The 72,089-nt window shown below is 34.9% G+C and overlaps 2 protein-coding genes across 2 annotated transcripts; one reads left to right on the top strand and one right to left on the bottom strand.

Annotated features, from left to right (window-relative positions):
- Positions 1-24,820: 24,820 nt before the first annotated feature.
- On the top strand, positions 24,821-32,037 carry LOC131629968 (organic cation/carnitine transporter 3-like). Its single transcript, XM_058900769.1, has 3 exons — positions 24,821-24,942; positions 25,195-26,421; positions 31,334-32,037. Exons 1-3 carry the CDS (start codon positions 24,892-24,894, stop codon positions 31,580-31,582), a joined length of 1,527 nt encoding a protein of 508 aa, XP_058756752.1. The 5' UTR covers positions 24,821-24,891; the 3' UTR covers positions 31,583-32,037.
- Positions 32,038-36,150: 4,113 nt separating this feature from the next.
- Positions 36,151-37,754, bottom strand: LOC131629974 (organic cation/carnitine transporter 3-like). Its single transcript, XM_058900774.1, has 2 exons — positions 37,683-37,754; positions 36,151-37,629 (listed from the first exon to the last, which is right to left on the bottom strand). The coding sequence occupies exons 1-2, from the start codon at positions 37,752-37,754 to the stop codon at positions 36,151-36,153; spliced, it is 1,551 nt and encodes a 516-aa protein (XP_058756757.1).
- Between the last annotated feature and the right edge of the window lie 34,335 nt (positions 37,755-72,089).

Below are 72,089 nucleotides of genomic sequence, written 5' to 3'. Positions count from 1 at the left end.
TTCATGCATTTTCCTAAAATATAGCTAACTTCAACAAGGCATAAATCCCTCAATTTTTATCATATGAAAGAGTTCTTGTACTTTTTAGAAACCTCAAGATGTCCTCTACAAGCTACTTTGGAAACTTGTTTTCATTTGGAGAATTTATCTTGATGTTATGGCCTTTGACAAAAAACCACTTTTTGTTGACTTTGAAAATGACCTGTAATGTTTGAGCTCATATTTTTCAAATGGTGAATCCAATGACCATGGGATCAATTTCATTTGAAAGATAATTGAATTTCCTTCAAAACAAGCTTTGGTTGGAATTTTTTGAATGAACGAGGAGAGAGTTATGGTCAGTCAAAGTTCAGTTGACTTTTTAGGAGAAAACCCTAATTTTTGAAACTTAGGGTTTTGTTGATTTTTGATCCTTCCTTGATGAATTATGATCAACCAATGATCAAATTATGAATCTTTTGACAAAATATGGATGTTGACAAAAAATTTCATTTTTGACTGTGTTGACTTTTCGGTCAAACTGGTCGTCTGTTGACTGTTTGAGCTGCTGACTGTGCGTCTGAGCGAATTGAAGTTTGAAAATTTGTATGGGGGTACTTTGAGATATATGGAGGTCCATGAAATCCATTTGAGGTCTCAAAAAACTTGTTCTCCTGAAAAAAACAAAAACCCTAGTTAGGGACTGTTCGTGTAGGAGACAGTTAAGCGTACCTGATTTTTGTGCAGTGCCGAGTCTCTGCTGATCATGTGATTATCAGAAGACTTCTAGAACAAAAATCTTGGAATTTTGAAACGCAAAAGATTGATTTGATTGATGGTACAAAACACGGAGAATCGTGATGTCAGCGGGTTTGACTGTCAACTGGCCGTTCAGGCATTAACGTAACAATTAAAGTGAAAATTCAACAGTTAAAGTTAATTTTTCTTTTTTGTTTTTTGTTGTGTTAATGGTGAAAATTTATTTACATGAGTTGTTAGAAAAACACAGACATAATAAATAAATAAAATATACTGTACGCGAACGAAATTACCGATAATAACCTTGAAAAATATTTAAGGCACAGAAAAATAAATATTTAACTGGCAGAAAACACACAAAATATTATCTGGATAATTAAACTGCAGTACGACAGATAGTACGACATTTAATACTGACAGTACAAATATTACATAATACAATGAACAGTACGACAAATAAACGGTACATTATTTGAAAGCAAAATATACGAGAAACTATAAAAATGACGATTAAAAACCCATGCTATAAATAACAACATATAGATGATCGGGAGTGTAAACAACCCAGGTCCGCATTTTTCAGGACTATGCAGACAGAAAAAGGACATGATCACCACCAAGACGGTGATGACCATAAGAAAACACGTATCTATCCACTTCGCCATTTTTGCCGGGGAAGAAGAGAAAAATAAATATGAGGTAGAAATTTGAGAGATGAGTTGAAATTTGATGTGATAATTTATGAAAAAAATGAGAGGTATTTATATAGTGAAAAGAGGGATAGAGACGTTGGGGAATGAAGTGATTCCGTACAAAAAAGGAAATTTGAGTGGTAGTAGGATTTGAAAGAAAGTGTATGGTAGGGTTTGAAAAGAGAGATGTATAGAATAAAGTTAGGATTTGATTTTGAAAGAAAGAGATTTGAAAAGAAAGGAAAAGATTTTGAAAATAATAGAATATAGTACAAAAATTAGTGGGAAACAAAAACTAATAATAATTTACTCGTTACCAGTACCGTCTGAATCCCCGGACTCTGTGCCTGCAAAAAATTTAATTATGTACCAATTGCGTCAGTACTATTTATCTGCAAATAAATCTCAAATAAACAGTGTGTATGAAGTGATAAACAGTAATTGGCGTTTGTGTAAGAATAAATTCAACAGCAAACCAAAATACCGTATAAGAAAAATTCTAAAACCGAGTATTCATAAAATCAGGATATTTATGGAATAAAATCCAAGATTATATGAAACTCCCAATTTTTAGACAGAAGTCTGTTGCCTTCTTTCTGAAAAAGATGCGGACAAATTTTGGGGTATAACAATATCGAACAACGAATCTGACATACCGTTAAGAATATGGCCCATGCAAATGTAATCATCATTTTCCCATTTTTGCCTCTCTCTTGTTTCAGCGACTGATTCTTCTTCCCTTTCTACCAGTCTTGTTGTATTCAGAATATATACCACTTTTAAAGTTGTAAGCAAAAATTTCATCTTTTTCTGCCAACGGATAAAGTTTCCTCCATCAAACTTATCTAATTTCACAAAATTAGATGTCATTTCTTTGAGTGATGCCGCCATTGATTAAGTAATAATAATTGTTCCTAAAGGCTGTTGGATATTTGTGGTTGTTGGTGGATACGAGGCAGCCCTTGAACAAAGAAAGTGTTGATGAAGATCGAACTTGAAAACTCAAAGCGTGTGAATTTCATACTAACCTTTAGGAACAATTCGCCCCCACCAATTATTGTATATTGGATGCAATTGAGATTAACGGCGAATTCCCTTTGAATTCCTTAATGTGAATTGCACAAACACACTAAGCGTATCGTTTGATAATAGTTTACGGAAAAATATTTTCTACACTTTACTCATGCATTAATAAAGTGAAAGAATGATTTTATTATAATTGAAATGGTGAAAATTAGAGGTGAATATTTCTATTTTAATAACAGCATTCAAAATTGGTCCACCATTATAATATACTAATTCATTAAAAAATGGTCCAACTAAGGTTTGAACACAACACTTAGGTGATAAAGTCATAACACCTTACCATCAAGACATGCAATCATTACTTGCTATTATTGCTTCCAGTCAATAGATATTTAAAGTTCCAAATAATATTTTGGAAATATATAACAATATTCACGCTAAAGTAATTAAATAACTAATTATATAATTAATCTAGATCTTCAGGGTGTTACACTTGTCTCCATACATGTGTTTTGAAAAAATATCCATAACCGAGCTTATACTCATATGGATACCAATTAATGTTTGTATTCGTATTTGTAACCTATGGATACATAATTACCCACACCTATAACCGTTACGCGTATTTCTAATAAAAATAAACAGATCAATTATAAAATATTATATTATTTTAAGTTCTTAACAACATTAAAAAAATTAAAGATTTTATGGTTAAAGTATAAAATAAATAAATACATAAATTAAAATGTGTAACAGTTTAATAGCGATATTTTAAATAAAAAAAATAGATAGACCTACAATTTTATACAATAATACAAATGATAATAAATAAATATGCATCGTGCAGGTAGGGGTGGCAAAACGAGCCGCCTGCCCGGCCCCGTCTTAAGCCTGCCAAAAAATAAGCGAGGCAGACAAGTCCGTCAAGTGAAATGGGCATAAAAATCATGCACTCCCCGCCAAGATAGCAGGTTGGCGGACGGCGGACTTGCCCGCCTATTTTTTATTTAAATTTTTTTCATTTTTTAATAGATTAATAGACTTTTTTTTTTTACCTTTTAATTAAATTTTTTCACTTATTTTTTAAAACAATTTTTTATAAAAGCATATTTTTAACAAATTTTACTTAAAAGAATATTACATATATTTACAAATAAATGTATAAAATAAACCATTAAGAATTGAAATGACTAGAATTAACTAAAAAAGGGTGGACTTATGAGGGTTTTGATAGGCAACAGGCTTTGGCGGGGCGAGTTTTGGCAGATGGCGGATTTTAACGGGGTGGACTTTAAAAAAAAGAAATATGATGATGGTGCTTGAAGGAGAGAGATGGAAATAAGTAAGAATGAGAGTGAATGCAGTTATTAAAAAGTTAGTAAGAAGTAACGGTGAAAATAAGTTGCTACACTGTAAATGTTTCAAAACCATTCCCCTAAGCTTTTGAACAAACATAAAAGCTACAAAAGCAACTTAAAATTTTTTTAAGAAACATAAAAGCCATAACTAAAATGTGAACGTTCAAAAGCTAAAAAATATTTTGAAGATACACAAAAGCTACAGAAGCAAATTCCTCAGCTTATACAAAAGCTTATTCAGAACCTTATACAAAAGAAGATTCATAAGCTGCAAATTGAAGAAACAAGAATGTGATTGTAGGGCGGAAATATTGAAAAAGGACACTGATTCAAAATGGTAGATAGCTGTTGAAGCTTGAAGAAGCCGGGAGAGAGAGATAGAGAGAGAGAGAGAGGGGGAAGGAGGGAGGGGGAGGGAGAGAGATAGAGAGAGAGAGGGAGGGAGGGAGGGATAGTGACGTGATCTATGCCACTGACTTTGTACATCCTTCCTTTAGCTTGAGGTTTCTCCACAGAAGCTCGTTCTCCTCCCCATTGATAATGGTTTTGCGCCATGTTTTCAATGAGTTGATAAGCTTCATTATAGGGTTTATCTACCCTCTGCTTGAGAAATGATCCCACTAACGAGCCGCTAATGCTTGAAATAATCTCTGTTTTCAATGCAATGGTGCCAAAAACTTGATCGCGACTTAGTCTGTCTATAGATTCGTGACTGCAAGTGCACAGTCGTATCGCATAGCTTTAAAGATTATCGAACCCAAAGGACTAAAAATCAACCTACTGTTATCTAATGTTGCGGTGTAAATCTAAGGTTAATGATGTTCGGTTAACAGAATACGGGGAGCGAAGTAATTTAAAAGAGTCTAAAATTAATTATGGGGAAACACCGGTACGTAATTATCTAACTTCAGGTATTCAGTAACGAATTGGCATAAATATATTTTTACAATCAAATCTGTTTTCTGGTTCGATTCTTAATTTAAATATTATAACTGTATATAACAAGAGTAAAAACAATATAGAGGTTAGAGAGAGAGAGAGAGAGAGAGAGGGGGGGGGGAGGTGAAAGTTGTTGTAGGGCGTTAAAGATGAGAGAGACGATGACCTTATTTTTTATGGAGAATTGAGTGTGTGTTTACCCCGGTAATTGGAGGATCCATTAGATATTAGATATTAGTGTATTTTGAATTTGAGAAGAGAAAATAGTTGTCACTTGTCTAAAAGGAGAAATTTGATTGGTCTGGTATAATTGAATTAGTCAATTACAATAAAGGGCATAATATAGTGTAATTAATTTTTGTTAAGAAGGGTATATTAGGTAGGTCAGTAGCATCCTCTATGCTTAGATAGATAGTTGATTCAAATGTTAATTTTATAGGATTTAGTTTGATTGCTTTTAGTTTCTTAGGGCATAATTAGCAGGTTTTAGTTTTGTTACACTTGATTGTTTAACTATAGCTTATTGTCAGCCGTGGTGCTTTATCCAATAATAGAAACTCATATTTGCATAGGTCGACCGATTCTTGTTATATATATATATATATATATATATATATATATTAATAGAATTAAAATTAGAAATTGAACCATAAAATCAACATGTCATATTTGTTGATTTAGCGGGTCAATTGATTTTTTTTAGAGAAAAAGAAATTCTTAGATTAAAGCAGGAGCCAAAATAGAATTACACAAACGAGTATCCTCGAAGGGATGGATAACTCCAGACCATGTTTTGGTACCAAGTATTTTCCCTACTTGCACCATGTGATGTGTATCAGTATTACAGTTCCTACTCAAGAAAGATACAACAACATTGTTAAAACTACGTAACAATTTTCTACAGTCGTCCATAATCAATTCAAGGCCAGCAGAATAGGAGATTCCATTGATACAGTCCACGACAACTAAGGCATTTGATTGAAAGACTATATTATCAAGCTTATGATCCAATGCCAGTTGCACAACCCATAACATCCCCATCAATTCAGCCGTAGTTACATCCATAAAGCTGGAGATTCGTTGACAAGACGCTGGGATGATTTCCCCAGTGGTAGACTTAATCACGCAGCCAAGCAAGACGACTCCACCTTCAAAGCACCCTGCATCAGACTGAACAATCCAAGAGGAATTTGTAAAGGTTTCGTTAAACAGCTCTGGATGTCTGCTTTGTCTTGTTTTCCAGATAGCATTCCATTCCACCACCGAGTCCATAACACTGTGGGCAACAAATTGTGGGTTTGGTTCAGCATTCTTGGAAACGAGATTGTTTCTAGCTTGCCAAATTCGCCATAAACCAGTGCACACCACCTGTGCTAGGGCTGGACCAAACCGGCCCAATAGAAAACCGCAAAACTGAACCAAACCAAACCGAAACCGCCAAAAATCGCATTTAGTTCGGGTGTGTTTGGGCCATTTTTTAACAAACCGCGTGGTTCGGTTCGGTTTGCAGTTTGTATTTCACAAACCAAACCAAACCAAACCGCATTATGTTACAACCCCCAAACTTCACTTAACCTATATCCAACAAAAACTCAAACCTATTATACATTAACCTTATGATTACGAATGATTTTCTCTTCCTCAAACTTAAGGTTTTAGTTCAAGAGTCTTCTCAAATCTCTCCGAGCGGTATTGCACCTTCTTCTCATCTTCTTTTTCAAGTACATATCACATCTTCTTTTCTAATTTTTCATCTCTTAAGTTCTTTCCTTTTCATCTTATTATTTTTATTCTACTGTTGTCTCTTCCAATTACGTTTTTAATGTTCCTCTTCTTATGTAATCTTTCATCTCGTCTGCTCTTTCTTTTTTATCCTCTCTAATCTTTCATCTCTTCTTTTTTTCTATTTCATTATAATGTTTTTTATTTTGTTTTATGCTACTATTTTATGTTTTTTATTCCACTTTTATCTAATCTTATTTTTGTATATTAAATGGAAAGTTGTTATCCGAATATGATGAATTTTGTTGTTATTTGATAACGCATAAATGACCAAATACAAAGTTATGTTGTCATCTATATGTGTATGTATGGCACAATAAATTTTTGTGAAAAAACCGAACCAACCGAACCAATCCAAACCGCATTGCCTTAGTTTGGTTTGGTTCGGTTTTATTTTTAAAAGCCAACCGAACCAAATCGAACCGCACACTTTTTTCTCTTACGGTTCGGATGATTTTTTACGTAAAAACCGCCGAAACCGCACCGCGAACACCCCTAACCTGGGCCATCCACGGATCAATTGATTTTTACTTATGCACATTTGTATAAAAATTCTCTAAAACTCAAAAAAAATTCTCTTTATAAATTTATTGACTCTAAAGTTAGGTAAATGAAATAGGAGTCTTTGAGATACGATTCGAGTGTCGCTTCCCTAAATTACATTTTTATTAAGTTGTTTTTAACTCATGTACAATAAATAATCAAATTGACGTCGTTTCTAAGGACTTTATAACAATATTAGCCAATTTTAAAATCCTATTTTCAGAATTCTACTAGCAATTCTATTTTAGTTTGTTTTGTATTTTTTATTTTTATTTTCAAGCTTGTAGTAAGTATTTCAGCCTCTCACGTAGGTGATCTACTGAACTACTGTTTCAGATTCCTGCAATTTTTTCTCTCCATAAAATCATAAATAAATCAAGGAACATGTTTATAGGAGAGTTGGCAATATCTCTCATATTTCAGAATACACACTTCATGAGGAACAGTTGCGTCCAATTCTATTACACAATTTTTCCTATCTCCTTGCTCCATTGGTTGCATGACTTCCATTTTCCTTCTCTTTGAATTGTCCAAATTACGTCCAATTCTATTACACAATGAGCAAAACTTGGATAAATTCTCATATTCAAATTCTACAAAAAAAATGCATATCCTTGTCTTTCAGTGTAGTGAAACTTTGTGGTTAAATCTAAAGTGACCAAAGGGGCTATCAAAGCATGCCTTGCCCATTGCAGAGTCTGTGCGAAGTGGTGTTCCAATATTGCTAGCCAAATATATTCTTTAGCCTCATGTATTCATGAGACAATTATTTTTTCCTACAAGAATAATTTTTTAGTTTTAGAAAAAAATATGTTGTTTCCAAAAACAAAATATTTTTTCCATAAATTATATTTTTTTTATTTTGGAAAGTATAGTTTTAAATTTTCAAAAAAAATGTTTTCAATTTCTTTTTTCATTTTCCAAAAAATTTATCTTTTTTATTTTCTTAATAAATCTTTTTTTAATTATTAATAATCTTTTTCAAAATAATTATTTAACCATTTAATTTTAATTTTTAATTTTATTTCAGTTAATTAAATTATTTATAATATATGATTCAATTTATTAATCATTTAAATGGTTCATTTAAGTAGATCGTTCGGTACAATTCAATTCGATAATGATTCAACTAATCATATTTTTTAACATCCCTAGGAAAAAAAGTTTTTAAAAATTAGGATTAATATCACTACAAAAAAGATGCTCTGCAGCGACGTGGATAGCACGTCGCAACAGACAACATCACGTGGCAACAAAAAAGTAGCGACGTGGGCCAATACGTCGCAGGAGCACGAGTGGCAACAATGTAGCGACGTGGAGACCACGTCAGAAAGTAGCGACGTGACTCCAACGTCGCAACAGGCTTACATTGGAAACAGCTGCCTGCACACACAGCAGGTGTGGCAGGTGTGGAAAAGTGTGAAGTTGACCAATGTAGCGACGTGGTTTGCACTTCGCTACATTAAATGTTTATTTTTTTTAAATTTAATCACGCCTGATGTGATTGGTTTTATTAGTTTTATATAATTAATTAATATATAATAAAATATATATATATAATAAAATTTATATATAATAAAATTTATATAATAAAATCAATAAAATAAAATTTATATAATAAAATCTATAAAATATAATTTATATAATAAAATTTTATAAAATAAATTCATATAATACACTTTATATAATAAATTCAATTAAATAAAACTAAAAATTTAAAACTAATATTTTAATGAATTAAAATGTAGAATAATTTACATAAAAATAAATTAAAAACGAATAAAATACAAAATGTTTTTAAGAGGCATCATCCGGAAAATAATTATCCGGATTAAAATCATCAGCCACTCCGTCATCCTCCAGCTCTTGAGGAGGAGCATTACTGTAATTTCCACCTCCTTGCATAAACCGTCTCATCTGCTCCTCCATCTCAGCTTGCTTCTTCATAATGCCCTCTATCTGCCACGCATGCTACTCCTCCATATCAGACTGCTTCTTCCGCATCATCTCCATCTGGGCCTCATTTTCGCGTCTCGCCAATTGCCTTATTAATTCAGTTTGTTCATGTGTCAGATTTGGTTGACGCAATCCACCCTCTCCATCCTGAACTCTTTGAAACAGATTGCGGTCACCACGTCTATAGCTGGCCGCCAAATTTCCAGCACCAAAAAAGCAACCATTAGGTCCTTTTTCTTTAATAACCTCACACCAAATATAGTGATCAACATCCGCGTTAAGCGGCTCCCCCTCTACTGGCATGAATTGAGGATTATTTTCCAGAAAAATAGCAAGTCGTCTATCATATTCTTCCTGCACACATATTCAATAAAAAAATTTAAGTTAAATATTTAAATGCATATTTAATTATACTAAATAAATATGTACATACTATAAATTAAAATTATTAAAAAGTTGCCACGTGATTTTCACGCCACAACTTATGATTTGCCACATGATTTTCACGTGGCAATTTATCAATTGCCACATGAAATTCACGTCACAAATTTTGTATTAATTTAAAAAAAAATAAACAACGTAAATTTCACTTACAAGATACATATTCGTGCACTCGTCGACAAAACCTCCCGATCTCCTTGTCCGGGTCCTCGAAATCAACTCAGGCATCAATGGTCTTCTCCCCAACTCCTTAGCCTAAATAATATAATTAAAAATAATTAGTAAAATATATTATGAGTAAAGATGTAACTTAATAATTTTAAAATTTTTACCAATCATCGGGCATGCTCGGCGGTGCTAATACTTCCAACTGTGTTGACACAACCGCCCTTTTCAGATGCCCTCATCTTCTTAAAAGTTTCTGATTTAGCCCGGAATTCTGGAGTCCTCCAATATGTAACAACCTCCTGAAAAACCTCATTGCCTATCCAGTTAGGACGGATGCCATGAAACTCATAATTCTCCCTTACTCGCCGCAGCATATCAAACATTCTTTTGGAGCATCTGGTATTGAAAACTTTCTGAACACTTTTTTCACTCAAAGGATCCCACACACATTTCTCTTGCAATAATGTTGTATGACATTAAAATAAAATGTTAAGTAATTATAATGAGAATTTTATTTAAATAACCATAACTAAAAAAAAATTAAATGCACAACCTATATAAATAACAATACCTTAAACATTCTAAACCATTCATCTTTATTTTTGACGTCCCCATAGCTCTTAAAAGTTGATTTATACATCTGCTGAATTATATAGTTAACATTTTAGTTGAAATTTCTATCACAAATTAAGGAATATATTCCTTAATTTGTGATAGAAATTTCAACTAAAATGCATGATAGATAATTCATAGAATTAACTTATTGATTGCAAAAAGATAGAGAGTATGTATAACAGTTTAATTGTCTTATATATATATATATATATATATATATATATATATATATATATATATATATATATATATATATATATATATATATATATATATATATATATATATATATATATATATATATATATATATATATATATATATGAGTTAAAAGGTAGTGTACTGACAGTGTAAAATACTTTTATACTGTCATTCAATAAAAAGTCATCAAATTACCTTGTCATTAAACTTTTTAAAAAATAAAAAAATAATTTAATTGGATACATGACGGTAATTAGTTGACAGTGTAAAAATATTTTACACCAATGTGTCATACCCCAAAATTTACCGTCTTATTTCATATTCAAGGGTTCAAGGCTCAATGGTTAAACTCAAGTCGCTCTCTCCTATTCAAGGGTTCAGATCAGGGTGTTCTAACTAAAAAGTCAACTCAACTTTGACTGGTCATAACTCTCACATGGTTTGTCAGAAATTGCCCAACCAAAGCCTATTCTCAAGGAAATTTCATTCCCTACAACTTTGATGTTGGGCCCGAAATCAAGAAATGAACCATTTGGGAGATATGGACAAAAATATTACAGGTCCTCCGAAAAGTCAACGTAAAACACCTTTTAGGTCAAAGCTCATAACTTGAGCATGGAAGCTTCAATGAAGATGAAACCAAAAAAGCCATTTAGAGGACTCTTTGGGCTTTCCAAAAAAGTCCTAGAATATGGATATATGGCAAATATTGAGGGAGATACGAGACGTACAAGTTGGCTAAATTTCAAAGAAGATATAAAACCCTAAGTGAAGAATTTTGAATTTCTTGATTAGTGGGCCTAAGATTTCCACTTCAAACATGGTCATGACTTTGTAGGGGACCTCTAAATCCATATCCACCCTTTTATAATTTTATTTACTATTTATTTGAATTTTGTTCATTTAAATATCAAATGAACTTATAAAAAAATATCAAAATGAATGGATTAATTTATGTGGATCTTGTTTTAATCACCTAAGGACCCAAACAATACCTTAAGAAAAACCAAATTTCGTTCATGCATGGGGGAGGTGTTTTAGCCAAAATTAGAAGAAAAATCCCATGAATACTTATGCAAAATTCCAAGGGATTTGAAAGAAGAGGACCAAGCCCATATCAAACCCTAAAGACACTCATATATATTCTAAGATAATAGGGGAAGCAGGAGGACGAAATTTGGGGGGGGGGGGGAAGCAGCCAAAGAACTTAGGGTTTACACTTCAAAATTGCAAAACAAAGTTACACCAATGAACTCTTGCTTGCAGCCACTCTCATGCGGTTTTAAGGATTAAGTCTTGTTCCTGAGGTCTCCAGTGTTCAATCCATGCCATCCCATGCATTCGAGCACCCCCAGAACACTCTCTCTCGTCTCCACCGGAGGTAAGACAATCAAAATTCGAAATCACAGTTTTACGCCTTTCCAATCAATTTGATGTGCATAAATGTGTTCAGGGGCTTAATTAGAGTGAGTCTAACGTATCATATGTGAAGGTTAGGCCCTGGGTGGAAGAACGCCATTGTTAGGGCGTTGAGTTTCTTCACCATCGTTCTCATGGTTGCAGGGCTCCTTAATCCAAACTAATTATTTCATTGAACTCGTAGCAGTGCGTTTGGTGGATCTGGGCGTTTCGTTTTGCGTTTTTGTTGCTGTTTTGCAGGTTGAGGAAAGTGTATGGCCGGAGAAGGTAACCGGATTTACTGTTCCGGCGGCGTTTCTCCCTCTGGTTTGTCAACGAGGCACGCGTGGCAGAGAATCGTTGGTCCATTCAAGATGCTTGGGTTGTGGCTTGCGCGCGCTGGACCACAATTGGTCAGTCAACTGCCACTGATCCTCTCTCCTCCTGATTCGTTGATCGCATGCTACTGGGACCCACGTCTGGATTTGTGTTTGACTTAACCATTCAGAACATGTTTTGATATTTATTTAATGTTGTGTATTATTTGTATGACTGATGAAGCGCGTCATGATTGGCAAAGGGGAGATTTATGTTAATATAATGACCGGGGTTCGATCCCTGGTCTGTATTATATGTTTTGCTACTTTTTCCCTTCATCTTCCAGCGTGCACAGTCAAGGGATGCCCACAGTGGGACCTCAGCGTGTAGCCATCGGATCTGTTTCTATGTAGATCCAACGTTCTCAAGAATGCAAGCGTACTATGGACTATCAAGGGAGCACCGCATAGGATTATTTCCAGGTTCCTATTGCATTTTTTTATTTATTTATTGTTTATTTAGATTAATGATAATTATACATTGTTTAATTTAATTAATTCATTTAAATTAAAATTAGATAATAGGATTAGGATTAGGATTAGGGTTAGGATTGTGGTGCGTCCCGATTATTCAATTATTTCGATTATTTGACTTAATTGATTAATTAATTTTAATGGTTAAAATTACAATAAAAAAACCTAGGAAGGTTTACGACGCATTAGGATTTGCCTGATCCCATTGCCTATTTGGCAAACATTAACCTTCGATAAATTCTCTCCTCGACCCGACTAAATCTATTAGTCGCATTAGACGAGGGATAAAATAATAATTAATTAATCCTTTATTTAATTTTCTCCTCGAACCGACTATACCTATTAGTCGCAAGTAGACGAGAAATAATTTTTATCACTCTCAAGTAATTCTCTCCTCGACCCGACTAAATCTATTAGTCGCATTAGACGAGAGATAAAAAATACACAAATTAAAACACATTTAATTTGCTGCCCGCGACGATCAATCTATCGATCCGAGTAACCAGCAATGCCCATTAATCCGTTAACTATAATGATCAAACCTATTGATCACTGCAACTAACGGTGACATATTACATCAGGGTTGTACGCCCAAACACTTAAAACACATCAAACCACAAACTACGGATTTCCATCCTTTCCAATCAGGTAATTCAAAATACCTTTTCAAAACTGCGAAACGGTAATTCAAAATACCGTCAACACATTCAAACTCTAATTCTAAGGCGTACAATCCTGTGCCCGAACTACGTTGACTCTGATTCTCCCTAAGGAGATACGTAGGCACTTGGATAACCAAGGCGAGTCCCCTTCCCTAAAATCTCAATTTTTCCCCTATTCACTTCCTTAGCTATAAACCTCAATTTTAGCCATAAACCTTTATCCTTAGATTCAAAGCCAATAGGAAAGGGTTGAGGGTGCCTAACACCTTCTCTCAACCTGAATATAGTAACTTACCCCGAATCTCTTAACTGCGTAGGGTTTCCTATTCGCCCTTCAGAATAGGTGGCGACTCTAAACCTTCAAATTTAGGGCAGGTTGCTACAGTTGGCGACTCTGTTGGGGATCAGTGATAACAAAACTGTAAATTATTATGCTCCTTTAGGTTTTGGCACGGTTTAGATTTTGGCGAATCATTTAGGGTTTTGGCAAATTTTTTTAGGGTTTGGCTTATTCGCCATTTTAGGGTTTGTGGTTTTTTTATAAATATCTAAATTTTTATTTATTTATTTATTCGCAATTTCATTTATCTACAGTGATTTAATTAAATATTTGTGTACTTGAATATTTGTTATTTTACTGCATATTTTGGGTTGTATATAAATTGTTGTTAAACCTAAGCGTGGGAATTATGATAATGACCAGAGGGGAATTACATCGCCTACGAGTCTTATTATAATTCCACTCAGAGTGGGTTGAATATCCGGAAAGGTTTGATACGAGGCTCGACCTTGTTGAGGGCTGGACTTGGTATTTGGCTGATCTCTCTGGGAACCTACCCCTAAAACTCGAACCTCATGGATAAAATGAGTTGTTCCAAAATCCAAAGAGACAAAAAGTCTCGGCGGCTACGAACGACCCCATGAGACCTTCTAGAACATACCAATGGGAAGGGTAGGCACCCTAAGCCGTTACGTCGAACCTATGAACCTAGGGCTTATGTGCTTACGTGCTTATTATATATGTGCAATTTATATACTGCGAATGCCTTGCATTTTTATTTTTGCAGGTATTCCTACGCGTCCCCTGGCCTGCAGGGACCCCATTTCTAAGACCATATCCTTCCAACGAAGGACACTTCCACTTATGCACGTTGATTGGCCTCTCGATGGCCATGAGACTTAGTGACTGTCATGAACAGTCACCCCGTGCTTGCGTCTATGCAGTCCCTAGCCTGTAGGGACTCTATTTCTAAAATCGCATCCTTCGTACGAAGGACATCTTTGTTAGCATACGTCGATTGGCCTCTCGATGGTCATGAGATCCAGTGACTGTCTTGAACGGTCACCCCATGCTTACTCCTACGTACTCCCTAGCCTATAGGGATTTTCTTTTGCATCCATGTGTTTTCACAACGATGCGTCCTTCCCCGAAGGACAACTTCATTAGCATGCGTTCGATTGGCCTCTCGATGGCTATGAGATCTAGTGACTGTCCTGAACGGTCACTCCATACTTGTTTCCGCGTACCCTCTAACTTATAAGGTTTGGGGTTTCCATCTGTACATCTTTTATCCCTAGCCCGTAGGGATTTCACTTCATCCGATATCGTCCTTAGATAAGTTGTGTTCCACACAGAGAACCTTCCCACCAAGGACAACTTCGTTGGTACACGTTGATTGGCCTCTCGATGGCCATGAGACTTGGTGACTATCTTGAACGGTCACTAGCCGCTACCTTCTACATACTCCCGAATCTAAGGGATTTCCATTGGCATGTCATAACGTTTATCTTGCAAGGATTTCACTAGGGTCAAATGTCATCCCTAAATCCACATAGGCTATCCTTAAGGATTGTCTGTCACGCGTCTGCATTGCATACACAGAGTTATAATACAAATAGTCTCTCGCGTACCCATGCATTTGCATTTTCATGCATTCATACACTTACATTTGCATTTCTATCCTCGCCCGCGTTCACGCTTTCCGTGCTAGCCGATTTCCCGAGATTCATGGAGAAAAATCAAAGGGTCATAGACTATGGAGAAAGGAGTATAAATCAATGAGAATGATCTTGGCCTCACTAAAAAAAGGGGGATGTCTTTCACCACGCCAGCCGCATGTCCATGCCTTTCTGTAACGGGTTTGTAAATACAATAAAGGTTGTCATCGAGCAAGGATTAGTTCAACAAAGAAGTTCCCTCATAGATACACTCAAGATGTATCTAGTCATAAAGGGGTTCATCTTAGAACATATCAAACTTACAAGGACGCTCTACGATAACCTAGGGGCAAGGATTAGTCCAACTGAGGGCAATATTCTGAACAAAGATGCATAACTACGATGGAGAAAGGCGACGTGTGTTAACTCCACGCCAAGGGGCAAAAGGGTCATAGGCTATCTTTATCAATCTACGAACTCCGAAGATTGCGAATGGTGTGACACTATCCTTAGAAAAAGCAAAAGAGGTTCAGTCAAAGGAAACTCATGAAGTTCCGATACGACGAAAACCCACCGCTAACGATTTATTCCCAACAGGTTTGACATGTCCAAGGAGAATTCGATATTACCTTCACTTCTACAAGTTCATTAACTAAGGAGTAAAACAAGGTCGATGGATCTACAAAGGAGATTGTCCCTAGGATCAGTAGGTGTTTACCATGCTCAGAATTTCAACCCTTACGATCGCTAAGTGTTTCTTAGGATAAAAGTTGTACCTTCGGATTAGCAATTCTAATGGGATGACCATGCAGGTTTTGGAATCAATTCATTCACTTCATTCACTCACTACTATGACTTTTCACACGCACACTTCTATTTTCAATTTCAATCCTCAATTACTAACAAACTTAAGGGAGAATGACGAATACAAATAACTAAGTCCAGCTAAACATATGCTTTCAAGGTAAGACCGAGCCGAGGATGTACAGGCATTGTTTCAATTCCCAAACAGTGGAGATATAAGGATGTTAATCCCTCGTTACCCCCCTCGAGCCAGGAGTTGGAGTTTGTTTCTACTTTTCGAAAAAACCTTAATTCTAACCAGGGGCAGGGTAGATTTCAATTAATCCAATGGTGTATTTTGGTTGTCAAGAGAATCAGTCAATTTAAGCAAAGGTTCAAGCATATCTTATTCCTCGCGTTCATCCAAGATTAAGGAAGAAATGGAGATAACATTCACAACGTCTTCTTCCTCATTACATCTTTCAAGATCGAGGACGTATCAAAGACAAAGCTCGCAAATCAAAGTCGACATGGCAGTCACAATATTCAAAATCCAAGGATTAAAAGGAGCATTCAAAAGAAAAAAGAAAAACGCCCGCTAAGTCAAAATGGAAAATTCCATAAAGAGAAAACAAAAATGACTTAGGCAAAATTTAGGGCATCCCGATGGATCAAACTCAAAGGAATTGGTTCATGCAAAAATAAGGGATAAAGAAACAAAACAAAGGCAAAATGCAAAGGACAATCGTGTGACTGCTAAATCATCAAAGCTTCTCATCAATGCTTGGATCTTTACAACATTTCTCATCAAAGCTTGGATCTCTACTAAGGCTTCTGCTCAACATCAGGACTGAAACTGATTTTCTTGTAAACAAAGCGCATTCATTGGATTAGGCGAATTCTTAGGATTTGGAGAATGTCAAGGAGAAAGGGGTGGGAAATAAAATTTTGAGCCTTATATCCATTGTTTCTTAAAACATGAACCAGGCCAAGTTACAACATTTAAAAGTCCTAATTGAGGCAAGGTTAACCATGAAAGCATATTAAGCAGGATTTTGCTATACTGACTCCTAGGTTTGTTAAAACTATTTCTAACCAATGTGCTTCTTCAAGCATTCATTTCTAAATCATCCAGTCTTAATTTATAACGGACTTCGATTTCAAAACTTGCATACACATTGCATTGGAGTTACTTCTCAAATGGTACAACGTCATCTGCAAGTATACACTTAGCATCGGGGAGATCTCGAAATGGGTTAATCAAAGGTGATCCTTTCAAATAAAGACTCTGGAATGGGGGGAACCACATCTAGGGGGTTCTCCTAAACAGGGGCAAATATTTCAAGGATCACAGGGGCATGCAACCGAACATCCTATTGACTAGGGGCATTCATCCTAAGGATCAATCGACCTGGGGTCACATCTCGAAGCCATAACAAACAGGGGCATGTCAAACATGGGAAGAATTCAAATACAAAGGATAGAACACTATGGATAGTCCTCCATATCCTGGAGATCAAGGGCACACCCTCCGATCTAAATGGCGAAGCATATGACCAGGTTATTTCTCGGGGCACTTCCTTCATGGCTTGGAGATCATAGGCATCTTTTCCCGCTAAACATTGGGGCCTTGGATATCAAACCCATAAAGTAAACAATTCAAAAGGTTAAAGGTGTGGAGAACCTCGAAAGGTTAAAAGGCGTGGAGAACCTCAAAATTTCGAAGGCGCTGAGTAATTCAAAGGGTCAAATCACAGCAAGGCGCACAACATAAGGAAAAGGCGTTCTCACACTTTACAACACCCGACAAATCTTTCTCCTAACTATGATCTTCAAAGTTCAAAAGCAGGGATTAGGAAATCGCGCTAGCATCCAACAACCTTACAACTCCAGCAAACTATATAAGCTTTGGTTATTAATAACCTATCATTGGAGCATCATACAAATACATACAAATCATGCATCACATACATTGGTTGATGCATTACACCATACCTTTTTAGGTAGTCTTCTTTAAGACAAATGTTCGTATCCATTCCGGAAACCTTTTTAGGTAGTCTTATAGAAGACATTACTTCGTTCCACTCATTATATCAATCAACATATGCATGAGCATAAGCATTATCCCATACATCAAAAACTCTGGTGCTAAGCTATACTATCCACCTGCTTCCGGTAACCTTACCGATGCCAGTAACCTTACTGAGATATTCCCAATCTCCTGATTGATGCTTCCGATAACCTTACCGATGCCAATAACCTTATTGAGATATTTCCAATCACCTGATTGATGCTCCCGGTAACCTTACCGATGCCAGTAACCCTACTGTGGGTGTATTTCCAATCACCTGATTGATGCTTCCGGTAACCTTACCAATGCCAGTAACCTTACTGAGATATTATTTCCAATCACCTAATTGATGTTTCCGGTAACCTTACCGATGCCAGTAACCTTACTGATGATAGAAACCTCACGGAGATATTCACCCGATCACCTGATTGATGTATCCCGGTAACCTTACCGATGATAGCAACCTTGTTGTTCATTCACCCATAAACAATCTACGCATACGCATGTGCATAATCATTATCCACATTACCAAGCCGACATAAGCATAGTCATGGTGTAGGTGCAAACATGGATTAAACAAGTTCAATGGGTTTTAGGAGATAAAATCTCGGGAATTGCATCAGTATACATACATACGCATCAGCATATGCATATCGTCTATTACATTTATATACTATAAAAGCCCAATTTTCATTTGCAAATCCAAATCCTTACAAAGTCCAGTTCTCGTTCTGGAAAATCATTACAAAGTCCAGTTCTCATCCTGGCAAATCATTACAAAGTCCAGTTCTCGTTCTGGAAAATCATTACAAAGTCCAGTTCTCATCCTGGCAAATCATTACAAAGTTCAGTTCTCGTCCTGGCAAATCCTTACAAAGTCCAGTTCTCGTCCTGGCAAATCCTTACAAAGTCCAGTTCTCTTCCTAGCAAATCATTACAAAGTCCAGTTCTCGTCCTGGCAAATCCTTGCAAAGTCCAGTTCTCGTCTTGGAAAACCATCAAATCCAATTCTCGTTTGGTAGTCAGTTCCCGTCTGACTGTTACATTAAATCCAATTCTCGTTTGGTAGTCGGTTCCCGTCTGACTGTTACATTAAATCTAGTTCCCGTCTGGTAGTCAGCTCCCGGCTGCCTGTTACATCCTATCTCAATCCTATTTCAAATCCTATTCCAATTTCAATTTTCAATTTCAATCCCAACCATGACTTATTGCGTTAGTCCCTGAGCAGCAATAAGTTATGTCATATCACGTTAGTCCCTTGGCAGTGATCTCCTTTCAAATCTTCTCGACGATTCGTATCACATTAGTCCCTTGGCAGTGATATAGAGTTACGTCTCTTTGCAAAAATAGGGATTTATTTTCCCTGTCTCTCAAACAGTTCTCCAAACAGGTGAATCTTTTTCATGCAGACAAAGTTTGCTAGAACTATAGCAAATGATTCCTCTTATGCAGGTAAACTTGTTCGAACCAGGGCAAATGATCCAAATGGTGCAGGTGAAATTGGTCCGAACAAGGGCAAATGATCCAAATGGTGCAGGTGAAACTTGTCCGAACCAGGGCAAGTGATCCTAATGGTGTAGGTGAAATTTGTCCGGACCAGGGCAAATGATCCAAATGGTGTAGGTGAAATTTGTCCGAACCAGGGCAGATGATCCAAATGGTGCAGGTGAGCTTGTCAGAGCTTTGACAAGTAATCCTATTGGTGCAGGTGAGCTTGCTAGAGCTATAGCAAGTGATCCTTTTGGGGTTCACAAACTACATAAACTTATTAGAACTATAGTAAGTGGGGTTCACAAACTACAGAAACTTACTAGAATTATAGTAAGTGGGGTTTCACAAATTACAAAGGGTTCTTCGATCGGGTTTATCACGTTAGTCCCTCGGCAGTGATTTTCTTCGAAAGTACAAAGGGTTTTACAAAGGGTTTCTCAATTGGGTTTATCACGTTAGTCCCTCGGCAGTGATATCTTTCAAAACATCATCAATAACAATCAAAGGTGCTATCTTTCTTTTCAGAGTTACTAACGTACTTTAATTAATAATCATGCATCATTCAACTAAAACACCTCATTCATACATATTGCATATACATACACCGCTCTCATTTATTTTGAGAAGCTCACTGCATCATGCATCGCATGCATCATAAACATTGCATAAAGTCAAAGTTGCCTTTTTAGGCCACGCTACGATCTAAATGCGTAGCTCCTTCAAAAAAAGAGCGTTTGCTTCACAGTAAAAAAAGAGAGAAGAGAGAGAAAGAATGGAATTTATCTTGGATGGCATCTGTAAGCCCATCTCCTACGGAATTTCTTCCCATGCAAATTTCAGGGCATTTCAGTGTCCAATCATCTTCTACCTTTAGATCACGATAGGCAGACGTGCCTATCTAACTCTTCAGGTTTAAGAAGATTGAACAGGGGCAGCTGTCATACCCCAAAATTTGCCGTCTTATTTCATATTCAAGGGTTCAAGGCTCAATGGTTAAACTCAAGTCGCTCTCTCCTATTCAAGGGTTCAGATCAGGGTGTTCTAACTAAAAAGTCAACTCAACTTTGACTGGTCATAACTCTCACATGGTTTGTCAGAAATTGCCCAACCAAAGTCTATTCTCAAGGAAATTTCATTCCCTACAACTTTGATGTTTGGCCCGAAATCAAGAAATGAACCATTTGGGAGATATGGATAAAAATATTACAGGTCCTCCGAAAAGTCAACGTAAAACACCTTTTAGGTCAAAGCTCATAACTTGAGCATGGAAGCTTCAATGAAGATGAAACCAAAAAAGCCATTTAGAGGACTCTTTGGGCTTTCCAAAAAAGTCCTAGAATATGGATATATGGCAAATATTGAGGGAGATACGAGACGTACAAGTTGGCTAAATTTCAAAGAAGATATAAAACCCTAAGTGAAGAATTTTGAATTTCTTGATTAGTGGGCCTAAGATTTCCACTTCAAACATGGTCATGACTTTGTAGGGGACCTCTAAATCCATATCCACCCTTTTATAATTTTATTTACTATTTATTTGAATTTTGTTCATTTAAATATCAAATGAACTTATAAAAAAATATCAAAATGAATGGATTAATTTATGTGGATCTTGTTTTAATCACCTAAGGACCCAAACAATACCTTAAGAAAAACCAAATTTCGTTCATGCATGGGGGAGGTGTTTTAGCCAAAATTAGAAGAAAAATCCCATGAATACTTATGCAAAATTCCAAGGGATTTGAAAGAAGAGGACCAAGCCCATATCAAACCCTAAAGACACTCATATATATTCTAAGATAATAGGGGAAGCAGGAGGACGAAATTTGGGGGGGGGGGGAAGCAGCCAAAGAACTTAGGGTTTACACTTCAAAATTGCAAAACAAAGTTACACCAATGAACTCTTGCTTGCAGCCACTCTCATGCGGTTTTAAGGATTAAGTCTTGTTCCTGAGGTCTCCAGTGTTCAATCCATGCCATCCCATGCATTCGAGCACCCCCAGAACACTCTCTCTCGTCTCCACCGGAGGTAAGACAATCAAAATTCGAAATCACAGTTTTACGCCTTTCCAATCAATTTGATGTGCATAAATGTGTTCAGGGGCTTAATTAGAGTGAGTCTAACGTATCATATGTGAAGGTTAGGCCCTGGGTGGAAGAACGCCATTGTTAGGGCGTTGAGTTTCTTCACCATCGTTCTCATGGTTGCAGGGCTCCTTAATCCAAACTAATTATTTCATTGAACTCGTAGCAGTGCGTTTGGTGGATCTGGGCGTTTCGTTTTGCGTTTTTGTTGCTGTTTTGCAGGTTGAGGAAAGTGTATGGCCGGAGAAGGTAACCGAATTTACTGTTCCGGCGGCGTTTCTCCCTCTGGTTTGTCAACGAGGCACGCGTGGCAGAGAATCGTTGGTCCATTCAAGATGCTTGGGTTGTGGCTTGCGCGCGCTGGACCACAATTGGTCAGTCAACTGCCACTGATTCTCTCTCTCCTCCTGATTCGTTGATCGCATGCTACTGGGACCCACGTCTGGATTTGTGTTTGACTTAACCATTCAGAACATGTTTTGATATTTATTTAATGTTGTGTATTATTTGTATGACTGATGAAGCGCGTCATGATTGGCAAAGGGGAGATTTATGTTAATATAATGACCGGGGTTCGATCCCTGGTCTGTATTATATGTTTTGCTACTTTTTCCCTTCATCTTCCAGCGTGCACAGTCAAGGGATGCCCACAGTGGGACCTCAGCGTGTAGCCATCGGATCTGTTTCTATGTAGATCCAACGTTCTCAAGAATGCAAGCGTACTATGGACTATCAAGGGAGCACCGCATAGGATTATTTCCAGGTTCCTATTGCATTTTTTTTATTTATTTATTGTTTATTTAGATTAATGATAATTATACATTGTCTAATTTAATTAATTCATTTAAATTAAAATTAGATAATAGGATTAGGATTAGGATTAGGGTTAGGATTGTGGTGCGTCCCGATTATTCAATTATTTCGATTATTTGACTTAATTGATTAATTAATTTTAATGGTTAAAATTACAATAAAAAAACCTAGGAAGGTTTACGACGCATTAGGATTTGCCTGATCCCATTGCCTATTTGGCAAACATTAACCTTCGATAAATTCTCTCCTCGACCCGACTAAATCTATTAGTCGCATTAGACGAGGGATAAAATAATAATTAATTAATCCTTTATTTAATTTTCTCCTCGAACCGACTATACCTATTAGTCGCAAGTAGACGAGAAATAATTTCTATCACTCTCAAGTAATTCTCTCCTCGACCCGACTAAATCTATTAGTCGCATTAGACGAGAGATAAAAAATACACAAATTAAAACACATTTAATTTGCTGCCCGCGACGATCAATCTATCGATCCGAGTAACCAGCAATGCCCATTAATCCGTTAACTATAATGATCAAACCTATTGATCACTGCAACTAACGGTGACATATTACATCAGGGTTGTACGCCCAAACACTTAAAACACATCAAACCACAAACTACGGATTTCCATCCTTTCCAATCAGGTAATTCAAAATACCTTTTCAAAACTGCGAAACGGTAATTCAAAATACCGTCAACACATTCAAACTCTAATTCTAAGGCGTACAATCCTGTGCCCGAACTACGTTGACTCTGATTCTCCCTAAGGAGATACATAGGCACTTGGATAACCAAGGCGAGTCCCCTTCCCTAAAATCTCAATTTTTCCCCTATTCACTTCCTTAGCTATAAACCTCAATTTTAGCCATAAACCTTTATCCTTAGATTCAAAGCCAATAGGAAAGGGTTGAGGGTGCCTAACACCTTCCCTCAACCTGAATATAGTAACTTACCCCGAATCTCTTAACTGCGTAGGGTTTCCTATTCGCCCTTCAGAATAGGTGGCGATTCTAAACCTTCAAATTTAGGGCAGGTTGCTACACAATGCATCACCCCTTTTTTAAAAATAATTTATTATTAAATTAAATACATTAATTTTTGAATGAATTAAAAAAAAACAAAGATAATGCTAACTTGTGTCTTAGAAGTATAAGTTAAAAAACTTATTTATAAAAATATTATATTGAAATAAACAATAAAAAGTTAATTATATATTTTTTTATTAAAATCAATGCATAATTTTTAAAATATAATTTTTTTCATTTAATTATTAATTTGTGTCTGTAAGGTATAAATTAGCATTATCCAAAAACAATTTGCCTTTGCTAAATAAAATTGGAAGGGAAAATATTTAATATCTAATAGTAGGTGTATAAAGGAATCTTCGTTCAACTTATATATTAAATGAATTTTTCTTTACCCACCTCCCTATGGGGGTCACCCCCAGCGAAAAGTCAAAATTGCCCCTGCTTCGGAGATGCATCTCCGAAGTTTTTTTTTTTTTGAATTCGGAAGGTGTTTTCGGAGATACATTTCCGAAGTCAAAAAAATTCAAAAACCGTGAATATTTTCGGAAGTTCATTTCCGAAAATATTGCTGCATATACAAATTTCCCTCCTTCACTATTTCATCATTTTTCTCCAAAACTTCCCCAAACCCTCTCCAAAACCCAATCAATCTCCATCCATTTTTCGTCCTAAAATCAAGTTTCAAACCGTTGATCACGTTAAAGGGAGCATAGAAAGGTACAATTTCAGGTAAACATCACTCATTTATTCCCCTATTTCACTACATTGATTGATGAATTTTATGCTGAAACTGATATGGTTCGGAAGTTCATTTCCGAAATATATTACCTAACAAATTTCGGAAATGAACTTCCGAAATCAATATTTTATATTAAAAAAAACACTTTTTCGGAGATACATTTCCGAAAACACTTTTTTTTCAAAAAAAGTACGTTTTCAAAAATGAACTTCCGAAAATAGGGGTATTGTGGTAAAATCGCCGGAAGTGACCAAGAAGGTTAGGAGGTGGGCGAAGAAATTTTCATATTAAATTATGTATTTTTATTGGACGACATATTTTATCATGTAAATTGCATAATCATTTCACTCTGAATAGATATAGTAATCAATATACTATAACAATAATACACTAATGAAACGTTCATACCCGTCCATAAAAGACGTCATCTGAATAAATATTTTATTCATATTCATTCATTTCTTACACTAATGAAAACCTGTGCATAAACCACCAAATTCACTTTTCATAACACATAAACTTCTTTCATTCTTTATTTCTCATTCTCATTTTTTTCATCATCCACACATGGCAGCTATAGAAGAGTTACCTTCTTGCATTCCTCAACCTTCTTCCAAGGTATATATTTTATTTTTCATTTTTTATATTTATTAATCAGTTACTTACAACTTTTGATTAACCCTAGTTAGTTGCATTTTTTATTACCTTTTGTTTTTCTTTGCTAGTTTTTGTTTGACTATAATTAATATAGATGAACTAGTATTCAATTGAAACTACTGGATTAGGATTTTGATTTCAGTTTTAATTTTAATAGCTATGACAGTGGAAGATTTAGTTACAGTTTTAACAAACTATGATCCTGCTGTGCAGGAAAAACTGTTTCCATCAATAGATGATATGATGGAAAAGGGTTTAGGAAGATTTGGTTGGTTAGAAGTTATGCAGTGCATTCTTGTTTCATTTGCATCATTCTTTGATGCACAACAATCATTCATAACGATTTACACCGAAGAATACCCGACATGGCATTGCACGAATTCGACATTATGTAACTCAGATTCGAATATCTGCAATATCCCTAAATCTTCATGGTCATGGGATGGACCTTCACACAAAACAGTGATATCACAATGGAGTCTTGAATGTGCTAGTAGCTTCGTTACTGGTTTACCGCAGTCTTCGTTCTTCATTGGTTGCCTTTTCGGCTCGATTCTTCTTGCAACTTTAGCGGATACGTCACTTGGAAGAAAGAACACGCTTGTTATGTCTTGTTTATCAATGTCTATATTTTCAATTCTCATAGTTTTCTCTACCAATATTTGGATTTACTCTGCTTTTAAATTCGTGATTGGCTTTCTGCGTTCCTCAATTGGAACTTGTGTTTTAGTTTTGCTCACTGAGAAAGTAAGTACTGAATGGAGGTTCACCGTTGGTATTTTCGAATTCGTCTGCTTTTTATTAGGGTATATGTCTCTGCCTGGCGTAGCTTATGTCAATAGATTTAATTCGTGGAGATTGGTTTACGTCTGGACGTCGGTTCCTGCTATTTGTTACTCGGTTCTCGCTTATATCTTTGTTACTGAGTCTCCAAGGTGGCTTCTAATGCAAGGAAGACATCAAGAAGCTATGGCATTGCTTACAGGAGTTTCTTCATTAGAGAATGGGAATGATTTGACAGTAGCTTTAATAGACGCTCCGGTGAATAAACAAAAGGCTTCAATTTTCCAACTCTACTCATCGATAGCCGAGTTGTTTGGGATAGGTTGGGCTTTAAAGAGAGTTGTGGCGGTAATGGTGCTTGGTATTGGAATTGGAATGGTGTATTTTGGTATGCCGTTAGCAGTTGGGAACTTAGGATTCAATATTTACTTGGCCGCTGTGATCAATGCCTTGATGGAAATACCAGCTTGTGTGGCTACCTATTTCTTGGAGAACTGCAAAAGAAAACCATCAATTCTTGTATTTTCCGTAGCGAGTGGCGTATGCTGTATAATGTGTGTTGTTGTTGGATCGGGAATACAAGAAATTAGAGTCGGATTAGCAATGACATCGTTTTTCTGTGCTTGCACAGCTTTTAATGTGTTTCTCATTTACATTCTTGAGCTGTGAGATTTTGGATCGAACTCTAATATGGCCGAAGGGTAGCTTCTTGGTTCGACAGGGTTAAGCATGAAGTCGAAGGTTGTTCACATGCTTGTGTCGAAGATGCTAGGGTTGTTAGCATGTTAAATTAGGTTTTAGTGTTTAAACCCTAATTTGTTAAGTTAGCTTGTTTATTAAGTTGACTTGTGTAATGGGCCTTGTGGAAAAAGCCCATTAGTTAGTATGTTAGGTTTTATTATAAATAGCATACTAGTCTCTCATCATTGCTAAGCTGCAAATCCTAATTTAGGGTGAGAGAGGTTATTTGTTATTCTTGTAAACTTGTAATCTTGTTTTAAGAGAAAGTAAAAGAATAACGGTTATAACCAATTATTGTGTTCTTCTTCTCCCCTATAATTCCCTATTATACTTTGTTATTGGTATCGTTTTTCACAACAAATTGGTGCGGTGAGCGTGGAGAAGATGCCTTCAACAAAGTATGAGATTGAAAAGTTCACCGGAGTGAATGATTTCGGTCTGTGGCGCTTGAAGATGAAAGCCCTACTGGTTCAGCAGGGTTGTTTGGAAGCGTTGAAGGGAGAGGCAGCCATGAATGCTGCATTAACGGCAGCGGAGAAGACAACTATGATCGAGAAAGCACACAGCGCAATTCTGTTGAGCCTTGGTGATAAGGTTCTCCGGCAGGTATCAAAGGAGACGACGGCATCAGGGTTATGGGTGAAACTTGAAAGTTTGTATATGACCAAATCGCTGGTAAATCGACTCTACCTGAAGCAAGCTTTGTATTCATTCAAGATGATTGAAGACAAAGTATTGGCTGAGCAGTTGGATATGTTCAACAAGCTGATTCTTGATCTTGAAAATATTGATGTGAAGATCGATGATGAAGATCAAGCGCTGTTACTATTGTGTTCTTTGCCTCGATCACATGCTCACTTCAAAGAAACTCTCTTGTATGGAAGGGAGTCCCTGACGTTTGAAGAAGTTCAATCAGCCTTGTACTCTAAGGACTTGAATGAACGAAAGGAGCATAAACCTTCGACTGTTGGCGAAGGTTTGGCCGTTAAAGGAAAACTCTTACGAAAGGATGGTAAGTTCGACAAGAAGAAAGGCAAAAGCCAGTCGAAGACTTACAGTGGCGAAGCATCTGGCATTCGATGCTACCATTGTAAGAAGGAGGGTCACACAAGAAAGGTGTGCCCTGAACGCTTGAAATATCATGGAGGTAAGGATAATGGCAACGCTGCCATTGTTCAAGATGATTTCGAATCATCTGATGTTCTTGTGGTTTCAAGCAGTGACTCTAAGAAGGAGTGGATTATGGATTCAGGTTGCACTTGGCACATGACTCCAAACAAAGACTTGTTCGAGGAATTATGTGATCAAGATGGTGGATCAGTATTACTGGGAAACAACAAGGCTTGCAAGATTGCAGGTGTTGGATCTGTGAGATTCAAGCTCCATGATGAGTCAATAAAGTTGTTGACTGAAGTCAGGTATGTTCCTGATTTGAAGAGAAATTTGCTTTCTCTTGGTGAATTCGACAAGAAAGGATATGTTTTCCAAGGAGAGAAAAGTATCCTAAGAGTCATGAAGGGTTCGAAGGAAGTCTTGAGAGGCGTGAAGAAACAAGGCTTGTATACCCTTGAGGCTGAAGTTGTAAGTGGTTCGACAAATGTTGCATCCACGAAACCTTTGTCGAAAACAGAAATCTGGCACATGAGATTGGGCCATGTCAGTGAAAGGGGTCTGGTCGAATTAGGGAAACAAAATCTGCTTGGTGGAGACAAAATCGAAAAGCTGAAGTTTTGTGAACCCTGTGTACTTGGAAAATCTTGCAGAGTGAAGTTCAACAAAGGCAAACAAAGAACACATGGATCCCTTGATTACATCCATGCTGATCTTTGGGGGCCTGCAAGGTGTGCATCACATTCAGGAGCAAGGTATTTTCTATCCATAGTAGATGATTATTCCAGAAAATTATGGGTATTCATCCAGAAGACTAAGGATGAAACTTTTGAGAATTTCAAAAGTTGGAAGACTCTGGTTGAAAATCAGACTGGCAGGAAGGTCAAGAGGTTGAGAACCGACAATGGCCTTGAATTTTGCAATGAGGCATTCGACAGTTTTTGTGCTGCCTTTGGTATTGCAAGGCACAGAACTACTGCAGGTACTCCACAGCAAAATGGTTTGGCTGAAAGATTTAATCGAACTATTTTGGAGAGAGTCAGATGCATGTTGACTAGTGCGGGGTTAAAGAAGGTGTTCTGGGCTGAGGCTGTTTCGACAGCAACATATCTGATAAATAGATGTCCTTCGACAGCGTTAGATATGAAGACACCTGAAGAAGTTTGGTCGGGACATCCACCAGATCTCGACAAACTGAGAGTATTTGGCTGCGTAGCCTATGCTCACATTAGGCAAGACAAGGTCGAACCTAGAGCTCTGAAATGCATGTTCATGGGATACCCAGAAGGAGTCAAAGCTTATAGGCTATGGTGCCTAGAGCCAGGTCACAGGAGGTGTATCACCAGTCGAGATGTTGTTTTCAATGAAGCTGAAATGGCTTTTAAGAAAACTGATGATGTTGGTCAAAGTACAGAAACATCTGACGAAGAGCTGGAACAGGTAGAGATTCCTGTTGAGGTGGAGCATGTTGATGCTGAATTGCATGTCCCTGATGAAGTCGAAGAAGAAGCAGAAGATGCTGAGGAAGTTGAGGAAACTGACGATGACTACCTATTGTCGAGAGATAGGTCGAGAAGAGTCATCAAACCACCTCAGAGACTTGGGCATGCAGATCTTATAGCTTATGCATTAATCTCTGCCAGTGAGGTTCTTGATGATGAACCTAGAGATTATAAGGAAGTTATGAGGAGTCAAAATAAGACTGAATGGCTGAAGGCCATGGATGATGAGATGAAATCTCTTCATGATAATCACACTTGGGAACTGATCAAGAAACCTGCTGGGGCAAGGTTTGTCAGCTGTAAATGGATTTTCAAAGTTAAGGAAGGAATTGAAGGAGTGACGTCGAAAAGATACAAGGCAAGGTTAGTTGCAAGGGGTTTCACTCAGAAAGAAGGTGTCGACTTCAATGATGTGTTTTCTCCTGTTGTGAAGCATAGGTCCATTCGAATGTTGCTTGCCATGGTGGCACGGTTCAATCTTGAACTGGAACAGATGGATGTGAAGACTGCGTTCTTGTATGGTGATCTAGATGAAACGATCCTGATGAGGCAACCTGAAGGGTATGTCGAAAAGGGGAAGGAAGATTATGTGTGCAAGTTAAAGAGATCTTTGTATGGGCTGAAACAATCTCCTCGACAGTGGAATAGGAGATTCGACAAGTTCATGGCACGCATAAGTTTCATTAGAAGTCAGTTCGACCACTGCGTTTACTTCAGATTTCGACCTGGTAATTCATTTGTTATTTTGTTGCTTTATGTGGATGATATTCTCATAGCAAGCAACAGTGTCGAAGATGTGATGAGGGTGAAGGCTGAACTCAATAAGGAGTTCGATATGAAGGATCTGGGAGCTGCTTCCAGGATTCTTGGAATTGACATTCGAAGAGATAGAAAGAAGTCGAAGTTATGCCTATCTCAAGAGGCATATCTACGGAAGATTCTTGAAAAGTTTGGTATGTCGAATTCGAAGCCAGTTGTGACTCCAACAAACCCTCAATTCAAGCTGAGTATTGATCAGTGTCCCAGTACTGATGTCGAAAGAGCCTATATGAATAGCATCCCATATGCTAATATAGTTGGTTCTTTGATGTATGCTATGGTCTGTACTAGACCCGACATAGCTTACGCAGTCAGTCTTGTAAGCAGGTACATGGCGAATCCTGGAAAGGCTCACTGGCAAGCATTGAAGTGGATTTTAAGGTACATAAATGGGTCTCTGAATAGAGTCCTAATTTATGGTGGAGCCTTGGGTGAAGATAGTAAAGCAGTAATAGAAGGATATGTCGACTCTGATTATGCAGGTTGTATGGATTCTAGAAAATCTATTTCTGGATATATTTTCACTATGTTTGGCACTGCAATTAGTTGGAAAGCAACACTTCAGAAGGTTGTTGCTCTATCAACCACTGAAGCGGAGTACATTGCATTAACTGAAGCTGTGAAAGAAGCATTGTGGCTTGAAGGTTTTGCGAAGGAGCTGAAACTTCAAGGTCGAGGTATCACTGTTAAATGTGATAGTCAAAGTGCAATACACCTGTCGAAGAATTCAGCCTATCATGAGCGAACTAAGCACATTGATGTGAGGTTGCATTTCATCAGAGGAGTAATCGAGCGTGGAGAAGTCCAAGTGCTGAAGGTTTCGACTGAAGACAATGCTGCTGATATGATCACCAAGACATTGTCGAGTTGCAAGTTTTTCCACTGTATGCAGTTGATAAAGCTGCATGAAGAAAGCTAGTTTGTTCCCTTGATGTTGTAGAGTTAGATCCAAGGTGGAGATTTGTGAGATTTTGGATCGAACTCTAGTATGGCCGAAGGGTAGCTTCTTGGTTCGACAGGGTTAAGCATGAAGTCGAAGGTTGTTCACATGCTTGTGTCGAAGATGCTAGGGTTGTTAGCATGTTAAATTAGGTTTTAGTGTTTAAACCCTAATTTGTTAAGTTAGCTTGTTTATTAAGTTGACTTGTGTAATGGGCCTTGTGGAAAAAGCCCATTAGTTAGTATGTTAGGTTTTATTATAAATAGCATACTAGTCTCTCATCATTGCTAAGCTGCAAATCCTAATTTAGGGTGAGAGAGGTTATTTGTTATTCTTGTAAACTTGTAATCTTGTTTTAAGAGAAAGTAAAAGAATAACGGTTATAACCAATTATTGTGTTCTTCTTCTCCCCTATAATTCCCTATTATACTTTGTTATTGGTATCGTTTTTCACAACATTGAGCTATTTCCAACAAGTGTGAGGAACACTACAACATCATTGGTGAGACAAGCTGTTGTTTTTGGTAATATTTTCACCCCCTTTTTGATATCTGTTGGGAGGAAAAATGACATTTACTCTTACGGCGTGTTTGGAGTAGTTATCATGTTGTCGTGTTTTACGTTGCTTGGTTTGCCGGAGACAAGAGGATTAGCTTTTAGTGATACCATGGATCAACAAGAGAAGAAAGACGGTATGTCGGGATAAACTGTCTGTCTACTTTGTTTTTAGTTTTTGAAGGGAATACTTCCATAATGGTGATCTAATCTAATGCATAAAATTGATGAAAGCTGTTTGTAGTAGCGTTTAGTGTGTATGCTATGTTTCTGTTTTAGTTCCTTAAGGTCTCTCTATGATGATGAGTTTGACTGTTACACTTTGAGAGCTTCAACAATCTCACACAGTAAATGCACCAAACAAACACACATAAAAAACATGACAGTACATGTTGCAAGTTGTTGTCATGACTCAGCACATGTTACAAATTGTAGAATAATTCATTTGACTAACATAATAATAGACCAAGGTATCACTATCTATCTATAATAATGAGTCATCCCAAATTGACACTATTCTCATTAACGGGGAAGCCTACCAAAATTTATTGAATAAAAACAGAAATGAAATGTCATATTCAGTAATAATTTGGTCTTTGTGTACAAGTTGTTTGTCTTTTTCTTGTTTTCCTACCACTTCTCTGCATAAATAATTTAGGCGTGGGATCCATCATTTTTTATTTGGGCTAGGATCTTTATAAAATGGATGAAATCCTACGTAAATTACAATTCATATCAATTAGTCATAATATCGATCATAAAGATATCAATTATTATAAATATTTTATTTGAATTTTGATATCATAATTTTCATAATAAATTTCTAATAAACGCAATAATTTATATCCAGATCCATCAAATGACGATTTTGGTTCCATTCTTGATTTTTTTAATAGGAATTCTTCTCTCTTCTCTTCTCTTCCTTCTTCCTTGTGTGTAGAGTTGGCAATTCGGACTATCCGGCCCGCTTTGGGTCGGCCCGTGAGACTCAGGCCTTTGGTGGGCCATGCTTAAAAGCCCCGAATTTAAATGGGATACATTAAATTGTCCAAGTCTGACCCTTCACGGGTTTCGATTAATCGGGCCGGTTCAGATTATATTTAATATTTAATTTTAAAATTAAAAAATTGATATACCATATAATAAAAACTAAAATATATATGAATATTGAGTATTAAAAATAATATTTTTTTTAACTACATACATAATATCTAAAATAAACGATCACATAAATATATCATTTCAATCAAATAATTAAAATTCAAGTGTAAAGAATTATTCACCCTATTTCATTTAAGAATTAAACTTTAACAAAATTAATTTGTACATAATAATTTATTAATTATAAAATGTAGAAAAGAATTAATATTATATGTTAGGCTAAATTACCTCTAGGGTTCTTTAAATGATTTAATTATAACAAGTTAGTCCTTTATTTTTTTTCACTACATGTTGGTCTTTTATGTTAACTAACGTTTGCAACGTTAACCCTATTTTCACAAAATTCATTTAAAAAAAGTTGGCACAAACAGCATTGACGTGTCACTTAACCTTGCTGACATGAAATTTGTTACATTAACTTATTTAGTTAGAAATTAATTAATACATTTTTTTTTTTTAAAAAATTGGATGGACCTTGGGCCCCATAGTCTTGCACTATCTCCCCAACTCACAATTAGATACCAATGTTTGTTTGTGTCAATATATAAACACTAAAATCAAGTGTAAAAAAACGATGTGAGACATCAACAAGAAGGAAACAACACAACACAACAACAAACAACAGCAACAAGAAGGCATAACTAGATTGGTGTTAATATTTAAACGTTATACATGTTAATATTTAAAATTAATCAAATGGATATTGTATCTTTATAAACTAATTCTTTAACTTAGATTAGTGTGAGTGTATTTAAAAAAAACGACATTAAGTATGTTTAAAAAAATTAAATTAAATAAGCGGGTTACCCGCAACACGGTCGGGCTAGCCCATGACATGCTCAGGCTTTTTACAGGCCGGGCTTAAAAGCCCGGATAATAAACAGACTCAAATATTTGTGTTCAAGTCCAAAAAATTTTACGGGCTTTCGTGTCGACCTAGATGGTACGGCCTGTTTTGCTGGCTATACTTGTGTGTATATTCAATGATGAAGATACTATTTTATTTGGTTTCTTATGAAATAGAAAGAATGAGAAAAAATTGTTTTTCCAAAGTGCCTATTCTATAAGTATTTTATCACAACTCATTTTTAAGAGTCATGTCTCAATAGTTGTAAAGAGAGAGAAGATGAATTTAAATTTTATTTTCAATTTCAAAATAAAAATTCCACTAGCTTAATTATTCATCAACCCAAATAATCATCACATTAAGTTTTTTTTTTTAAAGTCAAACTTTTAATTACATGTGTCATATTTAATGAATTAATAAATTAATCAACATAATATCTTGTTTTTTAATAGGGTTAAAGTATGTTTTTGGTCCCTATAAAATTATAAAATTTTGTTTCTGGTCCCTATTAAAAAAATTACATGTTTTGGTCCCCACAAAATTATTATGCACATAGTTTTAGTCCCTATTTTACCGACATATTTAGAATGTTATTAAAAGTTCCTCGAAAAAAAAAAAAAGGAACTTAAAATTTCCTTGAAGTTTACTCAGATAGGAACCACCCTTGCGTCTCGCATGAGGGTTACGACCAAATTATGGCTCAAGAGATTTAACTTAAAAGTCTTGCCAAAGGGTCTCGACCAAAGTCTTGTATATTAGTTGTTATTATGGGTGTTTGCGGTGCGGTTTGAGTCGTTTGGACGCTAAAAGTTATCCAAATCGCATGAGAAAAAATATGTTAATCGGTTCGATTCGGTTGACTTTTAGAAAATAAACCAAACCAATCTAATGTGTTGATTCGATTTTTTATAAGATTTTTATTGAGCCATACATACATATATAGAGAACAACATAACTTTTTGTTTAGTCATTTATACATTATCAAATAACAAATTACAATGTCAATGAGTACAAATTTCAACACCATTTCAATATCGAATAACAAAAGAACTCAAATAATAATATAACAATGTGTATTATAATGTACACATCATTTAGATCAAAAATTCGGCTACCCGTCACACGAGACAACCGAGAAACACTTTAATCCTAAACTAGACCTTAAAAATATATCACTTTCTCCCAAAACAGCAAGAAAACACCTCCTATACTAGAAAACTCAGTCACAACAATGCCAAACTCTTACATTAAAATCATGATATTCAAGTATCCTCTATTAGAGATTCTTACAAATCATAAATCATAATTGAAGAGGTTAAGGGCCAGTTTGTTTCAGCTTTAAAAAAATGGATTTTTTCTTTGTATTTTTGAAAATACATTTTCTAAAACCGTTTTTCAAAATATTACAAGTTTTTTTATATTCGTTTTTTCTAAAATGAAACGCTTAATTTGACATCCTATAACATAAACATACATAATTGAAGACCAAAACTTAGTCAAAATCATAATTTTTTCAAAAAGTTGTATTTCAAAAATGATTTTTATGAAAATCTATTTGAAATAGCTTCAAAATTAAGTGATTTTTTAAAATTTTGATATCCAAATTTTTTTGTCATAAATAGATGAAATACCTAAAATCACATTTTAAGAATAACTATTCAAACAAAATTTTCATTTGAAGCTTTTATAAAAAATTCTTTGTAAAGAATTTTTTCACAAAATTTAGTAACACTATAAAAATCATTTTTAAAAATAGCCTAAACAAACGGGCCCTAATACTTAAAAACAAATGAAAAGATTTAAAAGAAAAAAACAAAATTTAAAATACTTACCATTTCCTTTTTCAAGCACATATACTAATTATTAGATTCAATATAAAAAAGTTCATTTATTTATGAGATTGAAGTCATTTCTAAAAATGTATCAAATATATTAAAATAATACAATTTAGTTCGGTTTACAAAACACAAACCGCAAATCGAACTAAACTGAAACTGAACCGTGCAACTTGATTAAAATATGACTCAAGCACATCCAAAACTAATGTGTTTTTTTTCGGTTTTCGATTCGATTCAATTTGGTTAGCTGTTTTTATTAAACCAAATCGATTTTGGATTCCCCTACTTGTTACTGTTAAGTTTTACCAAAATTCATGGTGGTCCATTGTAATTCTGACAAACTCATCATCATATACAGACCTTGAGGGACTAAAACAGAAACATAACATACACACTAAACTCTACCAGAAACAGCTTTTATCAAATTTATGCATTCTTCATTCGACCAAACTTTGATCGATTTTATGCATTCTTCACCCCTAACAGTTAAAACAGTGATAAGAATCAATATTGAAGCATTGAAAATTCATCAAGTTGCAACATGTGCTGGCAAGTTTTTTGTATGCTTGTGCAATTACTTTGTGAGACTGTTATATTTTGCCAAAAAAAAAATCATGGTGGTCCATTGTAATTCTGTCTGAGACCTTGAGGTACTAAAACAGAAACTCTCATCAATTTTATGCATTAATCACCCCTAACAGTTAACAGTGGTGAGAATCAATATTGAACATGAGCTTGTCAGTACATAATTAGCTTCAAAAATATAAATGCAAGATCATTATTATGGAAGTATTCCCTTCAAAAATCAAATCTGAAGATGTAATACAATGGATGTGAAAACTAAAAACATAGTAGACACACAATGTTACCAACTTATACCGGCATATCATCTTTTATCTCTTGTTGATCCATGGTATCACAAAGAGCTAATCCTCTTGTCTCCGGCAAAATAAGCAACGTAAAACACGACAACATGATAACGACTCCAAACATGCCGTAAGAGAAAATTTCGTTTTTCCTCCCAGCAGATATCAAAAAGGGAGTGAAAATGTTACCAAAAACAATAGACTGTCTCACCAATGACGTTGTAGTGTTCCTCACAGTTGTTGGAAATAGCTCAATAATGTAAACCAGAAACACATTATAAGCTATGCAAGCGCAGAAAAACGATACCATGGCTAATCCGACTCTAATTTCTTGTATTCCCGATCCAACAACGACACACATTATACAGCTTATGCCACTAGCTACTGAGAATACAAGAATTGACCGTTTTCTTCGGAGATTCCCCAAGAAATACGTAGCAACGCAAGCCATTATTTGCATTAAGGCATTGAACACAACCGCCAAGTAAATGTCGAATCCTAAGTTCCCAACTGCTAATAACATACCAAAATACACCATTCCAATTCCAATACCAAGCACCATTATTATGACCATTCTCTTTAAAGCCCAACCTCTCCCAAACAACTCGGCTATCGATGAGTAGAGTTGGAAAAACGAAGCCTTTTGTTTACTCACTGGAGCTTCTATTAAAGCTACTGTCAAATCATTACCATTCTCTAATGAAGAAACTCCGGTAAGCATTGCCATAGCTTCTTGATGTCTTCCTTGCATTAGAAGCCACCTTGGAGACTCGGTAACAAAGATATAAGCAATAACCAAGTAACAAATAGCAGGAACCGACGTCCAGATATAAACCGATCTCCATGAATTAAATCTATTGACATAAGCTATAGCAGGTAGTGACATATACCCAAATGTAAAGCAGAGATATATGACAATACCAACAGTGAACCTCCACTCAGTACTAACTTTCTCAGGGACCAAAACTAGAACACAAGTTCCGATTGACGAACGCAAAAAGCCAATGACGAATTTAAAAGCAGAGTAGATCCAAATATTGGTAGAGAAAACTATGAGAGTTGAAACTATAGACATTGATAAACCAGACAAAACAAGCGTGTTCTTTCTTCCAAGTGAAGTATCCGCTAAAGTTGCAAGAAGAATTGAACCTAAAAGGCAGCCAATAAAGAACATAGACTGCGGTAAACCAGTAACGAAGCTACTGGCACATTCAAGATTCCAATGAGATATCACTGTTTTGTGTGACGGTCCATCCCATGACCACGAAGATTTAGGGATGTTACAGATATTAGAATCCGAGTTACACATTGTTGAATTCGTGCAATGCCAAGTCGGGTAATCGTCGGTGTAGATGGTTATGAACGATTGCTGTGCATCAAAGAACATTGTAAATGCAACAAGAATGCATTGAACAAATCCTAACCAACCAAATCTTCCTAAACCCTTTTCCATCATATCAGCCGTTGAAAGAAACACTTTTTCCTGCTCAACAATAAAAAGTGCAACTAATTAGTAACTGATTAGTAAAAAATAGTAACATGGAAAGAAAAGTTGTATACCTTGGAAGAAGGTTGAGGAATGGAAGAAGGTAACTCTTGAATAGCCGCCATGAGTGAATGAGAATGAGAAAGAGAGAATGAAAGAAGTTTATGTGTTATGAGAATGTTAGCAGCATAGGATTATGAATATATAAACTTTCTTTGGGCGCGGAACACATGATCCAAATTTATATAGTTTCCTATGGGATTTCATTCACTTAACTTAATAACAACGTGCACAAATCATGGTTGATTTCAACTATCATAATCATATTCAAACAAAAACTAGCAAAGAAAAACAAAATTTATATATTTTGTCACGTTCTAACAAAATTTCGCATAATGCAACTAGTCATCTTCTATCTTTATAGTTCTATCTTGGCTTGTTGGATGTCCCTTAATGTATCCATCTATCCAACTTAGTACCAATATCTCTGAAAAAAGACGTGTCAATGTCCGGTATCAGATACTTGCAACAACAATTGTACGTTCAAATTATTTATTATTTTGAATTATTATTGGTGTTGTCGTATCAGTGTCGGGGTCAAATTCGAGATGTCTATGCTTTCAGAGATCCTACTTAATCAACACTTATTAGGATTTAATAATTGGACAATTTTCTCATGTTTACTTAATAAATGGACAATAGTTGCATAAAGTAAAATTTCTTTCAGACAAAATGGTATGCAAATATGAGAAATACTTGCATGGATACGCATCTAAATTCATATTTTTAGGCACAACCAATGAAAAGAGAGAGAATATAATTTTTTTTTTAAGTTTAATTTCGTTTTTAATTGGCATCATGGGGTGGTTGAGATAAAAGAGGAGAGAGACAATTTTAATTTTAATTTTTAATTAATAAAAAAAATGTGATTGGTTGTGTGTAAGCACAGGTGTTATGGTTGTGTCCATGTAAGTATTTTCCTGCAAGTATATGACTATAATAAGAGTCGTCCGTTGACATCCCTTCTATTAACAATTATATGCAAGCATGCCAGAGTGTATTAATTATATCAACAAAAAGGAGTGGGAAAGATGAGCATTATCCACTTAAACGTGTAATTAAGCAAACTATTTTTACGTTATAAAAAATCTTCAACTATAAAACTAGAAATTAATTAAAAGCCGCCCCCTTCTTTCTTAAATCCTAGTTTTTTTTTTTCATTTACTAAGGTCAGTTTTTTATTCAAAATCATTGGTTAAATTCTTTTTTCTTTCCTTTTTATTCAAATAAATGATTTCACAAATATTTTTAATTTTTTTTCTTCATGATTTCGTCGTTTTTTTCGATATTGTGCTTTTTTTTTAAAAATATTTGATCTTCTGTTTTTTTATAATAGAAAAATCTATTGTTAAAATTTATTTTTTTAAAAATTAAAAAGTTAGAAAGATTAATGTTATTTTCAATTAAGTCATCATAATAAAATAGAAATTAAATTATTATATTTAAAAAAAATTGAACAACTTGATTTAAGTTAGCGTAACATAATGTAGTATTTATAAAGTTTGAGACAAAAGAAATGTCTTCAATGACTACCTTGAGCATTTTATGTTCCGATATTAGGTGAATATACATGTTAACTTTCCAATACACATAGTTTTGCCCTTGAATATAGGAGCTCTATTATATGTACCCTTCCGATCGTCCTTACCCATATTCTAAACTTTTGAAGTTGCATGACATGGTCAAACGACAAGCTTTTGATGCCAAATATTGGGTTGAATATGAGTGTAAAATGGTCTAACATGGGTTTGAATAAACCTTTCCCAAAAAACCAATTTCAAAAAAACGTTTTGTTCATAGGGGTTTCAGAAAGCTTGACAGCGGATTTTACAAAAGACGCGTTTGATTTTTTTTTGACCTAAAACCAATTCAAATTTTATTTATTTGGCCTCATATTCAGGTTGTATTGGGCTTTTATACAGTTTGGGTTTTATTGAACCAATATTTCGTTATCGGTTTGGATTGCATGTTACACCTTTGTTCACTCTATTAATGAAATTAAATCTAGTTCTCCTAAGACTACTGATAATCTCACTCATCATTCCCCAAGTGTTTATAATACCTTCTTCCGCGTTGAGGTTCTCTGCTAGGGTTTTGCAATCTATTTCAAATTCCACCTCTTTAAATTAGCAATCAATAGCAAGCTCAACCCCATACTTTATAGCCATCATCTCAGCCAATTTGGGATCATTTGGCCCTTCAATAACCTCGGTGCTAGCTGCCATGGTTTTTCCTTTCTCATTTCTAAAAAATGACTCTAAGGCCCTAGACATCTATTGTAGCAAGGCTTGTGTTTACATTTCATAACCTTTTTTCAGAGGTCCTTACTTAGTTTGGGCTCCAAGCTTTTTCTCAGGTACCGTCACTAGAACCTAGAAACCGTCATTAAAACTATCTAAAAGATGAAGATTCATGACAAAACCTAGAAATTTTCACTAAAACCCAAAAACTGTCACTAAAATTATTTAAGAAGTTTAAGATTCAATGCAAAACCCTGAGTCTGTCACTAAAAGCATCTTAGAATATGAAGGTTCATTTCCATAAATCCATAATATGTCACGAAAGCTTAGAAACCATCACTAAAAGTATTTCAAAAGATGAAAATTCCAAAAATCCCTAATTAGAAATCGTCACTAAAAGTATCTGATTCATGTCCAAAACCCATAATTCGTCACGAAATCCCATAATTTATCATTAAAAGTATCGAAGAAGATGAAGATTCATGTCAAAAACCCAGAATTCGTCACTATAGCCCATAAACCTTCGCTAAAAGTATCATAGAAGATGAAGATTCATGTAAAAATCCATAATCCCTCACTATAGCCCATCAACCATCATTGAAAGTATCTTAGAAGATGAAGATTCTTGTCAAAAACCCAGAATCCATCAATATAGCTGAAAATCGTCACTAAAAATATTTTAGAAGATGAAGATTCATGTCAAAAGCCCAAAATCCATCACCGAAACTATCTTCTTTTAATTAAAGATTCCCACTATAAAAGATCTTCCTTTAATTAAAGATTCTCACCATAAAAATATCTTCCTTTAATTAAAGATTTTTTTATGGTGAGAATCTTTAATTGAAATACTGTTTATGGTCATGAATCTTCTAACCAATTATCATTCATATTAGAATACTAATTTAAAATCATGGTTATAAATTAATCATTTTAAGAGTTGTCATTTTAAGATTTATGGTTACTAAGATTCATGGTTATGTTGAATGCTAATTATAATTGCTAATTATAACTATCAAGTACAATCCAAGATGCATTATATAATTTTCAAGCTCTTATAAAATAATCTGTTAAATTAGAAAATCTGTTGTAACTTTGAGTTTCGGGTGCGGGTTTCACACTATTTAAACCCGCATCCGAAATATCGAGTGATATCCGAACCCAAACTCAATCAACTCGAGTTTACACCCGTTGACTCGGATTCGGATGCGAGTAAACTCCGTGAGTTCGGGTTTGCATACTATCTCTGTGCTTACCATCCCTAAAGACGAGTTGATAAAGATTGATATATTTACTTTAATATCAATTTTTATTAAAGGATTAGAAGTAGTCGTTTAAATATGTAAAGTACCATAAAAGTATTTAAAAAATTGCCATGTTTTCTGATGACTTGAGACACACTGCAAAAGTGTTTGTTTTCCATTGCACTATATAGAACATGCAACGAGGACAGAGACCCATAATGTCCGTGACTCCATCATGATTTGCAAAATAAGTCTACACTTAGAAGACGCAGTGGAAGTGTTTTATAAATGCCTACAACAGAACAATGAATAAGGATGCCAATGGGTAAGACTTATGTAATAGTCACTATAATATCCGTCCTCATATTCGCGTGGATATCAACGTTTGTACTCGTACTCGTACTCATACTCATTCTCATTTCAATTATAATTTATTACGTTATTTTAAATATTTTCAACAACATTAAAAATATTTCAAGGATATTATTGTTGAGTTAATAAACAAACAAACATTTATATTAAAATGAGTGCAAGTTTAATAGTGATGTGTTTAATAAAATTGATAAATTAACATGTGTACATATAATAATAAAAATAAAAATATATAATTATATATTGTGCAGGTATGGGGCGGGGTGGGAACGGTACTTGTGCCCATACCCGTTTATTTTAGTGGATAATTACCTGAATTCATGCCCGTACCAATTTTTGCAGATTTTTTACCCTATCCGTTATGGGTGTTTTTTAGGATACTCATTGGAGATGGGTAAAGCTGCCACCCCTAACAATGAATAATAGATCGGTTTGAGTCAACATTGAATTTAAAATTTAGATTTGACATAAATTACGATTTTATTTTAAAGACTCAATTTTGATTGTTAAAATTCTGATTTTTTTGATCGATTTTTATAAAATTCAAAAATATTATTTTTTAAATTTTAAACAAAATTATCAAAATTTTAGAATGACCAAAATAAAAACTATATTTTTATTATTGAAAAATATTATTATTATGTATAATATTTTTAATATCATTTGACTTTAATTTGATCTTTATCATTATTTTAAACAACAAATTAAATATCATTCAAATTTTTATATTGAATGTCATTTGTGAGTAAACAATGTTATTTTTAGATTATAAAGTTGATAATAAGTTGAGAGTTCTATTTTTATAATGGAGTAGCTCTATAATATCAAAAAGAAAAAAATTGGTTGAATTCGTTCGAATTTGATTTCTAATGGATTCAAAATAATCATTCAAATCCGACCGAATTAACTCTATACTACACAAATTAGATCAATATGACATCCAACTCTATTGTTTGCAACAAAAAAAAAATACAATAGATTAATCAGTTTCAATCACACGGTTAACATTTGTTAACCTCTAATACTTTCTACACATATGATTTTCAAATTTTATATTGTTTTTTCCCTTCAATATATAGTACTGAAAGAGTGTAATAGATGATAACTAATAAATACGATTTCCAAATTTTATAGTTTTTTTCCTTCAATATTATATTATTGAAAGAGTGTAATAGATGATAACTAATAAATACGACCTTAGTAGAACATGAGTTGTTCTACTATATTCTTGTAATAATGTATCCGATTGAACATGATTTAATTTGTTCTATGGACTTGTAATAATGTATCCGATTTTTAAGAAGAGGAGAACTAAAGTCTAGATGATGATTAACGTTCAATCAGAGTGACAGACAGTTGAGATGATTATGAAGTTGATATAGTAACATCTTGTGTTATAGATTATTATAATCTATATGATGCTTTTACAGACATAAAAAGACAATTAATAGATAAATTATTTAATTGAATTTATATTATTTTATAAAATTAAAGGTTAAATTAATTGGTTAACATAAAATAACAAAGTATATTTTTAATTATTTTTATTTAGAGTCGACGAATTTTTGATTTATAACTTATGAGCTTAAATAACAATTTGGACACGATTGGTAAGGTCTTGTTATCACGAGCTTATAGTTTATTTTGCTAGTTTATAGCTTATTTTTCAGACGCTATTTCAAATAGCATTTTACCTTATAGCGTATTATTTTTTTTCTTCCTTTTTTATCCTTATTATTTTAACAAAACTCACTTTTATCGTTTATAGTTTATTTTAATTTAAAATGAAATAATTATGAATTAAATAACTTTTATGTCATTTATATTTATAAATTATTTGAACCGTTAATTTTACCAAATATTTCAATTAGCTTATCAGCTATCAGTCTCAACCATGAGCTATATAAACATTAGTCATCACCCGTACGCTATAAATTATCAGCTACTTATCAACCAAATAGACCTTAATATTTACTGTTATAGTTATTAATATATATATATATATATATATATATATATATATATATATATATATATATATATATATATATATATATATATATATATATATATATATATATATATATATATAAAATTATTTACAAAGAGGATACAAGTTTTTGGATTAATTTTTTTTCTTCAAAAATATCATTTTATTTCTAAAATAAATAATAAAATACACATTAAAAACTTGAGTGGTTATGGATTAGTATAATCCACCACATACCGCTAAATGATAACTGTCCAACTCCAACCGCCTTTTGACAGAAATCAAATACAATTGACCCTTTCATTGGAAAATTTGAACTAAATGTCTATAACACTTCAACTATACCACGTGTATAAAATATTTTGTTATTGTCGAATGCACATTACTCATTTTTCTATAATGAAATTAAAATTTACATCAAAATATTTGCATAGATATTTTGAAATTGCTGTATCAAAATATCTTTGTAAATCACAAAATATAAACTCAGCACACAATTGGCATACAAATATATCTCATTCTCAGTGAGTTTTTATGCTACTGTTTTTGTTGGATTTCTTCTTGAGCTCAATTTGTTTTTATGCTACTGTAATTATTTGGAGGGTTGATGTTTTAGCTACTAGACATGTAATATTTTGGTATTGGCCTATCTATGTTGCTGCCAATCAATCTATAACGCTAGTAATAAGTAAAATAATAAAAAATAAATTATGAAAATCTCAAGAATTTAATTGGAAGAGGTATTTATATGAACATAATACATTTATGAACCATTATAAATACATGCATGCAGAAATATTATGAACAATGGTTCCATGAATAGATGCATGAAGAGGTGTAAGGTATGCTACTGCTTTTTCAAAAACGTACAGAATCGATTTCTATTAACATGAAATCGATTTCATGTTATAACGTTAACAAAAAATTCAAAAACAAACAGAGGGAAATTGATTTCCTCCTTAGGTAAATCGATTTCATTAGTGCAAAATGTGAATTTTTGCTTCTGAAAATGTTTTGGTTCAGTGGTAAATTGATATCATGCTTGGGGAATTTGATTTACCCAATGTAAAACTTGAATAAAAGATTTTGCAAAGGCTTGCTAAGATCATGGATAGTTTATGCAATGGTTGGTTGATTTCTTGAGCATCTAAGACTTTAGACAATGTAAGTATAGTCATTATACCTTCTTGAAATGCAAGCTTGAATCCAAAGCCTTGATCCTTGATACTTTAACTTTAAAACTCATCTTTGCCTTCTTGTCATTAAGAGATTTGTCTTCATCAAAATCAAAGTTCTTCGTTGAGTATTGACTTCACATTAAGTACATAAGACACCATATTGGACTTGCATATTCCATTTGAGCCACTTCTCTACCATTATTCTTTTGAAGTTTGACGACATGAACAAATGGAGTGGTAACTTCCTTAAACTTTATGTGTTTGAACTTATGAAGCATTTTCTCGATATAGTGTGTTTGACTAAGTTCATAACCCCCACTGTTTTGCTTAACTTTGATTCCTAAAATTGTGTCAGCAAGTCCAAGATCTTTCATCTTGTAAGTGGAAGATAGAAACCTCTTTGTCTCTAGAACTCCATTCAAATCATTGCTAATTATTAGCATGTCATCAACATAGAGACAAAGAAATATTACAATGTTTTTGCACACATTTGTGTATAAACACTTGTCACAAGAATTAGGAATAAATCCATTTGAGAGTATCACAGGATCAAATTTTTGATGTAATTATTTTGGTGCTTGTTTTAGGCCATATAAGGATTTGACAAGCTTACACACCTTTAGTTCATTTCCCAAAAGCACATAGCCTTCTGGTTGTTCCATGTAGATTTTCTCATCGAGATCTCCATTTAGAAACGTTCTTTAAAATCCATATGATGAACTATAAGGTCATTCAAGGAGGCTAAGGCAAACAAAAATCTAGTTGTGGTTGTCGTTGCTACTAGTGCATATGTGTCAAAGTAATCTATGCCTTCCTTTTGTTTAAATCCTTTTGTCACTAATCTAGCCTTATAAGTACTTAGGATACCATCACTATGGTATTTCCTTTTAAACACCCACTTGCATCCAATAGACCTTGATCCCTTTGGTAAGTCAACAAGTTATCAAGTGTGGTTTGACATAATTGAATCCATTTCATCTTGGATGGCGTCCTTCCAACAAGAGGAGTTCGTTGAAGTTATTGCTTCCTTGTAAATTTTAGGATCATCCTCTACTTGAAGAATGACCGGAATACTTTGAACAAAATTCTTACAATTTCCTTCAACTAGATAAAAAGAAATAAATTGAGGATCAATTTGGTCTGGTCCTAGATTCTTTGTTTTCCGGATTCTCTTGCTCTTTCGAGGCTCGGGTTGTAATTCAATGATTCGAGAAGTGCCTTTAGATTGTATTTCTACAATCCGAGAAGAATCTTCTTCAAAAGATTCTTTGTTAGAACAAGATTTGTTCTGATCAATATTCTTAGTTTTGATGATAACAATGTATATGAATTTTGCTTGAGATAATGTGGTACTCTAATCCTTTGCAATTTCCATTTCAGGAAACATATAAAGAGTATGCACAAAATCAGCGCAAGAAGCACTGACTCAGAAGGTTCAAGTATGAAACATCAGAACATGCTCTCGCAAGACATCAGAAGATGGTCAAGCAGAATCAGAACATGGTCTATTAAAGCATCAGAAGAACTTGAGATCAGAAGCAGAAGCACTGAAGTTCTCATGGTATCACGCTAGAAGCACTTCAAGGTCAGAAGACAAGAAGATGCTCTGCACCAAGCTGTTTGACTCTGATGATATTCAAACGTTGTTTATACAAACATCAGATCAGAAGCAAGTACAAGATGGCAAGCTACGCTGACTGACAAAAGGAACGTTAGAAGCTATTAAAGGCAAAGTCAGTTAAAGCAGGAAAAGCAAGGCTCGAGGTAGTTGACAAAAGAGTGAAACATTAAATGCAATGCTGTACGGATCACGCAACGCATTAAATGCTCCCAACTGTCATCTTCTCAAACGCCTATAAATAGAAGTTCTGATGAGAAGCTGAATACAACACTTTGCGCAAACATATAGAAACGCTGTCAAATTCAAAAAGCTCTCAAACTTCATCTTCAACCTCACTTCATTACTGTTGTAATATCTTAGTGAGATTAAGCTTAAACTTTAAGAGAAATATCACAGTTGTGATTATAGCTTTTAAGAAGCATTGTAATACTCTTGTAAGAATTTGTTTACATTTATTTGTAAAGAACTAGAGGAGATCAAGTTGTGATCGGATTCTCTAGAAAGTCTTAGAGGGTATCTAAGCATTGTGTTCCTAGAGTGATCAGGTTGTGATCAGAATACTCTAGAAGACTTAGAGGTTATCTAAGTGGAAAACCATTGTAATCTTGTGTGATTAGTGGATTAAATCCTCAGGTGAGGTAAATCACTCCAAGGGGGTGGACTGGAGTAGTTTAGTTAACAACGAACCAGGATAAAAATCATTGTGCAAATTGTTTTTATCTTAAGAGTTTTAAAGCTACACTTATTCAAACCCCCCCCCCCCCCTTTCTAAGTGTTTTTCTATCCTTCATTCTTTATTTGCGGTCAAATATGATTCTTTGTCCATTGTGATAAGATTTTCAAAGAACTCTACAACCCGAGATTCTACAATTACATTAGACTCTAAATTTAAAAGTTTATATGCTTTACTATTTTGTGCATATCCTACAAAGGCAATCTTATCCCTCAAGGACCCAACTTGGTTCTTTTAGGATCAATGTTTTTGTAGTATGCCACACACCCCCACACTTTAAAGTAACCAATATTTGGTTGTCTGCCTTTCCATGCCTCATAGGAGAAATCCTGGTTTTCTTTACAAGAGTTCCATTAATTATGTGGCAAGCGAATAGTAAGGCCTCACCCCACAAATTTAAGGGTAATTCATAATGCATCAACATGGCATTCATCATTTCTTAATACGTTTGATTCTTTTTTTCAGCCATGCCATTTTGTTGCGGTGTGCGAGGTGCGGAACTTTCATTTATTATGCCGTGTTCTTCACAGAATGCATCAAATTCAATAGAAAAATATTCACCGCCCCTATCACTCCTAAGGACCTTTATATTTCTACTTAATTGATTTTCCACTTCTGCTTTATAAATTTTAAAGGCGTTAAAAGCATCATTTTTATACTTTAAGAGATATACATATGTGTATCTAGAAGAATCGTCGATGAATGTAATGAAATATCTATTTCCCCCAGGTGTTAACATGCCATTAAATTCGCACAAATCTGAATGTACAAGATCAAGCAGATTTGTATTTCTTTCAACACTTTTGAAAGGTTTCTTAATCATTTCTTATTTAACACATAAATCACATTTTGTGAAATTATTTATATTACATGAAATCAATCCAGATTTAATTAGTCTCTTTATAGAACTAATACCAGAATGTGCTAATATATTGTACCATAAAAAAACAGATTCAAGCATGTATGCGGAATTATAAATTTCATTAATAATATTGTCAATAATACATAGTTTGATCATTCCCTCAATGGAATATCCTTTTCCAACAAATACACCATTACGGTTCAATATAAGTTCTCCCGAATCATAAACAGATTTAATACCCAGTTTTCCCAGTAAATCCCCACTAACGAGGTTCCTATTCATGTCAGGGAAATGAAGCACATTGACAAGAGTGACTTTCTTTCTGGAAGTGAAGTTGAGTTCGACCGATCTGGTTCCAACATCATTAGATCGTACTCCATTTCTCATTTGTACTTCTTGTCCATCATTTGCCTCAAAATAAATTTTGAATGCAGCTTTGTCATAAGAAACATGCACCATAGCACATGTATCATACCACCAACCTTGAACTTTGCCTTTGATTTCCATAACTCCGCTCACTGCAACAATTATATCATCCTTTGCATGAACTGCATTGATTTCAATTTTTGATTTGTTGTGCTTGCAATCTCGAGGAAATACAATGACATTGATAAAATTAAGTAGTGCACGATTATGATATAAAATATTTCAAGTAATATGAGGAAATATAATGACAAATATATGTTCAAGCAGAGCACAATTATTCTGATACAATTGAACAATATAAAAATCGTATTTTGATACAAACAATTTATTCTATCATTCTAAGCTCACAATTAATAGCAAAAGCAATTCAAATATGTTGTTTTTTCATGCATTATATCAATTAAACTGTACAACAGATTTGCTATCATTTTTTGAAAGGTCACCATGTAAGATTATTCAAGCATACAAACATTGTACTATAAGCAACAACACTATATACATGTTAAAGGGAACCAAATGAGGAACGGTTGAAGCAACCGTAGATTAAAATTCTCATAGAGCAACAGAAAATAACTCAATTTAATTAAGACATGATGTCTAATGTTCAGAATATTATATCTGTAAAATCACACTGATCCATATATAGAACACACCAAAATATTGTAGCAATAAATCCAGAAATGATTACAGTCCAATATCAATACTAAATTATAATCAAAACAAACTTCAAATTAGGAAATAAACTAATGAGAATGCAAAATTCAACATCTCCTGAAAATAGGTGAATGCGAAGCTGCAGTCCTTCAAACATTCTGAAAAGCTGGACTAACAAAACACTAACACGATATTCTGCACTCATCAAAAATTCCTGCATTGGACAACCATAAAATTGTTAAAAAAAATGGCAGTTTCTTACATATCACCACATTAAATTTTGAATGTCAAGGTTATACCATAATTACACTGAAACACATATCACATACCAATTTTTCATGTTGGCAACCAATTCTGACCACACCTTCCATTCACTACCATACAGACGACAAAGTTAATTACAACATGAATTTAGAACAACGCAATCTAAGTAGAGATGTAAATATTAGTATATCTAATTATAATAATGGCATACCTTTCATCTTCTAAATCCAAATACACGATAGGCAGTCCTTCACACACATCCAACACTCTGTGATTCACATCAAGACCCGCACCGATCATAACATCTGCCACAGTTTGAATATCTTCAACTACGGCAAACCCTAGAGCAAGCTTCTTTGACTCATGCTTTCCCCTCCAATTGATTTCGGTCATCTTTCGTTGCCACACACCTGCGATATTCTTCAACTTCTTCTCCCTTTCCCATATGCATGTTTCATTGTCTGATACCCTCAAACCCAAACTCACGCACAACTTGGTCACCTGCTTTTTTTTTCCATTTCAAGGACCTACGGAGATCTTGAGATGAACGTCTGAGCTTTCTTTTGATAGCAAATCTTTCCCATCGATCATGAACCACAATGTATTTTAAACTCCTACACAGTCAAAAATAGGGCTAAATCAAATTAAAACTATTGAAGAAAAAACAGAAAGAGTAAGATTGCTGATGGAAAACAAAATTTTCACCTGCATGCTTTTGCTATTTGGGATGAGCGTGACATTTTCAGACGGCCAAGGATGTATGTTTTCGCAGCTGCCTATCGGAAAGCACTATGGAGTATATTTTTTTGGCTACAACACTTATACCAATGATACAACTTCTGCAAAGGTAATGTATATGCTCCTTGAAAACCGTTCAGCATCGTCGTCATAATTGCATTGGTTATTGAAACCACTTTTCCAAATATGAGTGACATATTAGGTAAACGTGAAACTGTTGAGATCTCCTAAATATATTCAACCATGTTTAAAAACTATTCAAACAGTATTTATATAACACTTCAAACTTACTTTGTATTAATATATTAACAGGGCCGGCCCAAAGCAGGTGCAACCTGCTCTATGGAACAGGGCCTCCAAGCTTCAAGGGCCCATTATTACCATAAATATAAACTGAGCCTTAAATTTATTCTTTTAGCATTTGAAAAACTTTGAACTAATCATAGATACCTATAACGGACCCACATGAGCTATAAACTGTACGAGGCAATCATGATTGAAACAAGTGAGTTATTATAGTTTATTTTTCCTTAAACATATCCACAAATATTCAATGTGGAACTTTTGTTTTTGTTTCTCTACCTTTATTTTCTTCATATAGAACAAGAGAAGCTATATCAATCGTTGGTTGGTTCAGTGGTGATTGACGCTGAATTTGATAGGGAGAACTACGGTTCGATCCCCGCAACGGTGATCGGGAGGGGGCTGGAACCACTTGATGCCAGAACTGACTCCCAAACCGGACTAAACCGGTGGTGATAAACCAAAAAAAAAAGAAAAAGAGAAGCTATGAAATTAAAATTATGGTAGTTTGCTGAAATAGAATTTATTAACTTTATTAACAACACTTTCAATTAAGTTCTTTAGAATTTGAATTTTTAATTAATAAATTTTTTAAATTGATTATAATAATTATGTAACTGAATAGAGTGTTTTCTAATACTAATATCTCTTAATTATGGTTTCAAATATCCTATTCATTGCTACATGATTTTTACTAGGTAGAATATCTTAAATAAAAATTATTCATATTTCTTGTTTTTTCTTTCAAAATTCCTTATTATTTTGTGTAGATTGATTGTGAGATGGATCACGGTTTGTATTATATGATGAGTTACATTTTTTTCTAATCCTATCAAATTCACCTTGTATCAAGAGTTACTTATTTAATTTTTTAATTTTCACCTCTTTCTAGTTTCTCATAATTTACACAAACCCTTATTTACTTTTATTTATTTATTATTTTTTATTTGATTTAGTTTTCAAATGATACATCCTTTTTCCCCTTTAATTTGACGATTTAATTAACTATTTGTTCATCTCCTGTGATTTAAATGTTTAATCTACTACTTGTTCATCTCTCTATTTTCACACACACTAAGAAAACAAAATAAGAATCAAAATAAAAAATGACAATTATTTTTTAATTTTTTATTATTGGGGCCTAATTTAAAAAAATTATAACAGGGCCTCTAACTTATTTGGGCCGGCCCTGTATATTAATATATTAATATAATCTCCCACCAATTTCATCAATGTTTAATTGATTCTATTAATTGACTATCTATATAAAATATAGACTTGTGACTATTAATTAAATAATGTAATATAATCTTTTTATTATTTTATTGATATGTTATTCAAAGTATATCAAAAATAGTTAATTGATTGTATCAAAATTTTATTTCTAAATTATTTTTTCTTTAAAATAAATGTTATCTCTAACTAAATTTTTTGTAACAAGGATTTCTTATATATTTCATATTTTATTTAAAAAATAACTACCACCCCTTATATATCAATTTATTTATTACAAACATCGTATGATTATAAATATATTATATTTGTTAATATTTTTTCATAACAAAGCCATATATTGAATTTATATATATATATATATATATATATATATATATATATATATATATATATATATATATATATATATATATATATATATATATATATATATATATATATATATATATATATATATATATATATATATATATATATATATATATATATTATTGTTATATGCGTTGTTTTGAATTACCAAATCCATATTTGACAACTTGGTAATCTATATAAAATACATAAATGCAATAAAATAATCAATGCAATCTATTGCTTATATCTCTTCTCCAACAGTCTGATATAGTCGGCACGTCAGTTACCGTTCATATTTTAATCAAGCATACAGCCGCAGAGTAACCAATCACTGGCCACAAGCACCGTGCTATTATTTTTTTTCATCTGTATTAATTTTTTTTGGATTTGGTTAACTTATTTATCAGCAATACTTATTACTAAATTGCATCTGTTATATGCATCATCTCATTTCGTCGAAATATGTTTCACCATAATCACAAGAATACGTATTTTAATATAACAACGGTTTCCATTTAAACAACAGCAAGGATATTCTTTTAATTAAACAACAGCAAATAGGTAATATGAAGTTTCTATACTTCAAATTTGATATAAATTTAACAGACTGCACAAAATATAAAACTAAAGGGCAGATTGTTCAAACAACACAATGAGTACAATAAAACAGAGCTCATATTTTACTACTCCCTAATTTAATAAGTTAACATCATCATCAACATCGGTTCAACAACTCCACAAACATCACGCCTGCAAAAGGATTCATGGAGAATTCAAGGACATCTCCACATCGAAGCTTTTTCTCCCTCGCAAAAGCGTACCACCCAAGACCAATATGTTTCTCATACGCATTTCTACTTGCTCTAATAATGACACAGTGATATCCTTTTCCATCAATCAGATCTATCATTCTTATCGCATTTTGTGCTTTACCAAAGCATGTTCTTGATATGTCCATTGGAATATTCTGTAATTTGACATAAATCTCATCAATTTAAAGAAAATATAGCGCATCATAAATATCAATAATTATTACTTATTTAGATACTTACAAGGGCATTTTGTCCGTTCATGTTTGATTCGGTGACATTCGACATCCACTTTACCTCGTCGCTATAATCAGCCATGCGTTTATCCTCTGTAAGAAACCCATCTTTTATGAGTGTCTCATACATCTTATTTTGCTCATCTTCAAACTCTTTATGTATGTTACGCATCCATTCAAGGCCGTCTCTCTCAGGATCACTGAAACAAAGTAAAAAAAAATGTAATTGCTAGATCTGTCAATATATCGAAGATCAAAATTTTGTCGTGCTACATCTCTTTACACCATCAAGTATTTTACTCATGCATGCATAAATAAAATGGAACTTTTAAGTTATCTTTCAAAAGCCAGCTTATTTGAGCATGAAAAAATCACTTACCTGCTGGTAGGAGAAGGAACAAAGGGGACCCCCCATTTCACCATCTTCAAAGTTAGAATGATAATAAAGTATTTGGCTGTTTTGGCTGTCCTATTAGAAATCTTTCTATATATACACTTACTTACAATATTACAATTGGGCCTGTAAATAGTTATGGGCCTGTATTTCATATTAAACAAAAAACTCAAACATTGTTTGTTAAATTGTAGCTATAGAACTTATTCTTCTTCTCATATATGTATAGCATATTCATTATATAATATTGAATTTTTATGATTTTTGTTTATTTTAATAATTAATATTGATTGAATATAAAACATCATAACTATTTCATATATAATTTAAAATACATTTAAAATATTTGTATAAATATAAATATTCTTGAAATAGATATAAACCTATCGATATGACTATTCTATTTAGAAATATCCAGAAATACTTGAAAAATACATTCAGCAACTGTTATATATAACATCTTTATCATAAACCAATAAGCTTAATAAAACATTGTTAACATAAACCATTTGTTCTTAAATTCAGACACCAATAAACATTCCACAGAAAGACACAAAGTGTTCTTAATTTCTTACATGACAAATACACATCCAAAAGGGTTAAGCAAACAACATTAATAACATTACTTCACAAATGATAATAGATAACATCTTTCCAAAAACAGAAACACACTTGCATCCTACTTTATAACTTCATCTAGACATTTCCACTTCAACACTGCTCCTTTTCCATCATTTATCTTTCAAAGAGACGTACAAAAACGGAGAAAAACGAGGCATCTCACATATCAATGTGTCTCCCCTTTTAAACCCTTTGGTCTTCGCAAAATTGTACCATCCTTTTGTCATGTACTTTTCATGTGGACTTGGCACACCATTACGATTAGCAGTATTGATTGTACACTTGAATTCTTGATGTAAATCGATATCTCTAATTGTAATCTCCTTTTGATTCCTTCGCAAGCAATACTGTGATACCTTTGTAGGAAAATGCTGCAATAATACATAAATAATTCCGTTCAATTTTGACTCATACCTAGATTGTATTAAAACTACTGGAGCACATCAAACCGATTACAAGACAAAATGCGATAACATATTTAAATTACCTGAACATTTCCTCTCTTAGTTTTCCCATTTGTGATTGCAATTTCCCAATAATATGTTTTCTTCCCCCTATTCATTGCCACCTTAACTTTAAGTGGATTATATGGCTTCCTCCCAGCTTTCACCGGCCCTTTCTTACTTCCATTCCATACAACTTCTTCATTGACTGAACTGCCCGATCCCTTCTTGTTAGTACTCATCTTTCTACCAGTTTTTTTCCCAACTCTTTTCGCAATTACAGTCGATGACTGCTTCATAATTCCTTCAATTGTGCGAGCTTCCTGTCTGCCAGCAACATCGGAATCAACTTCTTCGACCTTCACTTCATTCATAACAATATTTGTGTTGTTCATTGGTCGAACTAAATTTGGTGTTTCCTGAGCTTCTACAAACCTAACAGTTTTTTTTGCAGATTTACTTTTTCCAGAAGTTTCTCCTACCTCATTAACAAGTTCTTTAATTGCATCCATGGCAGCTTCCTCGCTAAACAAAGACAGACGTGTATTAAGATACTATAAAACACATAATATGAGATCAACAAAAGACCCATCGATTACAGGTATCAACATATCCATTAAATAGATACTAAAAATATACATTCAACAATTGTAATCAAAGTGGGACTGAAATTATATCAACAGAAATACAACCCAATAGAATTCACATTGTTTTTCATTCAATTACTCTAACAACGATTCCAAACTTTAACCTCGAATTATGAAATCTGGAATATTCATTGAATTTTAAACACAAAACCCTAATCAACCAAAATAATAGATAACAAATTAAAAATACCCTAATACATACAAAGAGATAAATTACGAGAATTCTGTTTCCTTTGTTAACAAAATAGATACATCGTATTCGGAAAAAAACAAGTAGAAGTTTTAATTACCTATTGCATGAAACAGAGTTGTCTGAAATCCAACCATGACAACCATTTCTTCGTCGATTCATTGTGGGATTCACCTGCGCTTTGAACAATGCCGAGGCAACTCGCTGACTACTCGATGTCGTCTTCATCGGGTACACAATAACAAAGACAATAGATAGGAAGTGAGAAGCTACAGAGAAGGAGTATGAAACGAAAGAAAAAAAATAGAATGGAGAGATGAGAGTACCTCAGAACGTTTCCAATAACAAATGCACCACTTTCCAACAAAATCATGCGTTTTTATTGAAACATAATTATTTATTTTTTGTAACTTCCAAAGCTATAATTACTTCTCTGCAGACCTATTATGTTCCTTCTACCACACGATTTCTTCTATTAAATCCATTATTGTTTCTTTTGTTTAATATCCTAAATGTTTGCATGCATATATTGCTTAAAATTTATTTTATATTGGACCTTCAACTGATGGGCCTTTTAGAACAGTTGTGATTATAAATATACTATATTTGTTAATAATTTATCACCAAATAAAATAATCAATGCAACCTATTGCTTATATCCCATAACCTTTTTTACAAGTATTAAAAGGTCTTTTTTATTTATTTGATAATTCTTATTATTCTTATATGCATTGTTTTTAAACTTATAACGATAAACAATATATATGTATCTATATATATATATATATATATATATATATATATATATATATATATATATATATATATAGTATTTTATTTAACATACTACATGTTTAAATTTATTACAGATATTCATCCAATTAATATGTGTATTGCTTAAATATAAACGGATTAACTTCGTAAGATATATCTTATCCACGTAATAAGAAACCCAAACGGTTCCGTGCGATAGCACAGGTATCCCGCTAGTTCTTGTAATAATGTATCCGATTAAAATTTACATCAAAATATTTGCATAGATATTTTGAAATTGCTGTATCAAAATATCTTTGTAAATCACAAAATATAAACTCAGCACACAATTGGCATACAAATATATCTCATTCTCAGTGAGTTTTTATGCTACTGTTTTTGTTGGATTTCTTCTTGAGCTCAATTTGTTTTTATGCTACTGTAATTATTTGGAGGGTTGATGTTTTAGCTACTAGACATGTAATATTTTGGTATTGGCCTATCTATGTTGCTGCCAATCAATCTATAACGCTAGTAATAAGTAAAATAATAAAAAATAAATTATGAAAATCTCAAGAATTTAATTGGAAGAGGTATTTATATGAACATAATACATTTATGAACCATTATAAATACATGCATGCAGAAATATTATGAACAATGGTTCCATGAATAGATGCATGAAGAGGTGTAAGGTATGCTACTGCTTTTTCAAAAACGTACAGAATCGATTTCTATTAGCATGAAATCGATTTCATGTTATAACGTTAACAAAAAATTCAAAAACAAACAGAGGGAAATTGATTTCCTCCTTAGGTAAATCGATTTCATTAGTGCAAAATGTGAATTTTTGCCTCTGAAAATGTTTTGGTTCAGTGGTAAATTGATATCATGCTTGGGGAATTTGATTTACCCAGTGTAAAACTTGAATAAAAGATTTTGCAAAGGCTTGCTAAGATCATGGATAGTTTATGCAATGGTTGGTTGATTTCTTGAGCATCTAAGACTTTAGACAATGTAAGTATAGTCATTATACCTTCTTGAAATGCAAGCTTGAATCCAAAGCCTTGATCCTTGATACTTTAACTTTAAAACTCATCTTTGCCTTCTTGTCATTAAGAGATTTGTCTTCATCAAAATCAAAGTTCTTCGTTGAGTATTGACTTCACATTAAGTACATAAGACACCATATTGGACTTCTCTACCATTATTCTTTTGAAGTTTGACGACATGAACAAATGGAGTGGTAACTTCCTTAAACTTTATGTGTTCGAACTTATCAAGCATTTTCTCGATATAGTGTGTTTGACTAAGTTCATAACCCCCACTGTTTTGCTTAACTTTGATTCCTAAAATTGTGTCAACAAGTCCAAGATCTTTCATCTTGAAAGTGAAAGATAGAAACCTCTTTGTCTCTCGAATTCCATTCAAATCATTGCTATTTCTTAGCATGTCATCAACATAGAGACAAAGAAATATTACAGTGTTTTTGCTTACATTTGTGTATAAACACTTGTTGTTAGACGATAGGAATGGTCTAGAGGGGGGTGAATAGACCACCTTTTTCCGACTTAAGAAAATTTTAGCTTTTGAAATGTGACTTCCCTGAATCACGTAATCGTCTAAGAGCGATTATGTTATCGGGGACCGAATATGTGCACTAAACCGAACGGATGAAAATGTCAAGTAATGAATTACGTTTTAACGAATATATCAATTGTATCAATTGCACACTATATGGTATATTACTCACAATGAACGTTTTCACTAAAATTTGAAAAAAATTTGATTGAGTAATTTTATCGAACACTTGGTGATCGATATTTTACCTAACCTTAGTTTTTGTTCAACAATGGAAATAAACGAAAACAAAGGGAAACAAGATAAAGTAAAAACGATAAGGAACACGATATTTGTTTAGGCAGTTCCTCTATCGTCCTCGCAGGAGTACGTCTGCCCCTAATTTCAAATGAAATTAGGAAAGTTTTATTAGATTGCAAAATGTTTAACAAGGATAGAAAGTACCAATCACCAACTACACACATGCAGTAAAATTGAATACAATTCGATGCTCCCCTTGATTCAAGTTGAATCAAGTCAATGTCTATGATCTTCACCGATCAAGACCCCGATCATTCCTTTCTCAATCCTCCGGTTGTAGCAAGTTTGTTGTGCGGATCTTCAATCCCTCAATCCCTTATGCACGGCTGAATTGATTACCAAAGCGAATCGATCGTCAAAAACCTTCGAACAAAATCTTTGATGAAGAAGGAAAAACCCTAAGGTTTTATACAAGAAACACCCTCAACAATGTTCACTCGAACAAGATGAATGTCTACCGTCGAATCTCGAACAAGACAAATATCTACCGTCGAACCTTGTCAACACACGTTCCTTACTTCGATCGAGAAAGATGATTATGTGTGATTCTCGATCAATAAGCGAAAGGTTGAAGATGAGAAGAAGCTGAGTCAATCTTTCACGTTTCTTGTTGAAAAATGCTTGAGAATGATCACTTGAGTATTTATACCACATACAATGCATAGGCCAACTTGAAAACAGCAGGAAATCAGATTTATTAGCGACAGGTCGACCTGCTCTCTACATAGGTCGACCTATTGAGTGTATTGCACCTGAAAATGAGCAATGTGTGACACTTGCGTCGACCTGAAGGGTCGGCGTGCGCATTCCCGTGAGTTCCTCAAACTACCATGCGTCGACCTAAGGAAGCAATGCATCGAGGCGTTGCTTAACCGAAATGCTTGCTCCCCCTTTCTGTATGCTCCCCCTTTCTTGGTGCGTGTGTTTTCCATTGCTTGCTGATTCACTCAGTTTTCTCCCCCTTTGACAACATCAAAAAGAGACAGGCGATATTATACATATATGGCGGAATAACATAATTCAATTTTGATCATTACTAAGCTCCTTTTTGCAATCATAATCATAAAGCAAACATTCACATAAAACATCTCTTAATGATGAAATGAATAATAGGGCAACATAACGTAAATAACCAAACACGTAATGAGCACATAGCTCAATTAATCTCCTTACACAACCACATAGTACGGTAGAATGGTGTTCAGCATAAAATAAAATAAAGACACATAATACAATAAAATTGTTCATGAAAGTGCGTAAATGGTGAATGCATGAAAAAAAACAAAAGAGAACACTAGGCATCAGCATCATCATCTCCTTCTTGAGCCGGTGGTGGTGGTTGAGCCGTATGAACTGGAGGAAATGGGTAGTGTTGCATGAAGGCACTTGTGAAGGAGGAGATTTGGTTGCTCTGTGCATCCAACATACCATAGAGCGTGTTGTACCTTTGCTCTTGAAGTGTTGAGTAGGCTGTAAATTGAGCACCTTGCTCAGTGACACGAGTGGTCAGAGTAGTTAGGCGCTCATTCATCAAATTTTGATTTTCAATTTGTTGAAGACGCATAGCCTCCATCAACTGTGTAATGTTTGAGCCGGTAGTTTCATCACCCACATCTTCATCTTCATCTTCACCTTCAACTTCTTCCTCTTCATCAATGTTCATTTCATCCTCATCTTCTCTATTGAGGTCCGGATTGTTTCCTCGTAGAACAGCTCCATAGGCACCTGTGGCGCGATTGTAGAAGAATCCCATCATATTCAGTGTCTTCTTTGTGAATTCTTGGTCAATTGAGATGGTCTTCTTGGGAAGCCGCTGAGATGGAATACTGACTTTATTAAGCACCCATTGGATGAGAGATGCATATCCAATAGCGGTGCCTCTACCTGACTCCTTTAATTCAAACATACGCTTCACTATAAAATGAGGCCAATTTACCGGAATTCTGCTCTTGATCAACCAAACCAAGTACACTTCTTGTTGGTCAACACGAGAATATCCACCTTGTTTAGGTCGGATGATTCGTGCCACAATCCATTGTAGAATTCTATCAACAATGTTTTGTTAGAACAAGATTTGTTCTGATCAATATTCTTAGTTTTGATGATAACAATGTATATGAATTTTGTATGAGATAATGTGGTACTCTAATCCTATGCAATTTCCATTTCAGGAATCACATAAAGAGTATGCACAAAATCAGCGCAAGAAGCACTGACTCAGAAGGTTCAGCATGCAACATCAGAACATGGTCTGGCAAGACATCAGAAGATGGTCAAGCAGAATCAGAACATGGTCTATGGAAGCATCAGAAGGAATTAAGATCAGAAGCCGAAGCACTGAAGTTCTCATGGTATCACGCTAAGAAGCACTTTAAGGTCAGAAGACAAGAAGATGCTCTGCACCAAGCTGTTTGACTCTGATGATATTAAAACGTTGTTTACACAAACATCAGATCAGAAGCAAGTACAAGATGACAGGCTACGCTGACTGACAAAAGGAACATTAGTAGATATTAAAGGCAACGTCACTAGACACAGCGAAAGCAAGGCTCGAGGTAGTTGACAAAAGAGTGAAACATTAAATGCAATGCTGTACGGATTACGCAAAGCATTAAATTCTCCCAACGGTCGACTTCTCAAACGCCTATAAATAGAAGTTCTCATGAGAAGCTGAACACAACACTTGCGCAAATATACAGAAACACTGTCAAATTCAAAAAGCTCTCAAACTTCATCTTCAACCTCACTACTTTGCTGTTGTAATATATTAGTGAGATTAAGCTTAAACTTAAGAGAAAATCACAGTTGTGATAATAGCTTTATAAGAAGCATTGTAACTCTTAAAAGAATTTGTTTACATTCATTTGTAAGAACTAGAGTGATCAGGTTGTTGATCAGAATACTCTAGAAAGTTTTAGAGGGTTTCTAAGCAGTTTGTTCCTAGAGTGATCAGGTTGTGATTAGTATACTCTAGAAGACTTAGAAGTTGTCTAAGTGGAAAACCATTGTAATCTTGTGTGATTAGTGGATTAAATCCTCAGGTGAGGTAAATCACTCAAAGGGGGTGGACTGGAGTAGTTTAGTTAACAACGAACCAGGATAAAAATCATTATGCAAATAGTTTTTATCTTACAAGTTTTAAAGCTACACTTATTCAAACCCCCCCCTTTCTAAGTGTTTTTATATCCTTCAATTGGCATCAGAGCGCCGGTTCTAAGGTGCAAGCACTTAATCGTGTTTAGAAAAGATTCAGGAAGAGAAAAACGCTTAAGTTAAGATGGCTGGTGAAGATCCAACAAATACATCTACATCTGGCTTTGCTGAGCAATACAATGGAAATGGTAACAATGGTTATACTAGACCACCAGTATTTGATGGTGAAAACTTTGAATACTGGAAAGATAAACTTGAAAGTTACTTCCTTGGTCTAGATGGTGACTTATGGGATCTGCTGATGGATGGTTACAAACATCCAGTGAAAGCTACTGGTGTAAAGCTTACAAGACAAGAAATGAATGATGATCAAAAGAAGCAATTCAAAAATCATCATAAGTGTAGGACTGTTTTGCTGAATGCTATCTCTCATGCTGAATATGAGAAGATATCTAACAGGAAAACTGCCTATGATATATATGAGTCATTGAAAATGATCCATGAAGGAAATGCCCAAGTCAAGGAGACTAAAGCTCTTGCTTTGATCCAGAAATATGAAGCCTTCAAGATGGAAGATGATGAAAATATTGAGAAAATGTTCTCAAGATTTCAAACGCTAACTGCTGGATTGAGAGTTCTTGACAAGGGATACTAAAGGGCTGATCATGTCAAGAAGATCATCAGAAGCTTGCCAAGAAGATGGGGTCCTATGGTGACTGCTTTCAAAATTGCCAAGAATCTAAATGAAGTCTCTCTTGAAGAATTGATCAGTGCTCTGAGGAGTCATGAAATTGAGCTGGATGCTAATGAACCTCAGAAGAAAGGTAAGTCTATTGCATTAAAATCTAATTATAAAAAATGCACTAACGCTTTTCAGGCTGAAGAAGTAGATTCTGAAGAATCAGAATCAGAAGAAGAAGATGAACTGTCCATGATCTCCAGTAGGGTAAACCAACTCTGGAAGAGCAAGCAAAGGAAGTTCAAGAGCTTCAGAAGTTCAAAGAAGCCTGAAAGAGGAGAATCTTCTGGAGGCAGAAGATCTGACAAGAAGAAAGTCATCTGCTATGAGTGCAATGAGCCTGGACACTTCAAGAATGAATGTCCAAAACTTCAGAAGGAGAATCCCAAGAAGAAGTTTCATAAGAAGAAAGGTCTTATGGCAACATGGGATGATTCAAAATCAGAATCAGAAACAGACTCTGAAGGCGAGCAGACAAACCTTGCACTGATGACCACAGTGGACGACGGATCAGAATCTACATCAGAATCAGATTCTGAAGAGGTATTTTCTGAACTATCTAGAGAAGAGTTAGTTTCCAGTTTAACTGAACTTCTGGAACTCAAGGCTCATCTTAGTATCAAATACAAAAAGCTGAAAAAGCTATTTGAATTTGAAACTAAGAAGCTGGAAGAGGAAAATTCTAAACTGAAGAAAAAAGTTTTAAAATTATCCAAAGATGTTGGATCTCCTTCTGAATCAGAAAAATCCATTCCTAGCCTCAATCATATTTTGAAAGAATATGACTCGAGCTTCAGAAAGTTTCTATCTAGAAGTATTGGCAGAAGTCATCTTGCTTCTATGATATATGGTGTTTCTGGAAACAAAAGGATTGGCGTTGGCTATGAGGGTGATATCCCACGTAAATTTGAACCTGTAGATGATTTGAAAATCACATATAAGCCACTGTATGATCAGTTCAAATATGGCCACTCACATGATACTAGGCTCACTTCACATGCCAAAAGCTTTAACACTACACACACCAAGAAGCATGTGACACAACCAAAAAATATCATGCTACCAAACCTAAAGAATATCATGCTGTTCCTCCTGTTACTTATCATGCTAAACCCAAGTTCAATCAGAACTTGAGGAAAACTAACAAGAAAGGACCCAAGAAATTATGGGTACCTAAGGAGAAGATAATTTCTGTTGCAGATATCCTTAGCAGCAAAGAAGACAAAGCACAAAATGTCATGGTACCTGGACTCTGGGTGCTCGCGACACATGACGGGAAGAAGGTCTATGTTCCAAGACTTGGTGCTTAAGTCTGGTGGAGAAGTCAAGTTTGGAGGAGATCAGAAGGGCAAGATTTTTGGCTCTGGAACCATAAGTATTGGTAACTCTCCTTCCATAACTAATGTACTTCTTGTAGAAGGATTAACATATAACTTATTGTCCATAAGTCAATTAAGTGACAATGGTTATGATATAATTTTCAATCAAAAGTCTTGCAAGGCTGTAAGTTAGAAGGATGGCTCAATCCTATTTACAGGCAAGAGAAAGAACAACATTTATAAGATTGATCTTTCAGATCTTGAGAAGCAGAAGGTTACTTGCCTTCTGTCTGTTAACAAAGAGCAGTGGGTCTGACACAGAAGATTAGGACATGCTAGTTTGAGAAAGATTTCTTAGATTAACAAACTAAATCTGGTCAGAGGACTCCCAAATCTGAAATACAAATCAGATTCTCTTTGTGAAGCATGTCAGAAGGGCAAGTTCTCCAAACCTGCATTCAAATCTAAGAATGTTGTCTCTTCCTCAAGGCCATTAGAACTTCTGCACATTGATCTGTTTGGACCAGTCAAAACAACATCTGTCAGAGGGAAGAAATATGGATTAGTCATCGTAGATGATTATAGCCGCTGGACATGGGTAAAGTTCTTAAAACACAAGGATAAGTCTCATTCAGTGTTCCTTGAATTCTGCACTCAGATTCAATCTGAGAAGGAGTGCAAAATCATAAAGGTCAGAAGTGATCATGGTGGTGAATTTGAAAACAGATTCTTTGAGGAGTTCTTCAAAGAAAATGGTATTGCCCATGATTTCTCTTGCCCTAGAACTCCACAGAAAAATGGAGTTGTAGAGCGAAAGAATAGGACTCTACAAGAAATGGCCAGAACCATGATCAATGAAACCAATATGGCTAAGCACTTCTGGGCAGAAGGAATAAACACTGCATGTTATATTCAGAATAGAATCTCTATAAGACCTATTCTAAATAAGACTCCTTATGAATTGTGGAAGAACAGAAAGCCCAACATTTCTTATTTTCATCCTTTTGGATGTGTTTGTTTTATTCTTAATACTAAAGATCATCTTGGTAAGTTTGATTCTAAGGCACAAAAATGTTTCCTTCTTGGATATTCTGAACGCTCTAAAGGATACAGAGTATACAATACTGAAACATTAGTTGTAGAAGAATCAATCAATATCAGATTTGATGATAAGCTTGGTCTTGAAAAGCCAAAGCAGTTTGAGAATTTTGCAGATATATATATTGATATATCAGAAGTTGTAGAACCAAGAAGCAAAGTTTCAGAAGCTGAAAATCTCAGAAGCAAAGAATCAGAAGATCAAGTTGCTGCATCTTTAGAGAAACTCAGAATTTCTGAAGAGCCAACAGTCAGAAGATCTTTTAGACTCACCTCAGCTCACTCAGAAGATGTGATCCTTGGAAAGAAAGATGATCCTATCAGAACAAGAGCATTCCTTAAGAACAATGCAGAATGTCAATTAGGTCTTGTTTCTTTGATCGATCCAACTTATGTTGATCAAGCTCTAGAAGATCCAGACTGGATAATTGCCATGCAAGAAGAACTTAATCAGTTTACAAGGAATGATGTATGGGATCTTGTTCCTAGACCAAAAGGATTCAACATCATTGGTACAAAGTGGGTTTTCAGAAACAAGCTTAGTGAGAAGGGAGAAGTGGTAAGAAACAAAGCCAGACTGGTGGCTCAGGGTTATAGTCAGCAAGAAGGTATTGACTATACAGAAACCTTTGCACCAGTGGCCAGGTTAGAATCTATTCGCTTATTAATTTCTTTTGCCACTCAGTATAACATCACTCTGTATCAGATGGATGTTAAGAGTGCCTTCTTAAATGGTTATATAGATGAGGAAGTCTATGTCCACCAACCTCCTGGTTTTGAAGACTCTAAGTCTCCAGAATATGTTTTCAAACTTAAGAAATCATTGTATGGATTGAAGCAAGCTCCTAGAGCTTGGTACGAAAGATTAAGTTCTTTCCTTCTAGACAATGGTTTCACTAGAGGACAAGTGGATACGACTCTCTTCTGTAAAACATCTAAGGACATTTTAATTTGTCAAATTTATGTTGATGATATTATTTTTGGAACATCTAATGCTTCACTTGGAAAGGAGTTTGCTAAGTCTATGCAGGCTGAATTTGAAATGAGTATGATGGGAGAACTCAAGTATTTTCTTGGAATTCAAATCAATCAAACTTCTGATGGAACATATGTTCATCAAACGAAGTATGTGAAAGAACTTCTAAAGAAGTTTAATCTTTCTGAAAGCAAAGAAGCCAAAACTCCTATGCATCCAACGTGTGTTCTAGGTAAGGATGAGGTAAGTAAGAAGGTTGATCAAGTGTTGTACAGAGGTATGATTGGATCTCTTCTATATTTAACTGCTTCTAGACCTGATATTTTATTCATTGTTTGTTTGTGCGCTAGATTCCAATCAGATCCTAGAGAATCTCACTTAACTGCTGTTAAGAGAATTCTGAGGTATCTGAGAGGTACTATTAAGGTTAGTTTAGTCTACAGAAGATCTAAAGAATACAACTTAGTAGGATTTTGTGATGCTGACTATGTTGGAGACAGAATTGAAAGGAAGAGTACTTCTGGAAGTTGTCAATTTCTAGGAAGTCACCTGATCTTCTGGTACAGCAAGAAGCAAGCTACCATTGCCCTCTCAACAACAGAAGCAGATTATGTTGCTGCTGCTGGTTGTAGCACACAAATGCTCTGGATGAAGAGTCACCTAGAAGATTATCAAATATATGAGAGTAACATTCCTATCTTCTGTGATAATACTTCTGCCATATGTTTATCTAAGAATCCTATCTTACATTCCAAAGCTAAACATATTGAGATTAAACATCATTTCATTAGGGACTATGTTCAGAAGGGTGTTCTCTCTTTAAACTTTGTGGATACAGACCATCAATGGGCTGATATCTTTACAAAACCCCTTGCTGAAGATAGGTTTAAGTTCATTTTGAAGAATATCAGTATGGATTTATGTCCAGAATGAGAAGATAAGAAGGTCTTACGTATGGCTAAGTTCTGAAATGTGTTGGGATTATGTTTTTATAAGAAGTTCTGATTATGATCAATTAGAAGTTCTGATTCTGTTATTACTAACGCTTCATTATCTAAGTTGATTCAGAATCTCTTTTAAAGTAAAACAGCTGTCACCAGTTTTCCAGAAAATGAACACGTGTTCACTATTTTTGGACAAGCATGCGTGTAGTTGAGGAGACGCCTCCCTAGGTAACTGTGCAAATCATTTCATTTTGTCACTTTATCTCTCCTAACGTCATATCTCATTAAATGCAAATTGATGTCATGTTTTTCTGTAATCATTTCACTTAAACCATATTGCATTTATTATTTTCTTTTATCCAACCTTTTATATACTCCTCTTCATCTTCATTTCATCTTTTTCACTCTCTCTCCTCATTCGTCCTTCTCTTTTTGCATTCAACGCATAAACCCTAGTTTGTGTCTGCATCTTTGCATTCACCATGAATCCTTCATCAAGCTCTTCAAACCAAGCAGAAATGTCTTCCACTCAACTGGTTTTCAGCAAGCGTGGTTTTGCTCCATTGAAGACCTGTTCCATTTCTGCTTCAGAAATGGAAGTTCTATGTGAATCTTCAGTGGATTTTGAAAATCTGAAAAATATATGGTTTCAAACCCGAAGCAAAGACAATGGCTCATGGCTGGTCAAACTACCTTGATAGATTGGTTGGACCAATTTATCCGGCTCTTGTGAAAGATTTCTGACTCATGCAACGGTTACCCCAACTGCAATCATCTCCTTCGTGTTAGGGCATGAAGTTGTGATAACTGAGAAGTTGTTAAGGAAGCTGTACAACCTGGAAGATGAAGAAGGATGTACTGGTCCTCTTCATGGCAGAGTTTGTTGGCCACAGGTTGATAGACAAATATCAAATGCTACTGGTACTAAATCCCATAAAACTGGTGTGTTGAGGCCGTTCTACCAAGTTTGGGCTGAGATTATTCTGGGATCTCTCCATCATAGAAGAAAATCATCCTCCTCATCGTACATCAGTCCTGATCATAAATATACTCTCTTCTACATTGGAAGAAGAATTGAACTCAACATCTCCAACATTCTCTTTCAGAATTTGAAGACGTCTATTGAAGAGTCAAGAGATGAAGAACGTGAGAAGTATCCTCACCTTCCAAAAACTGCCATTCCTTTCGCCAGAATGGATTCCCTAAGGACTATTGGAACGTCCAAGTTCTTTGGAGTTATTCAAGGGCACGTTATTAATGGTTTTGATCTGTGAAGGTTGGAACTTATTAGGGAGATTACTTCTGTTCCTGTAATCTTCCCAGATATTCTGACCAGAAGAATTCCGGTTGAAGGCTTTGCTACCTTGTTCCAAGCAGAACTTAAAAAGGCTGTTAAGCACTATCTAGAAGCGTCTGTAAGAGCTCAATCTTCTGTTGATCCTGCATGGATTCGTGGAAGAGTGCTTCCTTCTCTGGCTGACCTTCAGAAGAAGGATAAGAAGAAGCAAGAAGCAAGGCTGAAGAGAAAGGCTCAAGAAGAAGAAGCCAAGAAAGCCAAGAAGCAAAGGGTCACCTTTGATCCTGTCAAAGTAAACTCCAAAGAATATCAAGATCAGCGCATCAGGGAGTCTTTCCGTACTGAAAGTACTACAAATTTTCCCAGGCAAGTATACCAACCACCTCCTTCTGAACCTCAATCTTCTATCCAACCTCCTCCTTCTGAACCTCACAACACCTTTACCATTCCAAATCCTCCTCAACCATCTCTTTCTACACCTGTTTTGAACCCCACTCCACTAAATGTCTATCCTCCCACACCTTCTGATATCCCATCCTCATCAATCCTCCCCACAGATATTCCATCTTCATCCACCACATCAGCTCCACCTTCTCTATCCCATCCCTTACCTCCCAGAAAATCCAACCCATATTGCCTCCTTTACCCTGACTATAAATTCACCTTCAACCCTCCTGAACCTGAACCTCATATCTTCCTGGAGTTGTTCAAGCACGAATTTGTCTCTAGGCTGGATCTCTTGCGAGATGCCTTCCTAAATGATCTTGATGATGTTTCTACCGGAAACCTTTGGAGAAGCTTTCGGCAGGATTTTCAGGTTGAAGCAATGAAAGTCCAGAAGAGACTAGTGGCGGCTGCACCTGGTTATGCTGGCTATCGACTAGAAGCTGATGATGGTGTATACTATCATCCCATCAGAAACAGGAGAGTTCTTGAGGAGAAGATGTTTGTTGATGAATTGCTGGATAATCCTTGCAGGGAGATTGTGGTCTGGAGACCTAAGTATCCAGTTCTGACTGGAGACTTCAAGTCACTGTTTGACTTTCTGAGGGAAAATCCTTCTGAGGAGGACCCCAATTTGGTCATTCCAGAAGTTGTTGATCCTCCAGAAGTTGAAGGTCCTTCTGCTCCAAGGAATCTTGCTGCCATTCTTCAAGCTCTTGAGAATGGAGATTCTGATCCTCCTGCTCCTGAGTATGAAGAAGATGCTTATATGGGAGAAGTTGATGCTGAAGATCATCCTGCTGAGACTATTTCTGTTGAGGAAAATCATGATGATGATCTGACAATGGAAGCTGCAATTGATATTGTTGTCTCTCTGAACCGAAGTTGTGAAGCTTCTTCTGGTGAACCCTCTCTTCTGGTGAAGACTCTAGAGGTTATTCAGAAGAATCAGGCTGAGCTAGCTTCTCGTATGGACAAGCAAGATGGCATCAATGCTGAGTTCCGCTCATTCATGGAGAGGCAGACTGAGAGCAATGATGGGATTCATGACATGCTGGCCAAGATTATGTCTAAGCTAGGGTCGTCTTAGTCCTTTGTGTCTTAGTTGTTTCTTTGTTTCTTGCATCTGTCTTCTATGCATCTTCCTTGTACCTTCTGATAATTCTCTTTTGCTATCAATGAAAATTATCTTCTTTTCTCTCATATTGTTTTGTTTTTCATCTGAATCTTTTGTGTTTTTGATGTTATTACAAAAAGGGGGAGAAAATGTGATAAATGATCTGATTTATATTATCAGTTGCTAGGAGAAAGTCTCCACATTTCTAACAAGAATTTGCAAGTTCTGTGTCTTTAAGTGTTTTGCAGGATTGAAGACAATCTTAAAAGCTCAACATGAGAAGCAAAGACATGGGGAAAAGCAATTCTGTATAGAAACAAGCTCATGGAAATTGAAGCAAGCTGAGTGCTGTGAAGCTTCAAGATCAGAAGCAAGAAGGAAGAATGTTATGATATTCTGATGATAGAATATGCTCTAACTCATTCTTATTCCTTATATGTTCTGATGCATGTTTTTGTTCTAAATATTCTCTGAAACATTACTGTTATGCTCTGATACATATTATATGTTCTGATACATATTTTATGTTCTGATTCATTCATGCTCTGACTTATGTCGTGTAGTTTGTTCTGTAACATTTCAGGATGTAGAGATGCTCTGATGATGCTCTTGTACATTCAACAATGTTTTGATACAATCTAGCATGCAATGATCCAAGAAGAAATTCAAGCTCTGGAGCTGTCCTATGGAAGCAAGAAGCAGAAGCTATGAATGTTCTGAAGATCTAAGCATATGTGATCGTCTCAACTGAAATGGAAAATACTCAGGGAAGTTCTTTATTTATAAGTTTCTTCCAGTATTTATTTCAGGGGGAGATTATTTATCTCAGGGGGAGATTGTTAATCTCAGGGGGAGACATATTCACACACTATGTTTATATGCTTATGCTATAACTGTGTAATTGTCTTTAGCCGTCTGATATTCTGATTGCAAATTCATATCATTTATATATGTTTTTGTTATCATCAAAAAGGGGGAGATTGTTAGAACAAGATTTGTTCTGATCAATATTCTTAGTTTTGATGATAACAATGTATATGAATTTTGTATGAGATAATGTGGTACTCTAATCCTATGCAATTTCCATTTCAGGAATCACATAAAGAGTATGCACAAAATCAGCGCAAGAAGCACTGACTCAGAAGGTTCAGCATGCAACATCAGAACATGGTCTGGCAAGACATCAGAAGATGGTCAAGCAGAATCAGAACATGGTCTATGGAAGCATCAGAAGGACTTAAGATCAGAAGCAGAAGCACTGAAGTTCTCATGGTATCACGCTAAGAAGCACTTCAAGGTCAGAAGACAAGAAGATGCTCTGCGCCAAGTTGTTTGACTCTGATGATATTAAAACGTTGTTTACACAAACATCATATCAGAAGCAAGTACAAGATGGCAGGCTACGCTGACTGACAAAAGGAACGTTAGTAGCTATTAAAGGCAACGTCAGTAGACACAACGAAAGCAAGGCTCGAGGTAGTTGACAAAAGAGTGAAACATTAAATGCAATGCTGTACGGATTACGCAAAGCATTAAATGCTCCCAACGGTCATCTTCTCAAACGCCTATAAATAGAAGTTCTGATGAGAAGCTGAACACAACACTTGCGCAAATATACAGAAACGCTGTCAAATTCAAAAAGCTCTCAAACTTCATCTTCAACCTCACTACTTTGCTGTTGTAATATATTAGTGAGATTAAACTTAAACTTAAGAGAAAATCACAGTTGTGATAATAGCTTTATAAGAAGCATTGTAACTCTTAAAAGAATTTGTTTACATTTATTTGTAAGAACTAGAGTGATCAGGTTGTTGATCAGAATACTCTAGAAAGTCTTAGAGGGTATCTAAGCAGTTTGTTCCTAGAGTGATCAGGTTGTGATCAGTATACTCTAGAAGACTTAGAAGTTGTCTAAGTGGAAAACCATTGTAATCTTGTGTGATTAGTGGATTAAATCCTCAGGTGAGGTAAATCACTCCAAGGGGGTGGACTGGAGTAGTTTAGTTAACAACGAACTAGGATAAAAATCATTGTGCAAATAGTTTTTATCTTACAAGTTTTAAAGCTACACTTATTCAAACCCCCCACCCCCTTTCTAAGTGTTTTTCTATCCTTCATGTTTAAGAAACCTGTAGTAGCGGACCGAGGGAACAAATTGCTTTAAACTATATGGTCAGCATGAGGATGCCTCAACATGTTGTTCAGAGCAACATTATAGTCAAACTGGGTCAATACGTTGGTATCAGTTACCGTGACAGCATTCTCACGGAGTGGAAATAGACCTAATTGCCTCCAAGTGTTGTCGGTGATGGCTTATGTGGTTGTACCCATCTGAAAGTTGAAGGAACTGCCTTGGAAGTGCCCTTGCATACCATTGTAGAAAACCCTTACCAAATCCTCATTGTAATCATGGCTTAGTTCAATAAAAGTGCCCAAATTTTGAACTTCAAGTAGTTCCATTACCTGTTGAAGATGAAGTCTTCGCAGAGTTCCTGTGAATAGCATGAATTGTTTGATGACTTTTCGGTTTCTGAAATGAGAGGAGTAGGATTCCACAAGAGCATCAGGAATAAGGGACAAAGCATCCTCTATGTCAGGTTGTTGTTGAGAGGAAGAGTCCTCTCTGCTTGCTCTCTTTCTCAATGATTTGTGGGAAGCCATGGATGAGTGAGAGGGAGGAGATGAGTAGTGCTTAGGGTTTGTGTGAGGGGGTCGGCGCAAGGAGGGGAAAGAAGAGAATGAATTTGCTTTGTGTTCCCTTTTTAAAAGTAACCTAATTTTGAAATTCTGCGAACGATGCGTCGACCTATGCAGTGGATGCGTCGACGCATTAGCCTTACATTTTTAAAAAATTATTTTTGAGTAGGTCGACTCACATAAAGAGTAGGTCGACCTAAGGCTTGCAAATTTCAAAATTTGGCTGTATGCGATGAATGTATGCATGTTATGACCAAATCTTGCATAGAATAATCATATTGATGAACAAATTTCAACTTTATCATAGTGATATATTAGCATGAAGTGAATTTAAGGTTGAAACGATATTACCTTTACACAAGGGAGATGAGAAACAAGCCCTCACATATCTTTCAATGAACACTTAAAAAATTGTGAGAGCATAGATAATAAT

The sequence above is a fragment of the Vicia villosa genome, unplaced genomic scaffold (assembly GCF_029867415.1).
Source record: "Vicia villosa cultivar HV-30 ecotype Madison, WI unplaced genomic scaffold, Vvil1.0 ctg.000625F_1_1, whole genome shotgun sequence".
Lineage (NCBI taxonomy): Eukaryota > Viridiplantae > Streptophyta > Magnoliopsida > Fabales > Fabaceae > Vicia > Vicia villosa.
This window is presented reverse-complemented; position numbering and strand designations above follow the sequence as displayed.

Coding starts and splice junctions, on each gene's coding strand:
- LOC131629968 (XM_058900769.1), top strand. CDS start 24,892: ATGGCAGCTATAGAAGAGTTACCTTCTTGCATTCCTCAACCTTCTTCC. Junction 24,943..25,194: donor TTCCTCAACCTTCTTCCAAG/GTATATATTTTA, acceptor CCTGCTGTGCAG/GAAAAACTGTTTCCATCAAT. Junction 26,422..31,333: donor ATGTGTTTCTCATTTACATT/CTTGAGCTGTGA, acceptor GTTTTTCACAAC/ATTGAGCTATTTCCAACAAG.
- LOC131629974 (XM_058900774.1), bottom strand. CDS start 37,754: ATGGCGGCTATTCAAGAGTTACCTTCTTCCATTCCTCAACCTTCTTCC. Junction 37,630..37,682: donor TATACAACTTTTCTTTCCAT/GTTACTATTTTT, acceptor TTTATTGTTGAG/CAGGAAAAAGTGTTTCTTTC.